This window comes from Pogona vitticeps, chromosome 13, assembly GCF_051106095.1.
Source record: "Pogona vitticeps strain Pit_001003342236 chromosome 13, PviZW2.1, whole genome shotgun sequence".
Lineage (NCBI taxonomy): Eukaryota > Metazoa > Chordata > Lepidosauria > Squamata > Agamidae > Pogona > Pogona vitticeps.
The window spans coordinates 15,513,726-15,584,792 of record NC_135795.1 but is presented as its reverse complement, the minus strand read 5'-3'; the positions used below and the strand labels follow the sequence as shown (position 1 = coordinate 15,584,792).

Below are 71,067 nucleotides of genomic sequence, written 5' to 3'. Positions count from 1 at the left end.
GGGGGGGGGGGCTCCGTACAAATTATGTCAAAGGAGAGAGAGGTTCCCCCCCCAACCCTGTAACAGTAAACAGATGCTGCCCCTGAAACCAGCTGCCATAAATTATCAGGATAAGAAAATTGGGGTACCTCCCTCTGCCTGTCTCTGGAGCCATAAATCACAAGAAGCTCGAACTTGAGATGCATGTTGTTATGGGTCCCCTCCTCCCCACACAAAAAAATCATTTGTTTTACGGTCATAAATTTCACCGTTGCAATGGCCCACACTCAAGACAAGCTCTTTCCAACTGCCCGACTGCCAGCGTGCCTAAGAGGGCCCCCCCCCCTGAAGCGGGGTCTGCCCTGTACTGACAAAGCCAAATTCCACAACGGTTCAACACACGCTTTTCGGTCTTAAAAAACCAACAGGGAGAGGTAGCCTCAATAAGCCTTTCACATCTCTCCCCCCCCCAAAAAAAAACCCTGATGGGAATGGAATGCCCCTTGGCAGCTAAGGAATGGTAAGCAGCAGTTACACCTGTTCAGAAATACCTGCCCTGGAGAATGACTGGTTTGTAGGCTCAGTCAGAAACACGGGATTTGACCTTTCCAATATCTCCTGGAATCCGAGCCTCCAGGGATCCAAAGAATGTGTCTCCATTTATGAGTTTCAAAATCTGTCAATTAGGCATCGTTCTGCATTCTGCCAACTAATGCAGTAAGATTTCTCCCTCGTTCTTTCTGGTAAGGAGGAAAACAAGAAAGTTGGAAGAAAGGCGAGGGAAAATCTGGATGGGTTAGGAATGGAATGGAGCCCCCTCAACACCTTCTCTTGCGAAATTCGATGCTGGAGATAGGGCCACGGCACAGTAAAAGCCGTGGCCCCGTCTCAAACATGAAACCCTCCAAGACGGATAATGGTAGATGGAGCTGCTTTTCTTTACTTACAGATACAGCACGGAGCACAGGCCTGGCTTTCTGTTCCTTGTACAGAAGAAAGGGTACACTGCCTTCATGAGAACATTCTTATCAGATTTGGCATTGGTAGTTCTCAGCATCTGCTCTGCTTCACGCTGCTTTACAACTTTTGGGATAATACCACTTTGGGTAATTGAAATTTTAATCGAGGCTGTTACGGAATATTCTCCCATCTCTGCACAGCTTCCTATACACTGATCAGCAGTCAGTTCCAGGTGTCCATAATGAAAGGCACAAACATTCAATAACAACAAGGGTAGCAATAATTTTTAAAAAGGGATGCTGCTGCTGAAAATAAAGATGGTTCATAAAGGGATTATTCTAGACATTTTATTCTAGTTTCATGAAGAACGATGCTACCTTAAGTGATTAAACGGAGGCTGTCGTGTTTCAGACCCACCGAAAGACAATAATGCTGGCAAAGGCTGAAGGCAACAGGAAAAGAGGAAGACTAAATAGGAGATGAATGGACTCCAAGGAAGCCTTTGAATGGGCAGGGCTGCTAATATTAGGACTACTTGGTGGTCATCTTTATCCACCCCCCGATGCTGATATTAACTATTTCACACACCATCCTTGTGTTAACCAGCCTTCTCAGGGCAACTCGGCTAAGTTGAAGTCCATGCTTTACCCACACACAACATCCTCCTCTATTATCCATAGGGTAAAAGAAACGTCCTCTTCACACATATAAAGAAACTGGTGCATTTAGACCCCCAGATCTTAGCTTTTTCCATCTAAAAAAAAAGGCAACCCACGGTTTTAGAATTGGACTAGATTTCTTACAGTTAAATCAGGTAGAACGAAAGTCGAGTTGTTCTCTGCTGCTCCTCTAGGTTCCAGCTGAGATTTGCTCTGTTGGAAACGGCTTTTATGAAGTTGAATGTTCCATTGAATTGCAGCGAGGAGATGCAGCCAAGCTGAGCTCTGAAAACCCAGCAGGCACACAAACCACCCCGCCCTGCAGCATCAGAAAAGGGGTGTGCGTGTGTGTGTCCCTTTCTTTACACTAAGCAGAATGATATCCATTGCATGTCCTTTTTAAAATGGTACCCTGTATTTGCTGAGGGTGGAAAAGAGATTATGAAGGTCATCACAGTCTTAACTGCTGGATAGCTCGGTGGTTTAGGTCTCTGACTGCCAAGCCAGAGGTTGGGAGTTTGATTCCCCCCTGGGCCTCCTTGACAGGGGTTGGATGATGATGATGATGATGATGATTATTGTTATTATTATTATTATTATTATTATTTACAAATACCAGACAAGGTCCATCAAAATTATAAAAAGATTGACTGGTTTTATAGAACAACTACAAGTTTTAACCAGAAACCTAAGTATCTGTTGGTGGTGATTCTTTGCTACTGGTGAGGTCAACTGAGAAAGAAAATATTATTTAAGGCGCAGTCAGATAGCAATACAGGATTGCATTTGATCCTGCTGGCTTTCATAAGTATTTTTCCTCTCTCTCTTTTAAGAGGAGAGCCTATTTAAAACATGGCTATTTTATTGCACATGTTAGGGGACAAATTGCCCAGTGAAACTCAAGAGACAGCACCTGCTCGCTAGCGTACAGGTACAAAGTGGAATTGATTGCGACGTATAGGTCTATCAAAGCAGGCGAAGCAGCTTCTTTTCACACCCCGTCCTGCAAGGTAGACAATGGGCTCAGCTTCTCCCAATGAGTTTCCTGACCCGGTAAGAATTTGAACTTCAGAGACCTACATTTCCGTCCTGGAGAGCAGGGATCGGAACATGGGAATGGAGGAAGTTGCCTTAGGCTGACTCCAACCATTGGGCCAACTAGCCCCGTGCGGTCAACACACTGACTGGCATTTCCTGGTTCTAGGCTTCCGGCAGCAACATTGAGGAGGGTGGCAGCCTTGTCTAAAAAACAGGGCACTCACCTCCCCAGATCCCAAGACAACATTATTGTATCTAAAGCCTGTGGTTCCCACCCAGAGTGGCCTTGTAGCCAGATGGGTGGTAGAGAAATCAGATGGATGGGTGGGTGGGTGGATGGGTGGGTGGATGGATGGAGAGGGAGAGAGGAAGGGATGGATGGATGGATGGATGGATGGATGGATGGATGGATGGATGGATGGATGGACGGACGGACGGACGGACCACAGCGCCCCCGAATGCTGCCAAACCCAGCCAGGGGTGTCATAAAATCCTCGGAATTCCTTCCCTGCAAGGATATACTCAAGCCGGGCTTTCCCCCTCCCTTCCCACCGCACCCAACTAATCGTATTGGGAGAGCCATGGCCAGTAAGTCAAGGCAGGTCACGACTCAAATAGGTTGGGGAACCCTAATTCTAGGCAGCCAGTGGGAAGAGGGCTCCTCCCAACCTGGTCCTCTCTAAATCTCTTGGCTTAGAGTTTTCATCAACCCCAGCCAGTGTGAGTCATCACAGCCTCAAGGAATGATGGGGATTGTAGTTTTTAAACTCCTGGAACACTCCAGATGGGAGGCAGCGGAGTCGGAATGGGCAGAACGACATCCAAGTGCTTTGGAAAACCGAAGCACTCCAGAAGTCCAGGGGAAGACAAGGAACTGGGTGGCAACTTTTTCCAAGCATTTTTTTTTACCCCATTGGTTGTGTTTTTTTGAAGGCATGACACAAAGGTTGCAAAGGTGGGTCAGCCACCTACCTGCGATCTCGCACAACCAGGAAGCTCCTCCTTGCCACTGGCTCTCTCTCTCTCTCTGTGTGAGTGTGTGTGTGTGTGTGTGTGTGTGTGTGTGTGAGAGAGAGAGAGAGAGAGAGAGAGAGAGAGAGAGAGAAAACAGAGCTCTTCAAAACCAAAGCCTGCTTTTTCAAATCCAAAGCCTTCACCCTCTCGGCTAAGACTGCGTTCTCTGGGAAGCTAGGATTTGAAAAGCTGCTCCACTGGATTAGATGTGTACATTTAAAACGGGACCATAAAATAGCTTGTATTTATACTTCAAAACAGCTTGTTTGTATAATTGCCAATCCCCCCTTACCCACCCACCCTTTTATTATACAATGGCTAATTAGCCCGTTTCCTGCTTTGTCCCCTGTAAACAAAATGTGTTTGTAACCAATTTGGAAAAGCATTTTTGCAGAAGGGGCCCAGAACACTCAGGCCTGCTTGATGCATTATGACATTAATTTGATAATAGGGGCTTAACAAGGAATTCGGTCTCCCTGGCTGTAAATACGTTGCTTTCTCTCCCCCCCCCCCACTTCCTTTTATCTATGCTGTGAAATAATGTTATTTTTCCCCCTGCTGTAATAACAAGCGCCTAGCCCTTTTACAAACGGCCTTCATGTCCTCTTTCTTTCTGTGTAGTGTTCTTCTTCTAAAGCGTTTGTGCAGCAGATGGTAAAAACGGAACTTTTAAAGGACTATTTGTGTGGGTGTTTTTTTTAAAAAAATCATATTATCTAAAGGTTTTTGGGGGAATGTAAATGATATTCTGGGGTGGTTGATACTGATGGAGTGACTCTGAAGTAGTACATGGCTTCCCCACCCCCCAGTATCTTCTCAACAACACTCTAAAGGAGGTCAGCCTGAGAGACTGTGATTAGCTAAAGGCCATCAAGAGGGTTTCATGGCCAAGGGAGGATTTGAACCCAGGACTCTATCCTCAAAATAGGATTTGAACCCTTTGTAGAGCTGACAGTTATGTATGTTGTAATGGATACCATTACACCACATATAACTCCCAGTTCTATAAAGGCCAAATTGTATTTTGAAAAAAATCTGTCTCTTTACATATCATATGAGATTTTTCCATCCAACTACAGTGGGGTCTTGACTTGAGAACTTAATCCGTATTGGAAGGCGGTTCTCAAGTCAAAAAGTCTGTAAGTCAAGTCTCCATTGACCTACAGTGCATTGAAAACCGATTAATCCCGTAACAGGCCGTTTTTGTTCCATTTTGGTTTTTTTCTGGTCTGTAAGTCAATTCTCAGGCTGCAAGTCAAACCTAAATTTTGCGGCCAGAGAAGTCTGTAACTCAAAAAGTCTGTAAGTCAAGCCGTCTGTAAGTCAAGGGTCCACTGTATAGTCCCCAAATGAAGCTCTAGACTTCCATTCAGGCTTCATCTAGAATACCGTGTCCAGTTCTGGACATCACACTTTTAAAAAGGATTGCCAACACACTGGAGAAAGTTCAGAGAAGGGCAACGAGAATGATCAAGACTGGAAACCAAGGCTGAGGAGGAAAGACTGGAAGAACTGGGAATACTTAGCCTTGGGAACAGAAGACTGGGGGGGAGGAGGTATACTTGAAAGGCTGTCCTACAGAGGAGGGGCAGGTTTGGTTCCCCGTCATCCCAGAATGCTGGACACATAATGAATGGGCTCGAGCTACAGGAAGAAACTTCTTAACTGTTAAGAGTAGCATGGCAATGGAACTTACTACCTTGATGGGTGCTCCAACACTGGAGGCATTCAAAAGAAAGCTAGGTAGCCATCTGCCGGGTATATTTTGACTTGGATTCCTACCTACAGGGTTGGACACAATCACCTTTCAGTTCAATTATTCTGTGATTCTATAATGTTCTGAGATGACGGCCAGGGTGGTAGAGTGGTTACAGCATCGGACTAAGACTCAGGAGACCTGGGTTTGAATCCCTGCTCAGCCACAGAAACTCAAAGTGAACAGTAGGATGGATAAAACCACCCCTTAAATATCTCACATACCTTGAAAGCCTTTCTCCCAGTGAGTCTACTTTACATAACTATTAAACTCTTCGTGCTTTGATATACACACACACACACACACACACACACACACACACACACACACACACACACCCCAAAGTATGAAGAGTTTAATGGTTATGTAAAGTAGACTCACTGGGAGAAAGACCATATGCAGTATGTGTACATATATATGTATCTGGCTCTGGAGCCAGACATGGAGACAACAGAAAAAAGCCAGCCTGGGTAGCCTTGGGCCAGCTGCACAGTCCCAGGGCACCCCAGGAGAAGGGAGGGGTAAACCACTTATGTGTATTCTCTACTTAGAAAACACAGAAAAGTGTTGCCAGGATACAATTACTGTATACACATACATGCACAAACGCACACACACATATGGGGGGGGGGGAAAGACTCCCCATTGTATATTGTAATTTTCAGCTTTTTAGCCTTGAATATAAAATTGCTCATTAAAAAAAAACACATAGCAATTTTCAAAGTTTTCACAACGAGGGGAAAAAAAAACCCTCCAACAGCCTTGAGCTTGAGCTGAGTAGAGCTTTTACTTCAAAGGTTGGTTGGGAGACCTTCACAAATATATAAAGAAAGAAAGCCCAAATCCAATGTCCTAATGGTTTCGTGCTGTGTTACTTAATTGTCAAATGGCTAATTAGCAATGCCCAATTTAGCATTCTCAGTGCAGAGAGGGGAGTTCAGAAAGGGGGGAAAAAGCTTTTTTTTTCAAGGCAAAGGGGATTAACTTAAAATAAATAATTTAAGACAAAGGCAGAGAGAAAGCAAGCTTGCACAGCATTAACGTCAAAAAAAAAATGCTACACTCGAGCTTTTGAAAACTGAAAAGGGAAGGAAAATCCACAGCAATTAAACACATCTTCTAACTGCTGTTCCAACTGATCGCATAGATTTACCATAGATGTTAAATGTGACTTTGGAGACAGATCCTCAGGTTATTACAGATCTTTTTTTGCTCCCTAACACCAGAATCAAGTTCTGACTTTCCCCCATTTATTTCTGCCAAACCAACCTCCCGTTTTTCACCCACCCACTTGTTACATTTTAAAAGGATAATTTTAGAACTTTAGAAGTTTCTTATTTATTTCAACAACTTTTGGAACCCAAATTATTTTTTTCCCTATATTAGCTTTGCCAAGTTTTAAGGAAAAAACGTTGTTGGACATGTCTTGGTCTAAGCACTTGGGAGCAAAAGTAAATAATTAATTATAATGTGCCATCAAGTCAATCCTGGTTTACGGTGACAGATGTTTCTAGGATTTTTCAAGGTAAGGAATACTCAGAACCGGTTGACCCTTCCCTTCTTCTGAGGGGCATCCCTGGGACGGTGCAGCTGGCCCAAGGCCCCCCAGGCTGGCTCTTCACCATAGAGGCCCAGTGGGGGAATCGAACTGCCAACCTCTGGCTCCATGCCTAAATCACTGAGCAATCCTAGACCACAGATTAAATCAATGATGGTGAATCCCTGGCCCTCCAGATGTTTGGGGGCAATGAGTCCCCTCCATTTTTCCAAGCGTGGCCAATGGTTATAAAAATTATAACCCCAAAATATTTGTAATATTTGCACACCCCAGATGAAGAATGTGTAGCTTTCCAGATGTGGGACCTCAACTTCCATTATCCTTCGTCAGCACAGCCTAGGTTAAGGGATGATGGGACCTGCAAAGAGGGTTGTGTGTTAATCCTTCCCAGACCCTGGGATCCCTATGTAATCCAAAAAGAAAGACACCCTGCTATTTGCACGGAAACCCAACTCTGCACATAACCAAGAAAGAAAGAAAAAGAGGGGAAATTACAACACCAAAATAGAGGACATAGAATGGGACCAACAGGATCTATCCTGCTCGGTCAGTACAAGTGCTGTTGGAGGTTTTACAACCTCAGTGAGGTCCAGAGGGAAAGGTCAACAAAAGGTCCGGACCCCTGCAGAGCAGGGCTTCCCACTGCAACATTCTGCTGCAGACTTTCCTTAGGTCTTCCTTCCTTTCTTCCCGACAGAGCACTGCGCCCTTCAACATCAGGAACACCCATGACATACGGGCAGAATAAAAAAAAACCATGAAAAGGTCAAGATCGTCGAGACTCTTTTTCAACCAGAAACAGTGGGTCGCTTCTGTGCTAATTCCAGCGCAAGGCTTCTAGAAGTGAAGGATTTGCTGGCTGCCCGCTGTCGCCCATGGGTGTACTCTCAATCCTTTCCCACTCTTTAAGGAGGCTATTTCGATGTCCTTGAGTTACACACACTTACACATCTACACAAATCAGTGGACACACAGTTTTCCATACACCTTGACCTGCCGTTTCATGTGCGGGTGGGCGAGGAGTGGGGATCTTATCTCTGATGCTCGATAACCAGCTCTTAAGAGGGTTTCTGGGTTTTCCTCTTTCCTAGTGTGACTTCCGTAGCGCAAGAGAGGAGACTGTGGTGTTAATGAAAGCTGTGCTAGGACTCGCACTTTAAGCTGCTGGGCACCCACGGGGTTGTCTTGGCTCTGAATCTACAGGTCTCCATTTTCATCGGTGCAACCCTGGAAAGAGCTGTGTGTGACAATATGAAATGAGCTGTTGCATCAGCGGGGAGGGGGATCAGAGGGGAAAACAGAAGTCGATGGTGGAGGCGACCCGGGCATCAGAGGTCAGGGCTCCTGAAAACAGGACAGCCTCGGCCCCCGGATTTCATTCTGAATGTCAAAGGTTGGAATTTCTCCTGGTGGATTTATAGCAGTGACCTCTGAATGCCTAACGGCAATATTACAGAAGCAGAACAGCCTCTCCTTTCCCCGTTTATGATTAATTTCCAAGAGGGCAGCCAAGATAGGGGTGGGGGGACATCTCTTCCGAAGAAAGCAAAGGTTTATAACAAAAGAAGAGAAAAATGGCAGGAGAGGAAAGTGAAAAAAGCAAATGACACAAAGGAAAGGCGATCCAGGCAATTCATAGGCAAACTTGGTTTTCGTTAGGTGCAGGGGCCAAGTGTGGCCACCCTTCTGTCAGATGCATATGATTTGTGGTACTCCCCATCCCCTTAGAAAAACCCAAAGGGGACCCAAGGGAACAACCCCTGTTAATCACAGCTATTAATCACAGCTCTCGGGACAACATCCCATCCTGTTTCCATGCAAATGAAGCTTTTGGTGGAAATCTGCAGGAGGGAAGGATCCAACCTTGGATCCCCAGATGTTTTTGGACTAAAACATCCAGAAGCCTTCATCACTACCTGGGATTTCTGGGAGTTGTAGTCCAAGAACATCCGGGGACCCAACGTTGGGAACCACGGCTACAGGACATCTCAAGGACTTCTGCATAGAAGGAGGGCATCCCTTGGCAACGGTTCTTGAAAGAGCGGCTCTTTCTGCTGGCTTTGGGGAAGGGTGAAAAGGGGGTGGCGGGTGGGGTCTGCAGGTCAGAACGGCTCGCCATGAACCTGTATGAGTCGGGGCATCAGGTCAGCCGCACACGAACGCTTGAGGTTTGCCGAAGATCAGGGGTGGTGCCCCAGGATGTCATAGAGGTGTGCCCTTGTGATGTCATTGGGATGACGCGGGCCATGGTTGGGAGGAGGGCAGGAGGGATTCGGGAACAGGGGGAATGGACCCCTCTTTCAGGTGAACCGGACCTAACTGAAGAACATGGCAAGGCAGCGCCAGTGGGGGAAAGCCCGTTCTTGGGCAACCTAGCAGATGGCAGAAGGGGCCCAGCAGCTGCGGGGTTTGCTGCCATTCCCACTAGGGCTCAGATCCTGTTTGTGCTGCTACGATCCTTACCTGCAGCATTCGTAGCCAGCTTTTCATAGCTTGTGGAAACCTTGCCACCCGCCCACAGGGAGCTTTTCCACCCATAAGACTTCCCCTCCTGCTTCCAGGGCTCGTCCCCCACGAGGAGCCTGGGCACGGCTGTGGCAGGGCTCCGCTCCGCTTTGCTCCCAGCGACACAAAGGGCCCACCGACACGGGCACCTCAGCTTTGCACCAAGTCCCATGCCTTCACTGTGGAGGTTTCGGTGCTTCCATGTCGCTGTCCGAGACTGGAAGTCCCCCCCAAACCTTGAAAACCAGAAGTGCCCGTTTGAAAAAATATTTTTCACATGTTCAGAGACTGTCCACCCCTCCTGATGGGTTTGGGAAGTGGAAAATGGGCTGCTAGACCTTCTGGAGTTCTCTATTCTTGAAGAGCTTAACTGAAATAGGCAACCAGTTCCTGTTTCTCCTGGGGCAACACTTAAGAGAAAACCATCAAAACAACATTCACCCTCACCCTCCAGTTTAAGCTGTGAAACAGGAACTCATTCAGGTGTCTGTGTGGACAGGTTAAGTGAGAAATGCTGCCTTGAATGAGGAGCAGGAAAGAAAGAAATGCCCACATCTACAGACACATGTATTCCTTTTACTCTCATTCTGTCTGTCTGTCTGTCTCTCTCTCTCTCTCTCTTACACACACACACACACATACACACACACTGCTGACACCTCACTGCTGACTTGGCACTCCTTCCACTTCTCGCCGCTCCAGACATATGGCACTCTGCTTAACAACCTGCGCCCCATCAATTGGGGGCCATTAGGGTGGGTTCTCTTCCCAGTGTAAATGTTGCCGAATATAAATTGTAATTAACAGCGATGCCAAAACGGCACTTAAAGAAAATAAGCACATTACTAACATCTGCTGGATCCTGCCTGGAGAGCGGGCGATGGCAGCCAAACACTCCTTCCCGTTAAGAGAATTTGTGGTAGGCGCTGTGCGCACAGCAAAGGGTGGGGTGGGGGTGATGTCTCCAGTTACCCTGGCATTGTATCTCCTCCCCAACACGCACAGACACACAGCACCTCCCTTGCTCCTCCCTCAAAGAACAGATCATATAATGGTTGCACCCAATTTACAAAATCTCCCATCAATTCCAGCTAACAAGAGTAACGATCTCAAAAGCCAAGGCAACCCATAGGTAGAAAGTTTGTGCCCAGACCGCCTGGATTCACCCAAGGAAGAAAGCCCGATACTCTACCATCAATCCCCCTCCCCGTAACCCAAAAGGGGGAGGAGGCGTTGACGAAGATAGGAAACATGTGTACAGAAATGTTTATATAGATCTCTGCCTGATGGGTAAATCTACAGCGAATCCAATTTACACAGAGAACTTGAGTCACATTGGAACACACACATGGTTACAGACATTGAAGCTGGCTTGTGACTTCAAATACAGAGTAGCAGAAGCAAGCTCTGATGGAAGTGGGGCAAGGACGAGGATTTCCCCCACCTCTCCCTTTGCAAAAGATGCACTTTGAGGGCACCCATTTCCCCACGAGGCTAAAACGGACATCTCGGAGAAGGGGCGCGCATTGCCAGCCTGCGGTGGTGGCCCCCACGGGTGGAACACAGGGGCTTCCCAAGGGATGCAGAAAGCACAAGGATCTGCAGCTAAGAGCTCGCATGGATGAGAGTGGCAAGCACGTAAGGGGGTGTTCCAAGAGGGACACAGGGGATCGGCCGTGGCTTATCCACAGGGCAGACGATTAAAATCTTCTTCGAAAGGGGGTTCGGCAAAGGTGGCGTTTGGACAAGGCGTGGAAAAAGCAAGCGCCCGTCCGAGACACAACAGACGCGTTAAGGATACAGCCTGCTTTCAAAAAAAAAAAAAGCAAAGAGAATGCATTTAGGGTTTGTAAACAGGAGGGGCTGCACACACACCCCCATCATGGCAGCGTAGTAGCGATTTTCTTCTCAGGTCCTGAACATCTCAAGGTTGTCAGGAACCCGTCCCGGGGGGGGGGGGGGGCAGGGCAGAATGAGACATGCCAAGTCATGTCCAAAATCACGGTCCTGAGCAAAGCCTCTGGAGAAAGGTCAGGTGTGCTGCTGCTGTTGGGCACAGGAGCTGCCAGCTCATTTCTGGACCGCTTTTGTAGAAGGCGACAGACGTGAGATGCAGGGCACTCGGGCTCAAGAGCAAAAGCTGAGCAGAGTGGAAAGACAATTCTTCTAAGAGCCGGAAATCTCATCGCTGCTTCGGTTTGGCTAACCTCTGCACTGTTTCCCCCCCAAGAATTTAGTCTTGAAGTCCCTTTTAATCAGGAGAACCTTAAAGCTGTATGAGAACTTCCACTGTGGCCTTGGAAGTGACTGAACTTGTCCAAAGGGTCTCTTCCAGTAGAAGCGCCTCCCAAAGGCTCAGCTGAGCCTTAGGGTAGCTGCAAGATTTTTAAAAAGCAGGTGTGCACCTTGCACCCCGTTTCCAAGCTCTACAAGCTTTGCCACGAGGAATCACGGCCAGGTGGGAGAGCCAGCCGTGTCAAACAAAGCACCTCTGAATCCCCCAAATAAATAAAGGATTTGATACAGCCTCCCTCTGGAGTTACTTATCAAGCTTCTTAAGACACTCGAGCAAAAACTAAATCACGGAAGCACCAAAAAATAAAAATAAAAGGAAAGAAAAAGGCCACAAATAAGTGGCGGAGAAGGGGAAAGGGGGGGGGGTGTTACATTCTTTCAAGTTAAATTCCTCTTACCTTTAACTACTTGTTCAAGTTAAACAAGAATTCATATATTAAATAACAAGGAAATAACCCAGAACAGAAGTCTCAAATCTTTCCAAGACGTCAACCCACCTTGTGTTTCATGGGGACCAGGATGGTCTAAGAATTAAAAGGAATAAATATCAGGATTTCCCCAAGGGCGTAGTTCGGTCCGAAAGGGAATCTGTCGTCCCAGCAAACGTCGTCCTGAGGATGCGTCAGAAACGGCACAGGGTTCAAACGGGGGTGGCGGCCAGAGTCAAGGTGCAGGGGTGCCCTCCCGGGCAAGGAGGGGCAGCTGTCTTGCACCCGCGCCACATGTCCCGGTCTGGCTTTGCCGGCTGGCATCACCACCAAAGGCTGGGCGGCTCCTCGGCCACCCGGCTTTTGAACAAGGTGATTTCATCCAGGTGCATCATGGGGACATCCCGGATGACCTCGGTCAAGTCCTCATGCAGGAGGGGAAACACCACGACGCTCAAGGCAGGCCGGTCCACCTGAAAGCTAAACCACAAACACAACGTTTAAGGCCAGGGAGGAACGAAGACCAGGGGAGAAGCAGATCAGGGCATTTAAGAAAGAGGTTGCCTACATTCCAGTTGTGCAGACTCTCAAGACTTTTAGCATTTATAAAAAATGACCATGAATTCCCTCTTGGCTGCTCCTCGTCTGCTGCCTATCCTGCATGAACTTCGTATCTGAAGTGTGCTGCCAAACAGAAAGGCAGGATCAACCACTCAAACAGGGGTGCAACAGAAAGTTTTGACTGAGGTTGGAAGATCAATGGCCTCTTCCCCTCTTGCTCCCACCTCCAGCTTGAATACAGTGGTGCCTCGCTTAACAAGTGCCTCGCTGAGCGATGAAATCGCTTAACGAGGCGCTCTGGGCCATCGCTGGAGCATTCGCTCAGCGATGGCCCCTATGGGGATTTTTCGCTTTGCGATATTCGCTAAGCGATTCGCTTAGCGAATATCGCATAACGAAGCGGGGGAGAACAGCTGATCGGCGGTTCCAAAATGGCCGCCGGAAGGTCCGCGCCGCATTTTCGCGCCCTGCCCTCGCTTACCGAGGGCGCGAAAATGGCGGCGCTATGGCAGAACCTCGCTTAACGGTGAGTTTTCAAGCCATAGGAACGCATTGAACGAAGTTCAATGCGTTTCTATGGCTTTTTTTATTCCGTTTAGTGATGTTTCGCTATAGCGAAGGTTAATCCGGAACGGATTAACCTCGCTATGCGAGGCACCACTGTACTTTTATTCCAAGGACCTTCTGCCGGGATGCTAATTTCCCCTTATTTTAAAAAAGGGGAGAGGAGTGGACCGCTGCTAATCTCCCCCTCCTTCCTCCACCAACAGCGGACGTGAATTTAATGCAAGAGGGAAAGGCCCTGCACCAGCAGGGCTGTAATTGCAAAGTAGCAAAAAAAAAAGAAAGGACGGCTGGCGTTAAATCCATGCATGATATTTACCAAAATAGGGAGCTGTGGGGGGAGGAGGGAGTAACAGAAATAATAATACAAAGCTGCCTTCGACAGCATGCTGCATATAATGACAGCCACGCAGGAAGGCAATAGGAAACGCAGCAGGAGGGGCAAGATAAGGCAGGCTGGGAAAATCAAACGCATGCACACAAAGCAGGTTAAAATATTTGGTGTTGATCGCCAAACGGGGATAGGCGCGGGGCATGTCTGTTGCATGACGGGAAGGGAAAGAAGCACCCACCGGAGCATCAGGAACACATCTGACCAGTAGGAGCGCCACCAGCATGGGGGAAAATAATCACCACTAAGCGGAGTCTCCCTTATTATTGTGTGTGTTGTTTTGCCGTCTTTCCTCCAACGAGCCTAAGGCGGCCTGCATAGCTCTCCTCCTCCAACCCACTTTTCGTCTTCCCAATAACCCTGTGAAGGTGGAACGGGTTGAAGGAGAAGGAATGAGCCCAAGCCCCTCAAAGGGAACCTCCGCAGGAGAAAAGTGGCTCTTGTACATCAGCAGAAACAAAAGGATCTAGTATTTATCTGCCGGGGGGGGGGGGGGACTGTGCAGGCTGAGCTACCTCCAGAGGGGCGACAGGCACCCTCTTTGGCTTCGCCAGAGATTTTTTTACTCTCATGAAGAGTGAAGGTTTGAAAGGACCACTTTAACTCATGCAAACGTGCCGAGGCAGAGCGTGATTCCCCCTCCTTCTACACTATCTGATGATAGTGGTGGTGGTGATGATTTTAATGCAAACACATCTTGTTATTTTGACCTCTGTGTGTGCTGGGAGAGCTTTTCCCTATCTTGAACATTTCAGAAGATTTCCTTAACATGCTGCTGCTGCTGTTACACAGATTGCAGCCAACGCTTGCTGCGTTACATGCTATGGTTCTTCCTTTCCAGCGGGGAAGGGGGAAAGGATTCTGCAGCGCACATCAGAAAAGCTCTCCCAACACACACAGAGGTCAAAATAACTTGGAAATACTTAGCTCAATCTATATAACATGTTAGAAATCTGTGCAACCTCTTTTGGTTCTCCTTGTTATGGGAGAGGCAGATAATGGGAAGCAAACACTGATAGTCCTCAGCTTGCAAAATAATAATAATAATAATAATAATAATAATAATAATAATAATAATAATAATAATAATAATAATAATAATAATAATAATAATAATAATAATAATAATAATAATAATAATAATAATAAAAACTCCAGCCAGCCACTGCTTTGCCTTCTGAGATAATCTGCAAAGCTTCCTTACCTACGCAATCTGCACAAGCTAGAAGCTGGCTATTGATTTTCCTTCTTTTTTAAAATGAAAACCCAGATTCCTCCGAAAGCTGCATTCCACGCTGCTGCCCGTGACCACATCCTGTACAACCACAAAGCCAAGGCTGAACACCAATTCGCCCTCCCTCCCCCACCCCTGGCCCCAATTTCCAGATCTCCTGCAATGCATTTGCTTTAATCAAAGGCCTTTTGCTTGAACTCCTCTTAAAAAATACTGACCGTGAGGAACCACAATCTTTTAAATACTGGAAGGAAATGGGATTTCTCTCTCTTCCCCCCCACCCCTTTTCTCATCAATCTTCAGCTGCTCTGGATTAAATGGACTCAAATGGCAGGGCTCGTGTTTAACGGATCCTCAAGGACCAAAAAGAGACGGATTAAAGGTATGGCTCTTTTTGACTTCTGCTGGGAAGGTAGACCCTCAGAACCTTCAAGGGTTTTAAACTGGATCTATCAGTTTAAGAGATCTATTGGATCTCCAGCATGCAGCAGGCCAGTCTGCAGGAGGGAATAAATGAAGACATGGACAAAGGCCATACCTTTGACCTTCCCTCTCAATCTTGGCACCCCTTCCTGGTCAAAAGCGAAACCTCAACATTGATCACAAGGAAAATGTCTTTTGTTAAAGCTAATGGCCAAAATCCTGGTAACGCAACCGGCATCCATCTCATTGCCGACCCACCGCAAGATAAGAGGCGGTGCGCCAAGTGTTGTCTTATTTTGCAGCAACTGGCCAACAGGATTTATGCCAATCGTGTTACAAGCAGGGTTAAAAACTTGGATTTGGTCAATGGATCACCGTCACCCTTCTGAGACTGAGCAGCTCCAAATCCGTTGGATGACAGCAGGCGGAACCATATCGTCATGCTGTGAACAGCCCCTCCCTCCCAGCTCCTGGGAAGAGTGGAGAAAAATTCGTAGACGAGAGCGACGAGGAAACCGTATTATGATTCCTGGTTCCATGACAGCATCATTCATGGTCCTTCGATGGGAATGGAGTGATGGATGGGAGAAAAACAGGTAGGTTCATTCTCAAAAGAGAAAACCAAAGACCCAACAGTAATTCTGTGAGGTTGACTCTGGAGATCACCCTCACAGAATCCCCGTTGGGTCCAGTCTGGAGGCAGCTGGCTGGAAAGTTTGGTGAGTTAGGGTCTCTGGCTGTGGAGCCACAGGTTGGGAGTTTAAGGACTCGAGAAGAGCCAGCCTGGGTGGCCTTGGGCAAAAGCCGCACAGTCCCAGGGCACCCCACAGAAGAAAGGAATGGTAAAGCACTGGTGAGTACTCTCTATCTAGAAAACTCTGGAAAGGGTCCACCATGTCAGAAATGACTCAATGGCACGTAATTATTCTTATTAATCCTGGAGGTCCATTCTAGACAGGAATGCATCAGAGAACTGGCCACCAATGTGCTAACTTCAGCAAAAAAAAAATTTTTAAAAATGGCTTTAAGCTAGAATCTGGAAAGTCTCCCATATGCTTTCACTGAACGAACAGATGGATGATCCAACTCGGGGACCATGTATGTACGGGTCCAGCAAACGCATTTAATTCAATGAGAAAAAGAGAGTAAATCTTTTAAATAAATGCACCAACTTCCTGGCCTTCTGGAACATATTTAATATTGCTCAGCATGTCTGCTTCAAAAGGGAAGCTAAACCCCGACAGCTTTATTGTTCTTATTTTGGTCTTTGGTTCTGGGATTACATCGGATCTGGAAACCCTGCTGTCTGCAGAGAGATAATTTACGAAAGCCTAGCCTGGCCATTTTTGCACACACACATACCCCAATGTAGGCACGTGTGTACAAATACGACAAGCAGGAAAGTGCTAGGTTTGTTTGTGGATTACAAACTTGCAGGCTTAACTCCAAGGATGAAATTACCGCTTGAAAGAGAGAGGCATGGGCTGAAAACTTCTGGCTAAAGTGACCCTCTGAGCCCAGTGGGTATTTTATTTAAAGTGCAAAACACCGTCTTGGGTGGCACCAGTGGATGGCAGGCCTGGGACAAGAAAGGACACCTCGGTGCCCCTTTCACAGCACAAACGCAGCAAGCGGGCATGCGTCAGTGGCGCTCTTTGCCAAAAAAGGAGGTCCAAGGTGTACTTCCAGGGATATTTCACTACACTCTCATGTGCAGGTTGTTTCCAAAGAGTTACAAGCCATAAAACCCTACATTGCTCACATTCAGGCTACCTGAAAGATGATCTTCTTCCCTATGAGATCCTGGACAGGAGGGGAGCGAGACGTTGGTTTCTCAATCCTGCCACCCTAATACAAAGGTTTGGTGGGGACATGAAAGAAGGCTTTCTTGGCATCTGTGGAACTCCCCGCCAAAGGAGACTCTCTCTCTCTGTCTCTCTCTCCCTCTCTCCCCCTACTGTCCTTCTTCTGGCAAACAAAGACTTTTTGATTCAAGTGGCTTTTTGGCTACTCACTGCCAGCTAGCAACAGGGCTTTAAAACGGATTGAAGCTGCTTTCCTTTTACCTCAAGGGTGTGGTTTTTAAATTCCTTTTGCACTCAAAAGGTGCTTTAATACAATACTTGGTTTAACTGTAATTGGGCACTGCACCTTCTGGTCTGTTTTTATCGGCGCCTGCTTTTAATCCTGTTGCGAGCCACCTTGAGGCCCAGTCCTGCAAGGAAGGTGGGAAGCAATGGGAACAAATAAATAACACCTTACCAAGGAGAGGGCCTGCTGGCTGGCCCTGCTGCGGCAGAAACAAGATCGGGCTCAAGCAGTGCCTCAGAAACGACCAGGTTTTGTTTGGCAAAGGCTGCTGTGATGGGCAGCCCCTTTTACCAGACACTACCTGAAAACCACAGAAGCCTCTGTGCTGCAAGTTCGGAAGACCAGCCATCGTAAAATCGAATCCACACAACAGAGTGAGCGCTCGTCGCTTGTCCCAGCTCCTGCCAACCTAGCCATTTGAAAGCATGTAAAAATGCAAGTAGATAAATAGGTACCACCTCGGTGGGAAGGTCATGGCATTCCATGTCTAGCTGTGCTGGCCACGTGGCCACGGAAACTGTCTACGGATAAATGCAGGCTCTACTGCATGGAGACAGGGATGAGCACCACGCCCTAGAGTCGGACACGACTGGACTAAATGTCAAAGGGGAACCTTTACCTACCTGAAAAATACAACTGCTAAGACCAGCGTTTAACCTGTACTGTCGGGAAGTGGCTGTACGGACGCAGGCAGGAAGCACCGACGGGACCGTCACAGGTAGATCCACTCAACAGCTTGCAGGTTTAGGGACCCTCTCACCATTTTTTACGCCTGGCTTCCTTCCTCCAGCACGTACTTGCAGGTTGGAAATAAGCGGAGTGCGGCAAGAGGGGTGGATTATTTCCACTCCCCTGCCAGGCCTGGCAGGGTAGCGAAGGCAGAGTCTCTTAAGCCCTCTTACTGACTGCAAGGACCGGACCCAGCTGTGCTGTTATTTGGGATTAGCGCAGAGAGAATGATAATGTTTAAAATATACATTCCGCTCGCTTATAAATGCAGAACAGCGACCAAGATGGCAAGCTGGCGGCTGGGCGGTTGCAATTCAGAGTACAGGTGGGGGACGCGTAAGAGAGATGGCTTTAAAAGGCACCCTTATTATTAGCATGTCTGTACGTTGCATTTGGCAGGATTCGGATCAAAGCGGCTTGCAACGGGAGTAAACACATACATTCATACACCCTTCTTCCTGAAACTGGGGCTCTCCAGATGCAACACTGGGCATCTCTCTCTCTCTCTCTCTCTCTCTCTCTCTCTCTCTCTCACACACACACACACACACACACACACACAGAGTGGAAACAGCAAGCCCATCGTGGCTTGAAAAAATGATGGGAACTGTAGTGTAGGGTTGAGGAAGTATGGTTTAGCGAATCCATTGGCTATGAGGACTAATTTTAAGTTTTTGTTGTCGTTTTCATTGAATGGATGAAAAGATGCCAGGCGTCAGAAAGTAACTTTCAGAACAAATAAACAAAAAGCCCTAACCTACGAGCGCTGTGGTTTTTCTTAGAAGAGGTATTGTTTTGCAAAAATGTATCGCCCCCTTTTATTAGACACAAACAAGTGAAGGCCCCTTCTACGCTTAAGCTCGCTCAGACAAAAACGTGTTTAAAAAGTAGCTAATGCCCTCTGGCTTCCTTCAGACCCATTATTTTATTTGTCTGCTGATGGCTCCCTTGTATGCACGTGCATCCACCCGCTCCTTTAATCAGGCCATGGCACCTACGCCATTTCTTTCAAACGGCTGAAAGGTGATTTTTTTTAAAAAAAAAAAAATACTGCCAATAATAAGAAACATGGCCCCACCTCCGTGGGCTTATGGACAAAACTGGTATGCCTAAACAACAGGAACCTGGGAATCTGAGCAACGGCGAGCTGGTGTATAGCTCAGTGGGTTGGAGCACCTGGCTGAAGAGAGGGGCTGGGAGTTCAAATCCCCACTATGTCTCCCAGCAGAGCGGCCAGCCAAGATCATTCTGGACCTACCTGACTCGTGGGTTATGGTGCCCTGCGGCTCCCGGGCAGCCTTGGGCAATCTAGACAGTCCCAAAAATCCACGAGAAGAAAAGAATTGTAAACCTACAACTCAGCAAATAATGAAAACCCTGGAAGGGTCTGCAGAAGTCAGAATTGAATAACACCAGGGAAGTGGCATTAAATCTCACAAGGAACAGGACCAAACACCAATCAGGCCACTGCTAATGTGAGGTACAAGGGGCACAAACCTAGAAGTTGGCCCTGGGTGTGGACCAATGACAGCACTGATCATTAGTGGCATGAGCTGGCTGGTTGGCTCAATGGTTTGGGCATCCGGCTGGGGAGCCCGAGGTTGGGAGTTCGATTCCCCGGTGGGCCTCCTTGGGAGTACAACCAGCCTGGGTGGGGGTGGCCCTGGGCCAGCTGCGCAACATGCCCTTAGAATAAAGGAGCGGTAAATACTTTCTGTGTCTTCTCCACCTAGAAGACCCTGAAAAGGGCTGCCAGAAGTCAGAACTGACTTGATGGTGCAAGATTATTAACTAGTGCGCAGATGCTCTGCCTTAAGCATGGGGAGCGGGATTGCTAGTTGGGCTCTAGAAATGAATCCAAATATCTAGACTGGCAAAGAGCCACATGTGTGTGTGTGGGGGGGTGGATCCAAACCGAAGGGCTACACCTTGCCTACCTTCAGAGATGTTCCTTTTTCTCTCTGCCTTCCCGCCCCTTATTTTAATGATCCACCCACGGCTAGCCTTGCCACTGCAGTGAATTCCGACATGCAACGTGTTTTGAGAGCAGGAATGAGCGGCCCTGGATCGCTGCCAAGGTGAAAACCACAGAGCTGCATCATCCTACGGAGCCAAACGGAAGCGAGCAAGGATCAAAAGGGAAAAGCCCGAGCAGCCCCAATCCGAGTCTCGAGGCCGGGTTCTGCACCAACAAGCTCGACCCCGTACAGGGAAGTTGTTTTCCAACATCTTCTGGAAATTAAGACCTTATTTCAATAATTGGCCAATTAAGCTTAATTTCGACTTCGGAAACCTATTATTCCAGCCATGGCGGAGGCCTCTGGTTCTGCCCCGCCGCTTCTGCAAACATCACGGGGGCACGTTGACCAAAAAAAAAAAAGGTGCAAACACAACATTTCCAGCACTGGAGGGGGTAGTGCTGACCCAAAATGCAGATGCAAAAAGAGAGAAAGAGAGAGAGAGAGAGAGAGAGAAGGGGCAAAGGAACGGTTGATCTCCCCCTGTGATGCCCAACTGGCCTGGAACCAAAGCCATCCCAAACCCCTTTTAGAAAAAGTCATAGCGGGACAGAATGAAGGCCTCCGTATGCACAATAGCAACTCAGTGCCTGTGGTCTCTCCCAACCAGGGCAGGAATATCCTTCCCCATCATGAACCCCTAGCACAGGTACTGAAAGCGATACTGATCCTGCTCTTTTCATACTTGCCTACCATGACCTGTAACCACAGGTGGTCAGTCGCCTTCAACTCCACGGCTCAGTCCTGTCCCTTGTTAAGGCTGCCCAAAATGGCAGTCACTGCTACATGTGGCGAACCCACCGTTTGGCTCAGTCCTTCCTTTGGTCTACAAGGAATCCACCACTCTTTTGATTCAGGGATGATCCGCCATATTAGTATTACAAGGCACACACACACAGAGAAAGAGATTTCTCCTTGTCCATTTCCTTCACACTATTGCCCCCAACATTCTTTTCAAACAAAAAAAACAACACATATCAGACAACAGACGTCTAAAGGCTTTGGATCATGGAGAAACTAACAGAACAAGGAATACCATCATCTCCCTCCTCCAAACTGCACAAGGCTTCCTGGAGAATGTGTATCTAAAGGGAGCACATTCAGAGGTCTGAGACACTAAGCAAGTTTCTAGATCTCATGATGAAGACGGTTAATCCTGCCTAGAGCAGTTTTACAAAGTGTTTTGCAGTGATTCAAGGGAGGGGGTGTAAAGTCAGCCAGTGGGTGAGTCATGGCTGCAGGAAGGAATCTTGGTTTTTTTGGGGGGGGGCAGGGGAACAGGACAGAGGGTGCTCACAAACTTTCTCATGCATGGGCCTTGTGCTCTTTCATGGGATGCTCGTCCCAGGACTATTCTGCCACCAATATGCAGCCAGATGTGTGACAGACATTTTGCAAGAGAGCACAAAGCTCTCCCACAATTAAAATTGTGCATCTTGTTGTTCTGTTTTGGGGTTTTTTCCCCCTGCAAACTAGAGTTCGGACCAAAAAGGCTGCATCAGGACCTGAATGCGTGGGCACAGAAGGAAGTGGCAGCCGTCTCGGGCTCCTTGGCTTCCCCCAAGCCAGGAACGAAGATAGAGAATCTGGCCTCAAGCTGGCGGTAATTAGTTGCCTTGCAGCTGCCCGATATGCAGATGGTCTCATCTCTGGGGCTAAACGAGGCAGCCTTGCCCGCGGACTCGGAAGAAGAAGTCAGAGTGGCCGGCAGCCTGCTGGATTTCATTCAGCTTTCAAAGCCAAGGGCTCCCGAATTCTGTGTCCTCTTCCTTAGCTGGGACTGCATTCTAAAAGTCCCAGCCAGAAATACTGGGAGGTTGTGGGGGACGACCCAAAATGTAGTGGGCATACATCGGAGAGCTTTGCACATAGATTTCTGCCTTTCATCCAGTCCCTGTGTTTTGCTGTACAACTGATGCAGGGTTAAAAAAAAATAATGTTATATGATTTCTGCCCCCGCTCCAACGAGCTCAAGGAAGAAGCCAGCAGGCTCCTTCTCGTCTTGCGTTTCTGTCTTCCCAACCGCCCCCAGAAGGAAGGAAAAGCGGTTGTTGCGTACGACAGCCCCAAGAAAGCCGAGATCCAAGCCGGAGCAGGGATTCGAATCCAAGTCACCTCTAGAACTGAGCCATGAACCACCAAACTGACTTGTACACTGAGAGGAGAAGGCTATGGATTTTCGTGCCAGCCAAGAGATCTGTCAGCATGGCTACATCTCTTCACTGACTTCCACAGCCTTCTAAGCCCAGGTGGGAATCATGCCACTTCTAGGCCTCTCCTGGCCCCCCATCATATCCTGCAATACATACAGGTATAGGTACACGCACATATATACACCAAAAAAGGGGGAACTGCTGATGCAGAGCGCTTCTAGATGGATACAGCCTCTTTGCACCTTCTTAACAGAAAAAGAAAAAGAAGCTTTTTAGAAATCCGAAATCATACATCCTGCCACTTCTGGTTTGGTATTCTCAATTTTTACTCCTTTTGAGGGGGCCGATGCAGGCCGTGTTGGTCCCAAGGCGAGAACCTAGGTCTCAGAGCTTGTTCTACGCGCCAGAGACTGGAGCAGGGCCTGTGACGAGTGCAGAATTAAGGAGGACTGTTCAACCCTGCACATTTCCTTCCTCGCCACAGTTTGACCTCACCAGCTGCAGGGTGAACTGAACCCAAGGAGATACCCAAGCTCTCTGCAGGATCTGTCCTTCCCGTGTTTTTCAGGATCCGGCCCCTGGCAAAGGAGCCCTCGCCCTTTTCCCTGCCCAAGGGAGTGGGAGGGCAGCGCAAGCCAGGACGGAGTCGGATTTCAACAAAGCGCGCCAACCCTCGAGTAACGCAAGCCAGGAGGGCGGCCCGGGCGCTTATTATTAATTCAAAGCGACAGGCTGATTCGAGGGTTCCAAGAGAGCAGGAGGCCAAAGAGACGATGAAAGCTGGAACGAAATCTTAAATGATTCACTACGCCGGCCGAGCGATACATTAAGCTTTCCGGCATCGGAGGTGGGGACCCAGCCAGCAGACATGCTTAGGCTAGCAAAGTGGGAATGGCAGCTGCGGTGCCAACAGCGGGGCTGGCTGCGAGCTGAAATCGAGAGCGGAGGCAGGAGGCCCTTTCAAGGTCAGGAAGAAGTGGAGGAAGAGGCGGGGTGGGCAAAAGAGAAAAGAAACCCCAGGAGTGTGCGTGCGCGTGCGTATGCAGTGGAGAAGCAAGTCCCTTGCTTTTAAACCAAACCCATTTGCAGGAGTGTCTGCTCTTTACGCCAGCCCCGTGTTGTGTTGCAGTCCAGGGGCCACCTCGTTTATAGGGCAGCCCTGAGATCCACCCATTACGACCTGGGTAGAAAAGAAAAACGCATGCTCTTTGAGACAGGCCACGTTCCCCCCCCCCCCCGAGCCCAGAATCAATCCCGGTATCCTTGATGCTGGGCTTCAAGATGGCCTGGGAGACCCTCCGCCAGTTCCCCAAGCATCTAGATCTGCCAGGACCCCTCCATCTAGGATGCTTGAAAAAGATCATCTCCTTTGAGCACCGAACGGGGGGGCCCTTTTTCTTAGGAATGCAGAAAGCTAGTTTTTCCCCTGTCCTACCGCTGATCCACCAGGCCTGCCCATCTTCAGCTCTAACTGGCAAGAAAGGGTCCTGCAGGGCTTCGGGTGGGTCCTTTCTTTCTTAGCCCTATGTTGAGATGCTTCAGGTTTAATGAGTAATCCAATAGGATAGCTCATGAAAGACCTGAAAGGCAGTCACCCAGAGGAGGGGCGGGATCTGTTCTCGGTCATCCCAGAGTGCAGGACACATAATAATGGGTTCAAGTTACTAAAAGCCAGATTTTGGCTCAATATCAGGAAAAACTTCTTAACTGTTAGAGGAGTACGACAATAGAACCAATGACCTCAGGAGGTGGTGAGAGCACCAACGATGGAAGAATTCAAGAGAAAACTGGGCAACCACCTGCCAGATCTGCTTTGATTTGGATTCTTGCCTTGAGCAAGGGGTTGGACTCCATGGCCTTATAGGTCCCTTCCAACTCCATTATTCTGGGACTCACTGTATGCAAAATATGGGCTCTGCTATTGAGCTACCAACTTCCCCTACATAGGCATATTAGAGGAGCATAAGACAGTGCCAGACCACTGGTGTGTAGAGCACACTAACTTTAACTCCAGACTGACAGCAATAGCTCTTGGGGCTTTAGGAAGGATTCTTTCCTAACCCTATCTTGAAATCCGTTACACTCATAGTAGCCTCTAATTACTAATCAATACAAAATCTACTTAGCCTCTACAAGATTGGGTGCACCCAGGGTGATACCTCTTTCCATATGCACACGCACATTCTTTCCATCTTAAGTTCTACCACAGGAAGGAAAGCATACTCCAAAAGCCGTGTGGCGCTCAATGCTGGATAGAGCCACAGCACGGAGAACAAAGCAGTGGCAAGACACCCTGCTATTTATCATGGATGCCACATGGCTCCCTTCCTCCTTAGCTTCAGCAACTGATTTTTAAGGATGCTGCTGCATCTTTCGGATGCAGCCCAGACCTGATGCACGGAAGGCAGCCCACAATGAGCAACCCCAAACCAAGCTAAACTCACCCATCTCACAACCGATTTGGAAAGCTAAGCAGGATCAGACTGGGCTGGTAGTCGGATGGGAGACAACCAGGGAATGCCATGACTCTTCAGGGAGAATTAGGGGGTGGGGGAATGCGCGAAAGGTAGTGTGGACACCACTGGGTCGGAAGGGCCCATGATGGTCTCACCAGGTCCAAGGCAGCATCCTAGGTTTCACCCATCTGCAATGGACCTCTTCAAAAAGATGAGAGAACCCTAGAACGAGGAGGAAGAGGAAGAGAGGCACCTTCTCCCATCTTCCCCAGGCTTTGCGGGGGGGGGGGGCGGTCAGTGACTCCCATGTCCAAAAAAAAAAGCTTTAAACCCTCCATCTCAGTACTGATGCCCAGAGGGAGGTTATTTGATCCTGAGTTCAAGGCTGCACCCAAAGGAGTTGGGGGGGGGGGGTCTTTGTGGAAAAGCAGTTGCTGAACAGAGGGTGGTCGTTTCAGAGAAGAGAAGCTGATGATGATTAATGAGTTGGAGGGACTAACTCTGGGAAAAAAGAAAGAAGAGGGAGAGAGAAGAATTAAATATTTACAGCTTGACTAAACGACAATTAAAGGGAGTGGTGTGGGGGAGGGAAGGCAGATAAATATTTTAAGGGTATCATCACTGCAGGCTTGATGGCGGAGGGGGAGAAGACGGAAAGAGTTGTTATCCGAAAGAGAATGCCAGACTAAAAACTGAGAAGGCAGAAGCAACCCTTTTGCATTTGCTCAGTCGAGCGGGCTTGGCATTTCTAGGAAGCATGACGGCCACCGCCACCACCTCTTGCCAAACACACTGACCGGAGAGTCTCAAAGGTATGGGTGAACAATTCTGGGGTCCCTTCTGCACCCCCAGCCCCCTTGCGCAGGCCATGCCAGGGCTGGGAGTGGCCCAAAACTGACACCAGAAGTGACCGCATGTCCCTCTGCAGGTTCTAGAAGCTTTCTGAGTGTAGGCAATTCTATAATTCCTCAAATGCGAATACTATTGCTACCGAAAGGATCTTTTTTTAAAAAAAATATATTCTAACACAGGAGGCAGGAAGTGGGGCTCACAAGAACAGAGGGCCTGAAAAACAACCTTGCAGGCCAATACCAGGTGGAGATCACAGTTCACCCACGCCAGCTCAAGACATACCTATGCAAAGCACCAAGCCAAGGAAGCAGAGAGGAGGGCTCAGGTCGACCTCCAGAAAGCTGTTTTCTATGCTGGACTGTTGACTCGGGAACAAGAGAACTGGCATCACCTGCAACAGGTTGGAGGCTTCATCCCCTTCTCTTGAATGCCTCCAGCGTTGGAGCACTCACCACCTCCCAAGTTCATGGGTCCCATTGTCGTACTGCTCTAACAGTTAGGAAGTTTTTTTTTCCTGATATTCAATTAAAATCTGGCTTCCTGCAGCTTGAGCCCATTGTTACGTGTCCTGCACTCTGGGATGATGGAGAACAGATCCCGCCCCTCCTCTGGAGGACTACCTTTCAAGTATTTGAAAACAGCCCTTCTATCTCCCCTCCGCCTTCTTTGCTCAAGGCTAAACGTAGCCACGTCTTTCACTCTTCCCTCAAAGGGCTTGGTTTCCAGTTCCCTGATCATCCTGGTTGCCCCACTCTGAACTTGTTCTGCTTCGCCCAGGCCAAGCAATGCTTGTTTACTGCCTGCTTGAAATAAATCCTTTTACTAGCTGTGGAATCCACCTGCCGGGGTGGATTCCACCACTGCTCGAGAACCACATATTGCGAGAAGCAGCAGTCGTAATAGTAGCAGTAGTGTTTCCTCTCACATTACCTAATCACATGGCCAGCTAATAAAGTCCACTGGCAGAAGGGATAAGACAGACCGGGTCTTTCTTCCTTCAGCATGTGATTTCATCTGCAGAATTTGCAGCTATAATACGCTGCAGTGCTGGTGGCAGTGGTTGGGTCGCTGGTTCAGATGGCTTTGAAACAGGACTAGGAAAGGCAGTGGGAGGGCACTCCTTTGTGTTTTGGGACTGCAATTCCCAGAATTCGCCAAAAAAACACAAAACCTCTGAGAACGGCAGCCCAAAAACCCAAATCTGTCCCATCTACTTCTCTTTATCTTTCTGTTGTGGATTAAGAAAAGGGGAAGGAGGAAAAAGAGAAGAAGGGAAACGGGAAGGGGAAGGGAAAACAACAGAAAGCGGCTATGGTGCTTCCTGGAAGTTATAGTCTCGCTGCCCATTAAAGGTCTACAGAGGGCACCTCCCAAAGAACTACACTACCTCGAGAGTAAGGAATGAAAAGCTATTAGCAGCTGTGGGGTGCAAGTCAACGATGGGAACCCTCTTTCAGACCAAAGGCTGAATGCAAGTTCAGGCTGATTCTTGAGACCAGGAGGGCTAAAGGAACAAGAAGGAACCAAACTGAACAGGCTATTTCCACCGAAACCTCCAGAGAGACATGTCACTCTTTTAAGTGTGTAAGAAACCAGTCCCAGTGTTGGGACACTACTGAAAGGGGGTATCCTTGAGAAGGCAAAGCAGCCATCCAGGGAGCCTGCAGAGGCACTTAAGAGGACCGCAGGAGGGCCAGATTCAGCCCCACTCTTGGGCTAGAACAGGGCTTCCCAGCTGTGGGTTGCCCAGATGTTTTTGGACTGCAACTCCCAGAAATCCTGGCCAGCACAGCTGGTGACAAAGGCTTCTGGGAATTGAAGCCCAAGAACCTCTGAGGACCTGAAGGCTGGAAAGCGTGTGCGGAGACTAGATGCCTCTGGATATCCTTCCCAAGGAGCCGGTCAAAGGGACCGCCTGCTCATCAGTTGGAGAGTTTGCTGTGCAATGCGGGCCCAGATGCAATCTTTGGTCTGAACCTGTTCATGCACCATTATCCTCACCTTCTCCCTATGTCTCACATATTCCCTACTCTTTTTTGCCCACAAACCCCAGTTCTCTTCCTCCTCGCTTCCTCAACCCCCAACCAATGCTATAACACAGCACAAGAAGCACTACCACCCACCCACCCACCCACCCACCCAGGCTCCCATTCTTTCTGCTGATGCCCAACAAAGTTCAGCTCTCAATAACACCATCGGAGTGTTAAATCAAGCCAGGCGTGCTGCCTGAAGAGCCGGCTGCGCTTGGATTTGCAGCCCGCTGCAGAAGGGGCACATTCTGACTTGCTGTGCGCTGCGTTCGCTCTGACAAGCCCCTCGGTTGCTAAGTGCCGGCTGCTGGAACTGGTTTGCTCTTGCTTTCTATCCCTGACCTTGATCAAGACCCACTGCTTATAATTGGGGGTGGGGAGGGTGGGGAATGGAAAGAGCGGCATCCTGGGGACCCCCCAAAGGACACTCGCGAGCACAAACATTTATTTTAATGCTGCCCTTTCCTCCGATAGCACATTTGGTAAAGGAGGAGGGGTGGGCCCCCTCTTTCTAAGCCTTGACACTTGCAAAACACACCCAACACCCTGCTGTAACACATGTCATTGGCATTCCACGCTTGGCACAACTTCTGCAGTGGGGAGAGGGGGAAAATGAGCGACACAGGGGGTGCATGTGTGAAAAATACTTACCCTGCAGCAGGGTGGGGCGGTGAGGAGAGAGCCCCTGCGGAGCTTTTAAGGAAGAAACCACAGCGCCATCTAGGGGAGGCTGAAGGGAAAGGATGATGGCTGACTTGGCAACCGCACCGGGGAGAAAGAGGCTGATGGCCATCAGCCTTAGGCTGTTGCAGGGAGAAGGCAATTCGGCTGGAGGGTCTCTTCCCTGCTGGCAAAGCAGCAGACGGACTGGGGAGTGATGGGGAGATGCAGCAAGGCTGGGGCTTCTGCTCAAGAGGGACGCAAGAGCCCTTCTGCCTTACACCAAACCCGAGGGCCAAAAGTGGCTCAGGGCCTCGGATCCTTGGGTTGCCTTGCCCGAGCTCAGAAAGCGAAGAACCCTTCCTTTCACATCCGTTTGGTTCTAGCCTCTCCAGCACCCCCCCCCCAAAAAAAACTGTGCCCCACAACGGGAAACATCCCTCTCCATCCAAATCCCTGTGATTTGCTGCCAATCTTCATCACATGCCAACAGGTCTACTCTCATTTATGGCAAACCCATTTTTTCTAGGGTTTTTCCAAGTAGAGAATACTCAGAAGTGGCTTACTGGTCCCTCCTTCTGGGGGTGCCCTGGGAACACTGTGCAGCTGGCCCAAGGCTGCCCCGGTTGGCTCCATTCGCAGGAGTCAACAGTGGAACCTCCCAACCTCTGGCTCCACCGCCAGAGGTCTAACTCACTGAGCTATCCAGTTGGCATTGCCCATCAGAACATAACCATCTATTCCAGGCGAGATGGATTCTCAGACCTGGCCTGATGAAAAGCAGACACTCCCTACACTCTCGTGGAGGCAGCCTCTGCCGGAACCCACCCTCCCCGTCCCTCGTTGAAAGTCTCAAGGAACCCCGTGATCCCCAGAGATCTACTTCCCAGAAGAGGAGCAGCTGGGAACCAAACAGGGGCAAAGAGGCGGTTCCTCTCCTGCTGTTTTGGGATTTGTATTTCCATAATTCAGCTTGGGGAATTCCTGCTGACTTATGGAGGAGAAATAATATCCGGAGCTGGAGTCCTGAAGGCAGTTCGTGTTGTTCTGCCGACTCCTGCGACGTTGCTGGAACCAGTTGTATTGGCTCTTGCCTTTCCATTGGACCATTTCAGCAACATGAAGAGGGGGGATCTGCTGCTTGGGTAACAGCCTATCCTCCATATTACTTTGCCAAGGCTTCATGCTCTGGAGAGGACACTCCTCGATTCAGAGCATGTTACCATAGTCTCTCAAAACTGAAGGATGCCTATGTATGTATGTAATAAATGGAGGAGAAAGTCCATTAAATGCAAAGTACCAGCCTTACACACGAGACACGGCCCCCGTGCAGTTGCTCCACCAGGGGATTCCCACGGGTTGTGGGGCAAAGCAAGAGATCCGCACCACCGCTGTGAGTTAGGATTTCTGCGGTACAATTTTTCTTTATCTTCCTTACCTAGCTTAGTTAGTCTTTTATCAATGAAGGCTCTTCTTCTTCTTCTTTTTTTGGTACAGATCCCATTGCCAGCTGGCCTTTGAGCCAAAAAGGATGCTTGGGAGCAGATGAAAAACTCTCCCGTCCACCACATCCTTGAAACTAACAGCTCTTGTGTATCCTTTACTCTCATCCCAGATCACAGCTGTTTGCATTAACCCCTATTTGCAGGAATGCTTCCCCCCCCCTTGCAGATCTGGAAATGCACAAATATTGTCACAGATCTGGACAAGGATTGGCTCACAATGTCAACAGAAAAAGGAGAGAGGATGGTTGCACCCTGGATTCAACCACGGGCCGAGTCAGGGGGCTGCTCCACAGCCCTCATCCAAGGAGATTTCAAGACAGGGTGACTCCAGCTAAACATTGCCAAGGATGACAATGGAGCTGTTTTGACAGGGGAACGGATTGCTTGGGAAAGGGCTGGATTCTCCTTCGGTGGTGGTTTTTAAACAGAGGCTGGCTGACCATCTGCCCAAGCCGCTTGAGCGACTGATTCCCTACACAGACAGAAGTTAGACTACACTTCTAGGATTCATTTTTAAAAAATAATAACAATTTTGGAGGAAAAATAATAATTTTAGGAATCGATGCGAAATGGTACCCAAAGAGCTGGGCAGCTGCCATTCAAGATGCCTCAAGAAGAGGAGTAAGGGGAACCCTAGACAACGCCCAAGCCATTGCTCTCTCCTGGAGGGCAGGATCCTTACCGCTCTGGCACATGTCTCTTCCCACCTGTTTAACTCCCTTTTGAAGTTGCTCTCTTTCAAGGCTTCAAAACCTATCCCCTAGCACTACAGGTACAACAGGACCCCCATAGGCACAGGATCAATCTCTGCTGACTCACTGCTCCATGGTCTGAAAATCGGTAAGCCACCTTTGTATGCTCATTGGGGTTTTGTTTTGGGGGTTGTATGTTTGTTTTTTGCTTTAAATATTGTCTTTCAGTGATGAAAGTTGTCTGGGGTCCTTTTTAAGGAGAAAGCTGGGGGAGGGGAAAAACATTTTTAATTAATTAAAACTACTAAAAGAAGAATCCCAGAAAAATATATTTCAGAAGATGAAGTTACAGAACTGGGCACTCAAGGGAGTGAGAGACCATGGTACGTATAGCATTTGCGATTAAAAGTGTTCACTATAATCCGTCTTTTCCAGCATCTATGAGGCGTATGCGTGCTTGGAACTTCCCCACAGATACGGTGGTCCTACTGTAGTACATTTGTGGTCCACACATACGCAGGCAAAACCTTTTCACCACCAAAAGATGAATTATGGAGAGTGTTGCCAAAACGCAAATGTATAATACATAATTAATACATTACATCTAACCCCATGAGACTTCCAGAGACATCTGGTTAACCGGAGGAGAAGCTGTCAGATAAAATGGATTTGTTAGATTCCACGGGACCCTCCTTGGCCCTCTTTCTTTCTCACTTCATTATGAGCATTAGACCACCACCTGTCTGATCTACTTTGGTTTGGATCCCTGCCTTGATCAGGGGGTTGGACTTGATGGCCTTACGGGCCCCTTCCAACTCCATGAGCCCATGATTTGAAAAGGGAGCAAACAACCGGAAAACGTAGTACTGTACGGCCAAAGAACATTGCAGATTTTGCAGTGATCTTTGTGAGAAAAAACGGCAACTTAACAACAAAAGGAGGGGAGGGGAAACAAAGGGAGGAGGCAAGTCATGGAAGCAAACAGCTGCAGCTGGGCTGCTGGAGAGCATAATCCCGCACAGGAAAAAGGATATTAAAGTTTCGATCAGCACGGTTATGAGATATTGGACAGGCAACGAAGGAGAAAACTGGGGAAGGAATGTCTGAGTCTGGGGGAGAGGGTGGAAAATTCCCATAGATGAATTCAATTAAGATCTAGCAGAAGGGTTTTGTTTTGGGGGGGGGGAACATCCACTGACGTTATGGGGAGTTTTAACAGCATTCATCTTGGCAGAGTTCCCAGTTCGCGCCAAGCCAAAAGCTGCCCAGTGCTGAAAGAGGCCGTTCTGGTGAGAAAGTTGCTCCTAAAGCTGAGTGAGGTGTTCCAAGAATCGTTGCAACAGAATCATCATGCTTCATAGCTCTACAGCCACACACACACCCCTCAAGGCTTGCTTCCCCATAGCTGGTGCCCTTGCAATGTGTGGGGCTACAGTTTCCATAATTCCTTAAAACAGCAGCTTTATGCATTGGTGAAACCGTAAAGCACAGAACCACCTTATCAAGTGCAAAATGCCACACATTCAAACGGCGGCTGAACACGGCTCCTGGAAGGCTAAACAACATATGACGTTTCCCTGGTTTTCGCAAGAAAAGAAACCAGAAGTTTCTCCTTTTAGTATTGCTGCATCTCTTAACCTTTTAAGGTTTCATCCTGCCGGGGCTGCAGTTATCAAAGGTGAGCAAGTGTGTTGCAAGGAAATACATAAAGCCCAAACAATAAACAAGCTGGATTGTTGTTACATAGCCTGTTTACCACCCCATTGCTTCCCAGAAGTCCAGAGAAAAGACATCTTTGCATTGTAACCCTATAAAGGAAGGAACATGCTCTTTGGCCGAGTCAAAACTGAGCGAAGCACAGCCCACATGTAACTCACCCCTCCCAGTTTGGTAGAAAACTTCTAAAGTTCAATTTAGGGTAGCGGAGGGGGGGTAATCTTTGAAAAAGGTCTTCCTGGGACTGAAAAAAAGACCAGAGAATGCCAAAGCTATAGCAAAATTACCTTCAGAGCTCAGAAGACATGGGCTTCCTAAATAAAAAGATACACATATATATAGATCTTTTGATATAGATCTTTTATTTAGGAAGCCCAAAGATCTATATCTAAATATATCTATATATACATACAGTGGTGCCTCGCACAACGATGTTAATTGGTTCCAAAAAATTCATCGCTGTGTGAAACCATCGTTCTGCGAAACACCATTTCCCATAGGAATGCACTGAAAACCGGTTAATCCGTTCCAATTGGAACAGATTGCCATCCTTAAGCGAAAATCGCCATAGGAAACATCGTTGAGTGAAACCCGGTTCCCCAATTGAAATGCACTGAAGCCGACTCAATGCATTTCAATGGCTTTGCGAAGTCCTTTTTCGCTCCTGTAAAAGTGTCTTACAATGTTTGGAACCTGTTTTAAATGCTTGCAATCATTAGCCCATCTCCTGAACCCTATGCAAACGGTCCGTTCAAAGGCTTTCAATGGAGAATAAAAAAATTCACCAAAAATTAACGACGACTCAGAACAACACCAAATTAAGTTTGCATAGGGTTCAGGAGGTGGGCTAATGATTGCAAGCATTTAAAACAGGTTTCAAACAGTTTAAGACACTTTTATAGGAGCAAAAAAGGGACATTGTTAAGTGAAATTCCCCCATAGAGAACATCGTTAAACGATGGGGGAAATTCCTCAAAGAAACCCATCGCTGTGTGAATTCATCGTTGTATGAAGGAATCGTTGTGCGAGGCACCACTGTATATCCTTTTATTTAGGAAGTCTATGTCTTTTGATCTCTATAGGTAATTTTGCTATGCTTTTGGCCCTCTCTGGTCTGTTTTCAGTCCAGACAAAACCTACAGTTTATAGCCTTCCTAAATAATATATATAAATAAAATAAAGATCAGCAGCAGTGCAGCCCCCAGGACTAGAAGGGCCAATACACTCACCAAACAGCTGGCCCACCCTGGATAAAATCTTCCAGTCCAAAAGGTTTCATCTTGTGCTTTCAGATATCACCAAATGGACACTCTAGCTCGGTAAATTAGTACGGAGCTTATCATGGCTACAGATTTCTTGGCTGATTTTCCAACCATTTGAAACAGGCATGAAAAGGGTAATACTAATAGCGCTATAAGGTATTAAATCTGGGGAACAGGATCTCCTGTGGTGGTATTTGAGCCACTGTGCTCCCCGAACATGATTTCAAGTTTTGGAACTGTCCTAAGGACTAGAACCTTACATCCTTTAAAAAAGAAAGCAGTTCAAAGCATGAGCATGTTTTTAAAAGATCAACCAACAGACACTTGGTTTATGCTCTTCATTGTTCCGTCCAGATCCATCACATCAAAACGGACACACAGTGACCCTAACAGGGATTCCAACCGACGGGAGATAAGTGGCTGCACAATTTCCACCTCCCCTCTCCCGCCGCCGTGATTTTTCCATAGTCAAGCAGGGATTTGAACTCCGGTCTCCTGATTCTCAGTCTGTCACTGTAGCCACCACACTTGGTATCTGTACTCTCCTCGCTGCTTAATCGTGAGGCCAGCAGCTCTGTCCAATTTAAATGTAAAACATTTCTAATGAACCATTGGGAATCAGGAGACCTTTGCTGATTTTCTGCCAGTTGCCCAGCTCTACCAGAAGACAGTAAACCAGCCATCATAGCCCCATCTGAGTGGGATTCAGAAGGGGGGGGGGAGTTCCTTGATGCCAGCTGGGAGAAAAGTATTCAGCCATTCCCCACCACCAAGACTTCTATGGTGAGAAAGTTCTGCCAGTCCAAGCCATGACGATACAGCCAAGGATACAGACACCATTTATTCCTATCCTAGGTTTTAGAAACCCCTGTCACTCGTGTTAATGCTGTAAGGGGGAGAGAATACATGGGGAAAAACTGGTCATATGTTCGGCTTCCACTCACCTTCGTATCAGCGACTGCTGGAGGTTTCTACAAACGGTGAGAGATTCCCCCGTAAACATGTGACACATAATGACCTCAAGACACGCGGCCATGAATGACATCACAGCCTCCGGCTGCAGGGTCCCGCTCCGGGAGATGATGCAAAGGCGCTGCAGGGAGGAGCAGTAGCTCAAGGCTTGGAAGAACTGAGCGTTGGCATTGAAGTACGGTTGCTCTAGTCTGCAAGGGAAAAGCACGGGTCAAGCATGATGCTTTGAGGGCTTTGCAAGGAAAATGGGGTGATTTTCTAAAGTCGGCGGGGAAGAGATCCTGTTTTCAGGAGAGGTGTATGAGGCAGCAGAACCTCTGAGAAGATCCTTGCCTGTTTTCAACTGAAATGAGCAAAGTAATCATGGCAGAGGAAGTAGCTTAGAAAGACAGCTGAATGGTGAGTTTTTTACAACTCCCTAGAAGGAAAACACAATTCAAAATGTGGGACATTTCATGGACGATGTGATTTTTCTCCGATGTCTTCCTCCTTGTCGTGACTTCTGATTGCACAACAAAAAAGGCAGGACTCCCTTTCTGCACCCACAATGCTGCGCTGCCATGCTGGACTATTAACAAGGCAACTCAAGACGAGGCCTGGGATATATACACTCTGCAGTCACAGAAATGATATAAAAAATCAAGCTTGGAAACATGGTGTTGATGCACCGGTGGAACTCCCCCACTCAGCAGAGGTTCCTGGCAGCTGTTGTTCACAGCAGTAAATTTTCCAAAGCTCTAACAACTATTTTCCTGGGTTCAGAAAGACCTGGCTCCTGGACATGATGCAGAAATCTACTGGGGATTCTCCCCACCTACAACTTAACAGAGTATCTATGGGCCACAGAACTGTAAGAAGCAGCACGTAAGTATACTGGTAACTCTGGTGGAGTTATCTACAGTTTGGAACTGCCGAATGTCTAAATGATTAGGTTCTGTTCACTCTGCAGACATCCCAGAAGGAAGGGAAAGTCAAAGAGGAATTCCTTGCTCAAGGAATTCCCCCACTCCTATATCATGGGAATGGAGAATAACCAGGAAGTAAAAATTATGGGGGAGGAAGGAAGGGCTTATATCTTGTGGAGTGCAGCACAAATGTCTCTGTCTTAACCATCACCCATCAAAGAGGCCGGCCAGTAGCCAAAGGTGAGCTTCATACACAAAGCAATCTCCTCAACAAGAAGGGTTTTAAAGTCTGTAAAAGAGCAGAACCCTAGCCTTTGCCTATCCGGCACAGACCATCAATGGCACTGAGCTGGGAACGAGCTGAATCTGTAGGCTGAGACATCAGGAAGGCGTCAGGCTGTTAAAAGCTGGCAGTGGGTTACAAACAATATACAGTGGTGCCTCGCTTAGCGATTGCTTCGTTTAACGACGAAATCGCTTAGCGACGACTTTTCTGGAGCGTTTTTGCGCTTCGTTTAACGATGGTCCCTATGGCCGATTTTCGCTTACCGATGGTTGGGACCATGCTTCGCATAGCGATTAAATTTTGGGTCCCCTGTTTCGCTTAACGATGGTTTAAACAGCCTCATATTTGCTGTTTTTTAAATGTTTTCTTGTTATTTATAAAGTTAAAGTTTACTGTTTAAAATGTTTGAAATCATAAAGTGCACTTAATAAACCCTTTGTTAACCAAATTTGACTTTGTTCTGACTCTTTTTTAATTTATTGTTGTATTTTTTCCCCATTGAGATGCATTGAATAGGTTTCGATGCATTTCAATTGGGGAACCGCGTTTCGCTTAGCAATGTTTCCTATGGCGATTGTCGCTTAAGGACGGCAATTCGTTCCTATTGGAACGAATTATCCAGTTTTCAATGCATTTCAATGGGAAACCGCGTTTCGCTCAGCGATGAAATCACTTAGCAACAATTTTTTTTGGAACGAATTAACATCGCTAAGCGAGGCACCACTGTATATATACCCAGCATGGGGAATGGAGGATAGCTATTTTGCAATACATGGATCATGCCAGCAGGTGATGCTGCTACTTTATGATAGTCAGAAGATATAACTTATTTATTTATTTATTTTCACCCTGATTTTTTTTCCAGTTTTCCTTCTCCAACTAAGAAAAGCTTCATTCTCAGAAACAAAAGAGTGATCCCTAATCGCACACAGGGACACTTCACCCCCAGCATCCTTTTTTTTCCTTTTTCCTGTATGGGGGGGAAGGGGGGTTCCTGTCCTGAGTCATCTCAGTGGCAGCTTCAGAAAAGCTCCCCTATAGACTCCAGCAGAGAATGGGAAGGTTACTTCAGGGGGAAACTACAACTCCCAGGGTGCCTCAGATAACACTGACTTCCTTGGCTAGGCTTCCTCTGAGAAATTCCAGCCCTGCCAAAAGTAATTTCTACTGTATTGCCGCCCTACCCTAACCAAGAGGTTCAAAATGGAACTCAGAAACTTATATGACGCAGAGCAAGGGCTCTAACATGAAGCAGCCGGCCTCTTTTGCCTTGACAGGCAAAAGGATAGTTGTGACCCCCACTGTTAGAGAAGTGATCTACTTTGGATTTAGGGCATGATCCACTTCAAGAGCCAGAGGGAGAAGAGAGTGGTTGGTTGGTTTTTAAAGACCAGAAATTCTGAAATTTCCCATCTGGGACAATCGTGTTTGCTGAGAAACTCTGGAACTCATGATGTCAATAAATAAATAAATAAATAAAAATCTTGACTTTCCCCAGCTCTGTCAACATCCACAGCCGAAAACTAAGAACCAGCCCCACTCCCCTCTGTTAAGAAGCAACCCTAGCTTTCAGAGATTTCTCCCTGCGGCAGGAAGGTGGAAAGCTGCACTTCACAAAGGGAATGAGCCGATGACTCAAGAGCAGCCCCATCTTTAGATCCAGACGTTGGCCCCCTCCTTACCGCAATGACCAAACAAGAGGAAGTGACGGCAAAGACCCATCTGGCCACCCTCACCTGAGATCCCGCAAACATCTGCAGTGCTTCAGCATGTCCATCAAGGCTGACATGTACGTGACATTGCCCGTCGCCCCCAAATTGGCCAGCGAGAGAGTCCGCAGGCGTTGGCACTGGGCTCCGATGCTAACCAGCCCGGAGCCGCTGAGGATACTGGGCAACTGGGCCAAGGTGAGGCTCTGCAGGAAGGCCAGCTGGCTGACGGCGGCCACCTCCAGGTCTCCCACGTGCTGGGCCCGGCCGCAAGGGGGCAGGGAGTTCCGAATGGCCGGTTCATTCCTGGGCATGGCCGAAGAGAAACTGGACCCGATCAGCTCCAAACTCTCCAGAAACGGGAGGCTTTCCAGGAGAGTCCAAAACACAGAGCTGTGGGGTTTAGAATTCCCCGGCTCGAGGAGATTCCTGGAGCAGCTTTGCACCCCGATCCGGACTTTCTTCCCAAAACCTTGGGAGGCGGTGCTCACCACGGGCTGCACGGAGGGCTTGTCGACCGTTAAGGCAGAGAGGTCAGCCACCGCACAAACAGGCAAGGCTAGGGACAGGAGGCCCTTCAGGCGGGCAAGAAGCTGGCACAAATGTTTGCCCAACCCCTCCGAACTGTGGTGGTGGGCACCCGAGAGGTTCAGATGCCTCAGGTTGCAGCAGGAGGTCACGAGGGTTTCCACGATGCCGTGGTCGATATCGTCCTCCGCCTTCCGCAGCAGGGCATCCGGGGAGAGGCAGTGGACGCAGCCGCTTAGGTTCAGGCTGACCAGGCTGCGGAGGTCTTTGCCGCCGTTCAAGACCCTCTGGACCAACTGGCTGCCCGACAAGCTGCAGCGGCTGAAGCTGAAGTAGAAGGGGTTGCTGAACCTCAAGAGCTGGAGGAGGCTGGAGCCGTTCATCCAGGACCGAGGAAGCTGTAAGGCATCTAAGGTCACGTTCCGGGCCATGGAGTCCAAGAGGTTTTTCACGGCGCAGCTCTGGGCAAAGCCGCCGGGGGCGGAAATGAGGAAGGCGTGGAGTTTCTCCGGGGTCCGATCGCTCAGCACGGCCAAGTACAATCTTACTACCTCCTGATTGACCGGGCCGGGAGCGAGCCTGGCGTAGAAAACCCGGAGGTTCTGGTAGTGGGGGACGTTACTCTCACCCACCATCAGCTGACCAGAGATGATCAAACCCTCCCGGGACCGGTCCAGGATCTCAAAGTACAGGAGGAGTTTTTCGAGGCTGGTGCAACAGGGCACCACTCCGTAGGAGGGGGTGTAAAGGGTCTGCTTGAGCTCCAGCACCCGGCTCAGGGTGGCCTTGCACTCGCTGCTCAAGTGGGAGGCGTCGAACCCCGGGTTGACGTCGATGGCCAGGGAGCGGAGATGCTGCAACGCGGAGAGCATCTTGGAGAGGCGGAGGGAGGTGAGGTGGCAGCCGGAGACGTTCAGTTTCACCAGGTTCTTGCAGCGGGTCACCTGGTCGATGGTAGCCCCAGGCAGCCAGTAGCAGCCGGCCATGTTCAGCTCGTGAATCTCTTTGCCGATCTCTCTCAGGAGCGGCTTCACTTTATCTTTGTCCACCTGTTTGGAAACAGCGAAGAAATGAAAAACAACTGCAGGAGGTCAACAGGAAAGCGCTTGAAAGTTTTATGACTCCTGGCTACTTCTCGGGGAGAAGCCCTCGACCTGGCAGGTCAAGCGGTGTGCAAGCCCCCGGTGTCCAGATGTGGGCAGAGCTCATTTTGCCCCCGGGGACTTACTAAAATCCAGTCCCCTTTTGGGAAGGGCAGGTATCTCACATATTTTCAGATCCTGAAGTGGCTGAAGTTCATTCCATCATCATCATCAACATCATCATCATAACAACAACAACAATAATAACAATAACAACAATAACAATAATAATAATATTTTAAAAGCTTTTAAAATGTCTCTCTCCTGCTCTAAAGGAGGATCCAGGTCCTGTTTTAGAAACAAATCACTGTCTTGGAAGCTTCAGGGAACAACATCTCTCCATGGTTGGCTAGAAGAAACACTGGAGGGGGAGCACTCCAGAAGTTGCAACCCATCATCACCATCCTCATTTTAGAACTGTAGAGCTGGAAGGGACCCCATGGATCATTGGAGTCCAGCCCCTGTCAAGGAGGCGCAGTGGGGAATCGAACCCCCAACCTCTGGCACTGCAGCCAGATGCATAAAACCCCTGAGCTATCCAGCCATTTGTTGATGGTTTGATTCCCACCCATATGGCCTACAAAGGGTCCTTTGAGCCTTCAGGCAGTACCTCAGCCTTTCCCCACATGGGAAAACGTGCACACATAGGCACACGCAAATGTCCACAGCAGCATCAGGGACTTTTGCACACATCTCATGTCCGAGCCTGAAGACCTGCACGGTGGCTTAGAATCTACAACTTCAAACAGGGCTGTTGGCCCTGGATGTTCCTTCGTTCAAGGAAAAGAGAGAGGGTGCCCCTGAGTGACCTCGTTTGAAACATTCTCCTTTCAAGCAGAGAGAAATGCCCTCCCACGTCTTCGGCCTGGGATACCAAATGAGCCGGTCGAAAATAGGATAACAACTTGCAAGCACCGGTGACAAGGTGAGGGGTGATCACGAGGCTCTCTCTAGCCTGGGAAAAAGGCCTAAGGTGGAAGGCTTTGCATCCCAGCTAAGGCCTAGTTCTGCATGGGACTAGGCCTTAGCTAGGCCTAGCTCCATGCAGCTTCCTGTTTAGAAAGGACGTTCCCAGCTAAAGTTTGTGAGTGGAACATGAAGGACCACCTCCAAAAATGTCAGACTATACCACGCCTTCTCCCTCCCCCTCCGGCACCATGCCAGTCACCCAACTTTTCTCAAGGCCAGAATAACAACGTGAGGGCATCCTCTGAGTAAATTCTTCACGGGGATGACTTCTTGCTAGAAACCCCAACATTTTCTTGCATTCCCCTGACCCTAACCAACATCTAGAAACACCTCTGAATGAAAGAGCAAGCACCAAAACGCACAGCTCTGCCCCAATAGGATTCCCTCCAGGCTCTTCCTCACCTGATAGTCCTTGTGCAGGATCACAGCATGGGTGAGGCTTTTGTCGTGACTCAGGACAGAAAGCTTCCGGCAAACCTTCCGGATGTTGAGGACGAGATCCGAGATGGGGGTGTATCTCAGGATGTGTAAAAGGATCTCATCCGAAAATTCCATTAAGTTCATGCTGTTGCTTTCCTCTCCGCCTGCCTCACTTGTCACTTCCTGAAAAAAGGGAGAGAAACAGAGCTCAAAAGGGGAAAAAGGAACACAACTAAGAAAATGACAGCCTGGCTCAAAGACCTCATCAATTTAGATCAATAACGGGTCTTGTAAATTTACATTGGTGCTCCGCACAGGCTGGGGTGGGCAGTGACTGTCCTTTTCACCTACGATCCTCATCAACCCAAGTGTTCCACCCCACTGAGCCACAGAGCTCTCTCTGTGACTTTGGGCCCATCATACTCCCAGCATCGTCAAGGAGAGACAGGGAAGGGAAGGAACGCTATGTGCTCACTGGACTGGAAGAAAGGCAAGATGTAAATATAACTAATAAACGAACAAATAACAATCGTATACCCAAAGGTGCAAACTGAACATACACGGAACGCCACCATGGTTCACCCTTGATTCTGTGTGACTCTACCGCTCATGGAGGAAAGGCTGGGATATTTCAGATGCGCACACAGCACAGAAAACAATGCAAAATCCAGCATATCAAGGACCATTGCCATTATTATTATTATTATTTTCAAATGAAAATTTCCATGCTTAAGCTTGACGGAGCCTAAAAGAATCTCTCTACTGGGACCTACTGGGACCTTTGGGGGGGGCAAAGTGGAAGGGTACTTCCCCTGTTTTAGAAAGGCAGAAGCCCCCTTTCTTCTGTTTTAGTCTTCATTCAAGGATGCCTTGTACTGCTAAGTATTTGCACTTCAAGTGTAAAAGAATCCAGGAACATATGGCTTCCTGTTCCTTTTCACAGGATTAAACAAAAAAACAAACAAACAAACAAATTTAAAGATAATCTTGAGTTAAAACTGAAAATAATGGAGTGTATGTAGTGACTAATATGCCTCCTTTATTTCACTGGGTCTACTCTAGATGGAGCTAGCCTCGGCTTGAGCACTGTGACTGAGGGTTTTTCCCTTTTATTACCCACATCATTTCTATCTCTTAAGGTCCTTGAGACTGCATAGTATTACCAACATCCATGGCTAACAAGATCGAATAAATAGATAGATTTTAGCTGCAAACTTAATTCTTTCAAAATTCATAACAAGTACAGCTAAAATCTCAAACTGATTTACTGAGCCATAAACATCACTTATACCAACAAGATGTACTTTTTAGTAAACATATTTATTAAACATCAAAGTTACAACAGCCAGAGTTGTGGAATCAGTGTTTTCAAACATGCTGAACATTATGTTTCCATGGAAGACAGAATGTGAAACTGGATGCAGAATTCAGCTTCCCACGAACCTTAAAAGCATAAGATCAATTTTAGTCCTTATGATATATATGATCCAAAGTGTGAGGGTAATATCAGATGAAGCCTGAGAAACCAGATATGCACGTGAATAACATTTCCAATAAAATACAAGGACAGAAGCTTCAGGTCATGACATTTTCTCATCCTTTGCCCTCATTTATCCAGAAATGGAAATATGCAAAACAGAGAATGAGGTTGGAAATGCAAGGGAAGGAACGGGGAAGGAAAACGCCAGAGAAAAAGAAAATGTCTTACTAGAATATTCAGAGGTAGCCATATTAAGTCTGTTTCAGTACGAATAACAAAAACTAGGAAGCAAAAGGGCGCTGTATGTATATGATGGAAGGGCATTTATATAAGAGTCTTTCCCACAAAATACAATGCGGAGGATGTACAAGCTGGAAAAGAAGCCAGTAGATGATACAAAGCTAGGGATGATGATGGAGCAGAATGTGGAAAAGCTCCTTTTGGGACCTAATAATAAAAGAATGACATGGTGCCAAGTCATTCCATCCTGAGTTATTGCAAACTCTTAAAAGAACCGCATCAGCATGGGTTGGGTACTTTTCCAGTCTCTGGGATCTGGCCGAGGGGATTCAAGAACAACTGAGGAGGACGGTGGTGCAGGCAAGATCAGATGCATCATTCATTAGAAACAAGATGAAAGGGGTGTAAATGGGGGAGAGACGAGTTTCAGCTTTGTTGTGGTAATGAGAAAACTTGCTGCTATGTGATGGTTCAATGGGCACAGAGGGGGCGCATCCCCTTCAAGGATCTCAAGCAGCAGGATTTGAGAGGGATGTAGCTCAGGTGAAAAAAAGCACAGGTAGGTGAGCCCCTTGCCCCTGCCTCCACACATGGCGCCTCCAATTAAAAGAGGGGGGGTAATGGGGGTACAATGAAGAGAGCACAAGACGACCGTGTTTCCCCAGAAATAAGACAGGGTCTTATATTAATTTTTGCTCCAAAAAACACATTAGGGCTTATTTTCAGGGGATGGTTTATTTTACAGTCATGTCATCTTCTTCTGGGTGCTGCACAATGGTGGAGGGCAGGGTTTCACTTCACTGGGGCTGATTTTTGGGGTAGAGTTTATATTACGAGCATCCTGAAAAATCCTACTAGGGCTTATTTTCAGGTTAGGTCTTATTTTCGGAGAGACAGGGTAGGACTCAAGAGATGTGGGTTCGAGTCAGCTGTGGAAACTCACTGGAGGATGGGTGGCCTGGGTCAAACCACTCTTTAAAGGTCTTCCATGTTGTGAAACCCCCCCCCCCGATCGGCTCGCTGTAAGTCGGATGTGACTTGACAGAAAATAACCCCATAACAGGCAACTTGTACCTTGTTCCAGAGGTAGGAGCGCAACCCCTCTCCTGCGCCACCACCGACGATGCTGGCTAGAGCTGAAGATCTTGCAGTCCAACAAGATCTTAGAACTGCGCAGCTCGAAGGGTCCCTGTGGATCATCCAGTCCAGCCCCTGTCCGGGAGGACCAGTGGGAGATTCGAACTCCCAGCCTCTTGGCTCTGCAGCCAAATACTACCTAAATCGCCCAGGGGTCCAGCTGGTGGATCAGGAGGGCCCGAAAATGAATCCGAGTTAAGGGTGGTGGGGAAAGTCCTTCTCCACCCGAGGCCCGGGACAGACACGCGATCCTGCTTGCCCTGACGCGTGACCCAGCTGGTTCAGACGTTCAACGCGCAGCGGGGCAGGCGAGGGGGGGCAGCGTTGCCATGCACACGGGAGGATACCTAAGGAAAGGAAGGGGGGATGTGGGGGGGACAGAGAGCCGGGGAAGGAAGGGAAGAGTAAGGGGTCCTGGTTGCCATGGCAACCAAAAGGAGAGGCTTACCTCGCCGGGGGAGGCCATGGTCCGCAGCGAGACGCTTTCCGCTCCTCTCCCACGGCTGCCTTCCAGCCGGTTCAGGACCAAGCGCGCTACTTCCGGCGCGTTGTTGACATCACTTCCGCCCACTTCGCTCCCAGACCTCGCCAGTCTTTCGACTCCTTTCCGCTTCCCCAGCCTCTCGTCCCTTCAGCCGCCATTTTGGGAGAGGCAGGTGGGAGCGCCGCCATCTTGGGAGTGACTCCCCGCTCGAGCCCCACGCTCAGACTTTCCAAGCGCGCACGCCTTCCGCCATCTTGAGGGTGGCATGACTGGCACCCTGAGGGGGGAGGGAGTTGTCTTTTCTCCCTTCCCCGCCCGTTGTTTCCCCGTCTTTCTGGTCCAAAATGTCAAAAGCCCTTTCCAGTGGCTCTTAGGAGCCAATACTGTTTTCTGTTTTCTCCTCAACTGTAGCTTCCTCGTCATAGCTGCACCAGTTCTCCGGGCGCCATCTTAGGAGTGGCATTGATCCTGTCTTCCCACAAATTAACGCAAAATCTCACCCAGTGCATCGTGTGAAAGCTGTGCACCCTTTTTTGGGCAGGAGAATTTGACCGAAGGCCCCGTGCAAACCTATTCAGTCATTGCCACTGTGGGAGCCTCAGAACGTCATACCTCAGGCCCATCCAATGTATGACTCCAGGCAGCACAATTTCTTGGGCTGCTCCTCGTTCCCAAATCTCACTTGTGGGTTTTCCACGGGGGGCAGATGGATGGACAGACAGACCCCTCCCTGGTGGATGGACCAAGTCAGCAGGTGGAGGAAGCACCTGTCGTTCTGCGGGTGTCCAGTGTTGTTAGAGGACTACAGCGTCCACCATCCCCAATAGTTAGACTAGGTTGAGGACCAAGGTGGCGTCCAACATCTGGACAGCTTCCCTACTTCTAGACCATATGGACATTTTTGTCTGCCTCCGCAAAGGCATGTAGGGCTCTCCTTGTGAGCAGCTACCTATTGGGAAACCTCTCCTTCAATCCCCGTAAAGGTTGCAGCCATCAGAGCTTGTCCCTTCTTCCACAACTAGCCATACAAAAAGACTGCTGTGCACAACACATGGCCTAATCAGGAGCAGTGTGACAGAGCAAGAAAGGGCAGCAAACACCTCAGGGAGCTGAACACCTACACAGGATCCTCCATCCAGGAAGTACACCAGATTCAGGACCACTGGCAGGATGTGATTTGCATTTGGTGCGATTCTTCTAGCCCCATGTACAAAACTGGTGCTTTCCTACGGATCATCCATAGCCCTTCTCCTATTTCGTGTCTAGTTTAGAGATTCTAACCAAATGGAACCTCAACGTTTAAGCATTGCAAGTACGAGGGACAATTTAACAAGGCCCAAGCCATTAACGACCATGCCATTTCCAAAGCATCTGGTCCAGCTCCTTTCCGGAACAAGACTGTTGAGTCTAATCCATCACCATAAGGAATGTTATAAAGCTGAATACTGTATTTAACAACACAGCCTTGCTTCCGTTTCCAAAATCTACCAGTGCTGTGCCTTTATTAGTATCTTTGTACAGCACTCTACTTAATCTATGCATCACTTAATGGGCTTTAAGTATACCTCTCCAGCTAAACCAGAAAGGACAGCAGACTGAAAAAAAAGCTGAGTACTTAATCCTTCTCTCCCCCAGATAGTGACTTTTCAAAAATCAACTGTCTCCTGGTATTTTTACCACCCAGGATTTCAGTAGTGGTGTGAATTCTTTTAAAGAATCTGCAAATACAGGCTTGTGTATAAATACAAAACCACCAAAGCAATGTCTTAACAGGATCAAGATGTTTCTGCAGTACCATTTAAACTGCCTTCTTGCTGCAGCGAAGTGTACGCAAGGTCCGACGTTTTGCTTGTTGTCTAAGCTAAATTCAGTTTTCAAAGAGCCAGCTCTGTTGGTCTATTTCTGCGCGTGTAGCAGAAATAAACACAACAGAGTTGGCACCTCAAGGGCCAAATTATTTCAGAGGGCTTTTGTGAATTACGGTAGAAAAAGATGTAATTAACAAAAGGTCACACTGAAAAAGATCTACTTCTGCATTTGTCTTGCTTTTGATCGTTAATCCAGCCTTCATACAAGGTACAAGATAGCCTTAACTAATCCACTCTCACGTTACCAGATGTGTGGCTGCAGCTCCCCTCCCTCTTAACACCAGCCGCATAGATTGTTGATAAAGGCATACAACTAGCAGTGGTAACCTTTTTTGCCTTGTGCCAAGAGCTAGCTTTGGCAAAAACGTGGAGTGTGGGAGGCATTTCCATTTTACTTCCTATACCCATTATTAATGCAGTCTTGCTGAGAAACTGATGGTTTTGCTATTTTTTAATTCTACAGTTGGGGAGTAAGATTATTTTTAGACCGCTTCTTTGGTCAGTCCTGGCCAGCATAATCAACGGTGAGCATCACTGGGGTTTGTACACCATCAGGAGAGACATCTTTCCCCCCAGCAATGTGTTATTTGATTTCACTTTAGAGAACATGGAGTTTATAGCAGCCGCAAAAGGATCCTCATTGACAGCCTGCCCACCTTTGAATTTTTCGGGGTTTAAATGCAAATCTGAACACATGCCAGATGTCCTGAAGGCTTTACAAAAAAGGGACTAAAAGTAACACAAAAAGCCAGACAAGCCAAAGCCTATGGTGTGCATCTTTATTTGAACCGTTCTTTTAAGTCAGTGTACAGTTTCACCCCCACTGTATCCCGTATACATACTGGCACCAATTTTGCGTAAGGATTCCCCTAGGGGAGGGGGTAAACTGTAAGCCTTCACATCTAGATTGGGAAGAAGAGAAACATACAGCCCGTTATTATTATTTTTTGCTTGACCAAAACAGAGGAGGTGGGGAAGATCAGAAAAGGGACCAAGTGTATTTTTGTTTTAAGGCGCAAGATACAGAAAAGACACTTGTCGGATCACATGATTTACATGCAAGCAATATTTTCCCAAAAGACCAGAAAAGGCTTTCTGCTTCTTTTGAGCTGGGCTGTTGCCTTCATAGAGGCTGGTTTAACTTCCTCTCAATTCATTGTACGGTATTTGGAATGACTATTTAAAAAAAGAACACAAATGTACAATCAAAGTCCTCAGATGCAGGGTAGAACTTTTGGGGGTGTTCACGCCAACACTTTTATTATTATTTTTTTTTAAAGACTGCTGCTGTCAACCTTTCACCGTTCCAGTTTTTATATCCTGAGTCAAGCGCCAAAAAAGCAAATAAAGCCATGCCAATCTCAACTCTTGTTTTACGCACAGTTATGGGGTATTTTTTTGTCAAAAAAAGAGAGAAAATGTTATTGTGGTAAATAGTCCTGTTTTAGAAGCATTTGCGGTGAACGATGGAAGGTCCGGATTCATCGTATTCCTGCTTGCTGATCCACATCTGCTGGAAGGTGGACAGAGAAGCCAGGATGGAGCCCCCAATCCAAACGGAGTATTTGCGCTCAGGTGGGGCAATGATCTGCAGAAGAAGAGTTGAGAGTTAGAACTCAAAACAGCAAGACTAGACTAGCAAGCCCCCCCCCCTTTGTTGCGGGGGGGCGAGTCTTGGACTATGGGAACCAACATTCTAGCCTACCTGTGACTCTTAACAAGCAAGACTAAAGAGATTATTAGGCTACTTGTTCCCAACCTTGAGTCCCCAGATGTTCCTGGACTCTACCAACTCCCAGAGATCCTGGCCAGCACAGCTGGTGGTGAAGGCTTCTAAGAATTTTAGTCTAAGAATATCTGGGGACTCGCAAGGTTGGGAATCACTAGATTAGACAAAGGACCATCAAGAAGGTTCTAAGTCTTGCATTGTCTACTGCACACCAGTACTACTGATGATTCTTGTGGCAGAGACTGGGCCATGGAGGATCCTCAGCTAGTCCCAAAGAGCCAGACAACCAGAGTTTCCCAAATGTGCAGCCTGCCTACCAACTGGATGAGTCCAACACCACCCATCTCAAAACTCAGTGGTTTATCTCAAGAGATGGCTCTTAAAATGCTCCAAACTCTACGAGTCTAAAACTCACTTCCCCTCCAGACAGAGAGTTGTAAAAGGATACATTCACCAGCAGGCCATGAACCGGTTTCTTGCTATCCAGCAAGAAGAGGAGGCTTACCTTGATTTTCATTGTGCTGGGTGCCAGGGCGGTGATCTCCTTCTGCATTCTGTCAGCAATGCCTGGGTACATGGTGGTACCACCGGACAGAACAGTGTTGGCATAGAGGTCTTTACGGATATCCACATCGCACTTCATGATGGAGTTGAAGGTGGTTTCATGGATACCACAGGATTCCATCCCTGTTGGAAAACAGCAAGTTGAACACTTTCAAAGCCAGAAAGAAGACCCCCCCAGTCAATTTGTTTCCAAAAGTAACTTGAGGACCATTGTGAGCTTTATCTATTTTAAGTCACCACTTGGTGGCTGAAATAAGTTTTTTGTTTGTTTGTTTAACTTACCCAAGAAAGACGGCTGGAAGAGGGCTTCTGGGCACCTAAACCTCTCGTTGCCAATGGTGATAACCTGTCCATCCGGGAGTTCGTAGCTCTTCTCCAGGGAGGAACTGGACGCAGCCGTGGCCATCTCCTGCTCGAAGTCCAGTGCAACGTAGCACAACTTCTCCTTGATGTCACGCACAATTTCTCTCTCTGCTGTGGTGGTGAAGCTGTAGCCTCTCTCGGTCAAGATCTTCATGAGGTAGTCGGTCAAATCACGGCCAGCCAGATCTAGACGGAGGATGGCGTGGGGCAGAGCGTAACCTTCATAGATGGGCACAGTGTGGGTGACACCATCACCGGAGTCCATCACTATACCAGTGGTACGGCCAGAGGCATACAGGGACAGCACAGCCTGGATCGCGACGTACATGGCTGGGGTGTTGAAAGTTTCAAACATGATCTGGAATGTCAAAAAGAGAGCCAAACAATGAAGAGATCTGGTGGGCTGCAGTCTACTCTAGTCATGCTCTGGGGACAAACTTAACCCTTGAAGACCAACTCATGCTAGTCAGATAGGAGGCAACACCGCAGGGTCCTGAGGGTTAAGGTGGGCCTATCCCAGCTTGCAGTGCGAACCCCTTTCCCATTCTCAAAAAGTACTCCACAAGGCAGAAAATGTTACGGAAGTCACTCAAAACACAAGTCAAGGTTAGTTGAAAGAGAAATCAGCTGCTTATGTGATGCTAGCCAGTTATCAGAGAGAGAAGGGGGGGGGAAAAAGCCAATCTGGGAAAGAACAGATAAAAACCTTTCCAGATCCAGCAAGAGAGATTCAGACCAGAAAGGAAAACCCTGTAGAGATGGGCAAAAAAAAAAAAAAAGAGAGAAGAAAAGTGAACAAAAGGAGAAAAATACCAATAGGCATCCTTCTCACAGCTTGGAGGGAGGCGGGTTCGAGGCAAGACTTAGGCGGATACCTGTGTCATCTTTTCTCTGTTGGCTTTGGGGTTCAGGGGAGCCTCCGTGAGCAGCACAGGGTGTTCTTCGGGCGCAACTCTCAGCTCGTTGTAAAAGGTGTGGTGCCAGATCTTCTCCATGTCGTCCCAGTTGGTGACAATGCCGTGTTCAATAGGATACTTCAAGGTCAGGATGCCTCTTTTACTCTGTGCCTCGTCCCCAACGTAGCTGTCTTTCTGGCCCATACCGACCATCACACCCTGAAGGGGGGGGGCAAGAGAAGGCAGGCATTAGGAACACAGGGCACAAGAACAGGGTGGGAAACAGACCGCAGTTGCTGACATCACCCAAACTCCCCTAAAAGCCCTTTTAAACCCATGCTGAGAGGTCCCAGGGACAGTAATTTTGTCTGCATGCTGCTTTTTTAGATAAATAGGAACATCCGAAAGTACTGTGCAAACCCTGAGCTCCTAAGGTTTACTTCCTAGCACAAAGCATAGGGGTTCCTATTAAAAGCACCCACCTGAAGAAAGCTTTTCATCAGCCAATTACTTTAACTCGCTTTCTTAGGTTGCTGTTTTACTCCACCCATGTTTGTGGCAAGTTAATTCATCACTCTGAACTCAAGGAAGTGTCCATGAAGGTGTGGTTTCTGAAGAAGGAAGGGGTCACCTGTGCATAGCAGGCTTCAGCTCCTTCAACATTTTCAGATCTCTGTGCAACCCCATCCTTTGGGAGAACCCTTTCATTTCAGAGTAGACCCCAGTAGAATAGACGAACCAATGGTTTGGATCAAAGCTCTTGTAAGGCTGTTTCAAACAAGTTCTCAAAAATGAGTCACATCTGGACTTAGCTTGCACATCAACCACCTGCTCACTCATTTCCAGCTGTGCTTTGGCAGAGAAATGCAATGACTCTGCATTTCCTGTCTTGAACCCAGAGAAATACACGATCCTCAAGCGGTACATACCTGGTGTCTGGGGCGACCAACGATGGAAGGGAATACGGCCCGAGGGGCATCATCCCCGGCAAACCCAGCTTTGCACATTCCAGAGCCATTGTCCACCACGAGCGCAGCAATATCATCATCCATGGCGATCTGGGGAGGGGAGGGAACACACAGACGAAAGAGTGAAAAAAAACCCCTGCAGAATTCAGGAGCTCAGCCCAGGAGCGCCCGCTTCGCCTTCTGCACCAAGTGACAGAGTGCGCCAAGCGGGACCACCCTTGCTCACTTCCTCCCCAGCTTCCTGTTTTGTCACTTCACACTTCCCACTCTCCGCCACTAGAGGGTGCCTCATCTGCCGTCTTGCAGATTTGGGACAAAGGAAGTTCTCCGCGCGCCAGTCCCACGCGCGCCAGTCCCACGTTATTACCATAAAAGGCAATGGTTCGAACCAGGGCTGAGATGCACAGCCCCGCTTTTGGAGAGATGATGGGGAAGCCACGCCCTTCCCCCACCCCCCCCCCACCCCTCCATGGCCAGCTCAAGAGATGAGCGTATGTCTGGTCACCACTCCCAATAAAGCGCCCATCTATCTGCCTGCAACACCCTTTTCAGACAAGATAAGGCCCTAAGGGAAGAGGGGGAAAAAACCAGAAACTAGGGCATGTTACCCACACCCTTTTTTTGATTGCTATTCTTTTTTTAAAAAGAGAATAAACCGGCCCCGGGTTCCTCCCACCCTAACCCGCTCATCTTGTTGAGCCTCACCAACCAGGTTTGAGTAGGAAAAAATATGCATTAAAGTGGATTAGAAAAGCAGATGCCTTACTGGCTTAACAACAATTTTAGAGGCAGCCCTGAAATCTCGCTGCCCTTTTAACTTCCTTCTAGAGGGGGGACGCCCTTTCCTTGAGATCAAGATGCAATTTATGCAATTGCAGAGAAAGGGAGCCAGGTCTGAAAGAACAGGAGCAGAGGAACCGTAGAATTAAAGCTTCAGAATGAAATGTCATAATGGGCCATCCACCGCCCACACCATGAAGCCAAGGAATATTGCTGCTTGGACTATTCTAAGGGATTCCTTTTTAAAATAGGATTTTCCACGTCCAGAGTTCTCTGGAACTTAAAACTAGTTGGTGGCAGGGCACACACCCCTTGAATAAGAATATCCTGAGCAAACAGCCAGGGTAGCCTCTTCACAGGTCTAAATCAGAAACCCATCGGCTTGGGGGGGGGGGGGAAGGAATTGGAAGCAAACCTAAGGAGTTCTGCTCCCCCTCCTTCAAGCCAAGAGTGGATGATTAATGCACCTTTTAGATTAATGCACCTTTTAGGACACCCCTCTAAGTAGGCTCCTTAGAAACCTTCTAAGGGCAGCCTGGGCACCCCCCTCCCCATAAAAGAGGCATGGAGGGGCTTTTCTTCCTCCCCCCCTCCTCCCTGCCCCACAGAAGGATCCAGAGTGATTTTCCAAGAGACAAAGAAACCCCTCTCCCCTGTGGGAGGGGCTGAATCTCAGCCTAAGACTCCTCCAGATGATTGATCATCCTCCCCAGATGGCACCTCCCCCTCCTCTCTCCACCCACCCATGTGCTCTCTTAATACAATGGAAAAGCCGGCTTCTGCCAGCACCGGAAACACCCCCCCCCCCTTTTCTCTCTCTCTCTAGTCACACCCTGGCAGGTCTGGATACTTCCCCCCCCTTTACACCTAGGAAGATTTTCAGGAAAGGGGCTTGGAAGAAAAGAGGCAGAGGGCAGTCCCCCATTCCTTCAGCCCCTCCACATAATCATCTCCCCTGGATCTTAATACAACCTAAGAATGGAAAAAAAAACTCAATAAAAACACACCCTATTATTTCTCTCCCTCCCTCCCTCCCCCCTTTTTAAAAAAAGAATTCCCCAGCCCTGAAATTTTGCCAAATCCCCTTAAGGAAAGGCCATAACCAGAGGAAAAGCAGATTAAGCAGGTCCGGAAATCCTGCAAGGAACAAGCCACAACTGTGTGTGCCCGAGTGAAACAGACAAGCCTCCGGGTCTCACTGCTCTCCTCGTCTCCCCTCTGATTTTCACCACGCAGGAGCAACACAACACACCCAGGCTGTTTCAACAGGATTCCCTCCACTTTAAAAAACAAAAATCTGCGCACCCTGTTTCCTCCCCCTAGGCCGGCTAACCAAGGGGGGGGGTGTTCCTTCCCCTCCCCTGCAAAGCCAGGAACGCAAGCATGCAGAACAAACTAAAATCCGCTTATTAAACCCATACGGGGAGGGGGGGAATTCCTCTTTTTAACCCAGGAAGCGGTCTTCTCCCCCACCCACCGACTCCGTGCGTGTGATGTTCCCCAAAGCGTGCAAGCAGATCCTCGCCAATTTTTATTAGCTTTTTTTTTCTTAATGGTTCCAAGGCTACAAAGAGTGGACGTGGCTACTTAGTAACAAGTTCCCCGGATAAACTTCCATTTTTTAAAATAAACAAATGAAAAAAAAAGCCTCCCGGATCATAAGCTCGATTAAACGGATCAACAACCGATCCAGAGACCAAAAAAAAAAAGCCCATCAGAACCACCTTCAAGTTCTCCACCCATCCACCCCCCCTCTTCCAGGCGCCTTGCTCCCGAGTAAACCTCACCCTTCCCACCCTTGAGCGATTAACTCGAGGGTTTAGAAACCACGCATTTCACGAAGCGACCCGAGAACATCAAATTCAGGCTCTATGAATTCGTTTGCAGGAAACAAGCATATGCTGATCATCCTTCTTCTGACAAACCCCGGGGAAGACACAGAAATACAATTCCTTATGTTACACCCGACTCTCTTCTCTGCCCCCCCAAAAATAGGATTTTAACTAAAGTCATCGTCACCACCACCCCCAAAATCGGAAAGATCGCGATGTTAAAAACGCTTAGCAAAAGTGGAATAAAATATGCAATGCTTACCTTTTAAGAATTGTTGAAAGTTGGGTGTTCTGTTTTTTCTTCTCCCCCTAAAGGAGCTTTTTGTGTTGCTTTGTGTTAAAAAAATAAAATAAAACCCTTCGGGGCGGGTGGGGGAAGGGAACCACACACACACGCACAGGGCAAGCAGGAAAAAAACCCACACCCGACGGAGACCCGCGCGACCGAGAGCGCTACTCAGACTGCTTTCCCCGCCGCCGCGGCGATCGGGGTTTTATACGGGCGGCGCGGCGGCGCTCGCGCCATAAAAGGCAACTTTCGGAACGGGCGCTCCTGATTGGCTGCGGCTCCCTCACTCACGCGCTCGCTCGCGAGCAGGCCCTGGTTTGCACATTGATTGCAGCGGGGTTGCTGCTTTTTTCCCCTCTCTCTCTTGCCTCTCTTTTGCAAAAGAAAAGAAAAAAAAAAGAGAGAGAGAGAGAGAGAGAGAGAGAGACAAGAGGTGGGGGGTGAGGGGGTGCTGCTTCGGGTTGCTTTCCTGCCTCAGCATCATTTCCCCCCTCTTTTCTTTCTTTTTGGTCCACAGTTGCAAAAAGTGCAAGCAGATTTTAAAACCTCAGAGCATTCAATAAATAATCTTGCAGCGGATTCTTTTCCTCCCCCCCCAAACACACACACAGGCTTGGTGGCAGAGGAGTCCCATAGAGGTAACTCTGGCTCTTTGTAAAAGGCAAGCAAAGGTTTCATTGTTTGATGCTCTCTCTCTCTCTCTCTGATGCACATACAAGTTGCAACATTTTGATTTCCGGAGCAACCTATACCAGGGCTGGCCGTTCTCGGAGGAGCCGTGGAAAAAAAAAATCAGTCGGATTCAGGTCCCTGTCATAGGAAAGCCTTCCTCAGGGCCTGATCCTGCAGCTGGTGCGTGGGCCTTCTCCTGGAGGTGGTTCTGGGCTCCTCCGGGCTATCTTTGCAAAGGGATTTTGGCAAGGAGAAGCCAGCCTTCAGAGTTGCTCCATCCTCACTTTCTTCCCCCCCCCCCAAAAAAAAGTTAAGATGCTCTGAAGAAAAATTAAAAAGCTGCCATCCTAAACTCAGGCCACTGGGCAATACTTCCCAGCAGGGTTGATTCTGGACAGGATGGCTGTCTATTGACAGCCTGATCCCACACGAGCCATTGCCGTGCTCCGTGGAAGGCCACTGGGCCATCTGCCACCCTTCAGTGGCCCTAAGGCAATATCTGTGGAACAGGTGGCCACGACAAGGTCAGCACCACGTGGGACACATCCCTTTGAGATAACCTTTCTACCTGAAAGCTCTGCAGGAAGGAGAGGAGGAGACCCCGCGCAGTGAGCAGGTGTGTGTGTGGGGGGGAGTTGACCCTTGCCAAGCTGGGTCTCGGAACGCGAAGGACCAAACGATGAGAGTATTGAGGTGCTGGGTCCTTCTTCCAAGGCAGGAGGCATCCACGAGGCTCCCTGAATGGAGAGAGGATGATGAAGGCCATGATTTAGAGGTCTTACGGAAGCGCCACAGTGGCCGGGCCTGTGACAGCCGCGATTGGCTGGCTCCGTGCTTGCTGGGCTTCTCCGAGGTGTGTGGCTGGCTGTGGCGAGAAGGGAGACAGGCCGGGCCATGATTCAGGACGGAAGAAGCACAGTGAATAGGGAGCAAATAATGGCCGTGTTTCCTTCATTCGAACCGTCGAAATAGCGTGGCCAGCTTTTGATCTGCGTTGGGTGGGTTGGGTACCTGTACGGATGCTCTGCCTCAGGCAGAGAAATCTCCTGGACCCGATCTGCAGCTGCCAGGTTAGGTCAGCGGGCAACCTTGGGACTTTCGAGAGGTGTTGGACTACATTTCCCATCCTCCAAGGTGGAAGAGAGGTGATGGGTGTCGCAGACTAACCCATCTGGAAGGACCTTTACTTAGGCAGAAGGCCGTGGTAGAACTTGGGGTGGACTCAACAACCCTCTTTATGTCGGAGAGAGAGAGCAGATCTGAAATGCACAAAAGCTTAATTCTGATCTTATTTTCAACAACATCTTTTAAAAAAACAACCAAGAGAAAACCTTGTCAGGTTAGCTGGATCCACAGTGAGAAGGGCTCCCTACCAGCAGTTGCCTTAAATAAACCACCTAATGCTGTTCTCAACAGGTTTACTCAAAAGCAAACCGCCCTGTATTCCATAGCATTTACTCCTGTTCAGGGAGTTTAAAACTGGATCCCTGCCCATTGGTGGAAGTGCATTTCAAGCATGCCACTGCGCCTCCCGCATGAGATTTCCACAGTCTTGGTTACAAATAACTCTGCCTTATTATGCACCGTGATCCATGCAGATGGAGAACTGAACAAAGCTTGCTTAAGGCCACCTAATGAATTCATGACAGATCCGAACAGGGGAACACTTCCCCCGCCTCACAGTTGACATTCTTCAGCAGTGCTGTGCTAGTTTCTAAATCAATAAAGCGGAGAATGAGCGTGTGTTTGCTTTCCTCTAGAAAGGGCTCTTCGAGTCCCCGGAAAGTTGCTCACAAGGGGCACCTTCCAGAGTCTGAACATTTTACTTTGTTGGACTAGAAGTCTGTGCTAACTGGAGATTCTGGTGGCTGTAGTTGAACAATGTACCTTTTTCCATACTTTCGTACAGACTTTGCCACAGAGGTAGGATTTGAGATTTCGCAGGATCCCAAGAGAAGCAAACTAGTTCCCATAATGCCCTTGCCAGCATGTCAAATGTAGCAGCAACAACAAAATCTCCAGGAACTTTTCCCAAGCTCTGGGGTCATTCAGCAAAACTACTTGGAGACGTCTAGAAGCTTTAGTCCAAAAATGCACATCTGCCCACCTCTGGCAGCAGGGGATTGACTGTGCCTCTCGTGGTTTTGGATTCCAATTCTGGTTAGTATGGGAGGCCAATAGTTATGGAAGATGAGAACTATAGTTTTGCAGCAGGGGAATCCCAGGTCCTGCAGCCCTACACTGAAAGATTAAAATACTGCAAATGCTTAAGATAATTTTGGTGAGAACAACCAGATGTGTAACATCACAGTTTCCTTCCTTCCTTCCTTCCTTCCTTCCTTCCTTCCTTCCTTCCTTCCTTCCTTCCTTCCTTCCTTCCTTCCTTCCTTCCTTCCTTCCTTCCTTCCTTCCTTCCTTCCTTCCTTCCTTCCTTCCTTCCTTCCTTCCTTCCTTCTCCCTCTCTCTTTTCTTTCCTTCCTTCCTTCCTTCCTCCCTTCCTAACTTCTCCCTCTCTCTTTCCCTCCCTCCCTCCCTCCCTTCCTCTCATTAGCACAAATTCTCTCTTGGGATGGATCAGCTCATGGTTGGGCACCTGAGGAGGTGATGACAGCTAGTTTCCTGCTGTTTGCCTGGAGTTCCTCCAGGATTCCACCACTGTTGACTATTTCAACAACTATTCTGGCAGGGAAATCAACCTACACTGGATTCACTTCCCTTTCCAGAAAGAGGTCGAAGCTGGGGCTTAGGTAAATATCTGTGGATCCAGAAGGAAGAGCAGAGAAGACCAGGACTATATGGTAGAAAGCAAGGTCCTTCCATCTCTTAAAATGGATGGAAGTCCAGGAAGGTCTAGTTCCTGGTCAGGTAGACTAGACAGAGGACTGGATTACTTGGAAGCCACTTCATAGGCTACGGACCAGACTTCATCAATCTATTGGGTTTTCACACTGACACAGTCCTTTGAAGGACAGGCCATCTGAGACCTCCGTGTCTCAGTGTCTTTTGTGCCGTGAACTTCCCTGCCCCAAAAGGCTCTTGAGATTTCTTGTTATTGGGTGGAAACTATTGGATATATTTATTAATTTTACTGCGGTGCTTCTGACATGAGCAAAGGAAACAGCTTCTAGAAGTGACAGCAGGGACATGAGGGTGGCCCAGATCCCTCTCGGACCATTTCACACACTTTTTTTTTTAGCACAAATCTCCCAACAGGTACATGTGCAGCCAGAATCCTAATCCTTCACGCCAGACTGACAAAAGCAGCAGGTAAGGAATAGAGCCAAGCCATGATCGATAAGATGATTTCCCCCCCCTCTTCCCCCACAAAAAACACAATCCTGAAGGAAATCTGGAAGAGCTGAGGCCAGTCAGACTTGGCGACACTGAATTTCCCTGTTCCCTCGGAGCTTAGCTACACTATGTGGGTAAAGACCCCAGGATACCTGAATTTTAACTATTCTGTCCGTTTTCAATAACATAAGACTCTCCACCATAGAACATTTATTCACCTTAACATACTGGTTTCTGCACTGACATTTCCCCCCACTATTGATAAAACATTAATCTTGTCTTGCTCTCTGCAGCGACTTTCCGCTTCTTTTCATCCTCCAGAAAGCATGGTTTATTTTGAGCTGTGGTTTGTTCCAGGAGAGGGAGTTTAGCACTATGATACTTGTCCAAGTGAGAACCTCCTGCTCAAAAGCTTTCGGTTGTTTGCCGAGGAAACAAATCCCGGAAGGCAAAATCTAGCAGAGAAGTAGGTTTTCAAATGTTTGAGAAAAAAAAAAAACCTGCTTGAAGGTTTCTTAAAGAGAAGGAAAAGGCTTTTAACAGGGAAGTCTGGAAGCGAATCTAAGGCAGGACATTCTCTTCTTTGCAACAAGAAGCATTTGCTCTTTCTTGAGCCGTCCTTAGGTGTTGGTCAACATAAATCTCACCCAAGCAGTGAACTCAGCAAAAAGGATTTAGACGAACTTCGCATCTCCATTCTGCAAGATGAGCACAACAATCGTCACCTGCCATATGGGGTTGTTCTTATGAGGATCGCTCAAAAGATCGCTGTGAAAACCTGCATCAGCTACATAAAATTCAGGACATGAGGGCTGCCTGATTTTTATCGCGATCATATTTTCCGTATCCCTCCGTGTCTCTCTCAGTTCCGTCCTTGAAGGCCAAACCTGCTTTGAACCCACAATGGGAGTTAATCCGGCCTGAAAGGTGTTTGTTCAAAGGCCAAAATGTAATTAGGGAATAAAATAAACCTCTCTGGATTGGATGTGAACAGACATCAAGATCTGGTAGCCGACCAAAATTAGTTTTAGCATGCCACCAGGGACCTTTTGCAGCTTTCCGAATGATTATTTTATGCCCCCTTTCCTGGTAGATAACATCTAAAAAAAAGCCGAACAATACCAGTTACTGTCTGAGGCTAACTGGCAGACCCTTTAACTCTGTTAACGTATTCTGTCCTGCCGTTCACCCATTGCAGATTTGCATCTTCCCCAGCCTCAGGGTTAGCAAGCAGCCCTTCATATTGAGATAAGCAAGAATTATAAGCACCCTACTGCCTTACATAGATATTTAGGAGGAAAACAGGGACATAATTCTGGAAGAGTCAGTGTCATGATTTTCAAAGAATAAAGCTGGGTTGCAGGATAGCTCAGTGGTTAGAGGTTGGGAGTTTGAATCCCCATGGCTTCCTCCTGCGAGAACAGCCAGCCTGGGTGGCCTTGGGCAAGCTGCACAGTCCCAGGGCACCCCCCCCCCCCAGAGGAAGGGAAGGGTTAAATCACTTCTCAGTATTCTCTACCTGGAAAATCTTGAAAAGGGTTCCCGTAAGTCAGAATTGACCCATGATTATAATTTTACCTACAGAATATGGCCATAAGACACTTGTAGATCAAGTCATTTCTGTTTATAACACTCAACAGCCCAGTCTTGCATTCTGTTTTCTAGAGCAACAAGTTTCTGGTCCTCATGGTCAGTTGGAGAAATGGTCCAAAAATTTAAAAAAATGAACATGTTAGGAAGATAGAGAACACCCTGTTGTTCAAAAATATCACCAGTAGAACTTGTGATTTCTACATTTCTAGAATATGTTCCCAGGAACTTGGAACTTATTTGGCAAGGGGTAGGTCTAACATTTCCTAAATTCAGGATAATTGAATTGTCCCTTAAGTTCATCCACAGCGTCCGAGTCTTTCTTCTTCAGCTTCAGATTCGTCCTCTCCAATTACGGTGGTTCTGCTGGGCTTTTTAAAGGTCTTCTGCCCCTGCCATCAAATGCTTAAAGCACAATCATAGTTGTGTGCAGAATAAATAGATACTCAGCACATCACAACAAAACTAAAATACAGTTCTAAAAATGTAAGCCAGAAAGCCAGGGCATCAATAAGAAACGTACACCAGCCAAAAGTTCTAATTTTAAAAGTAACAGCCAAAATAGAACTCTTAGTTAAGCCGTTGGCTCACGAATTGTTAAAAGAAGTGTCCCGAACGAAATCTTTTCTTGTTGACTCTCTCGCTGTCAATGACGGTTGTTGCGTGCCAGCCTCTACTCTTGTGTTCTTGGCAGTTTTACGTTGGAAGGTTGCTGACCCAACTGGTTAGAAGAATGCACACTTTTGATTTAATCTCCTTCCTTCACCCCACGATGCTCCTGTGGATCCTGGTGCTAAAAGCATCCTACTTAATAGCTGTGGGCCCTCAAATCAAATCCGGCTCATGGCGACCCTTTTGCAAGGTTCCCTGCAGTCAGGAATCGAACTCCCAACCTCACCTTAAGCCCTGAACTATCTAGTCCTGCCCGTTGGTTTAAAAGTGGCTTTGACTTTTCCCTGCTACACTTGGGTTTAGGGCTTAGGATTCGGATCGTGTTGCCCCAGATAAAAAACTGGATCCCCCCCCCAAAAAAAAGATGAAATATGAGCCAGACGTGCATGGTATTTGCTTATGCCCAAAGCATAATATCTATCTTCACATTTTTTATTCGTGCATTTCTTACACATCCTGTATCAAGTGAGACCGGGCGGCACAGAAGCAAACACCGTCCCTTCAAGAAAATCTAAAATAAGTCAAGGGCTTCAGAAGAAGTTTAACAACCTTTTAAAACACTGTAACTGCTCAAAGAAAATAAAAGCCATTAGGCTGAAGAAGCAGAAACCAAACCATTATTTTCTAACCTTTGCTGTGGGTCTGGATGAAGGTGATGAGGCAACCCGCTCAGGACTCTGTTGTAAATTGTTTATTTGTGTGTGTGAGTTGTGTACATGCATCGTGGTCCCAAAATAAATTCCATCACTATCCCATTAAGTTCATGTTTATCTAAGAGTCAAGCAGCTGATTTCCACGAGGGTAAACAAAAAAAAAGTATTTACTTTCCGGTATCAGAAAGAATATACAGAATGACATAAAATTTGCACATTTTATTTATATAATTAAATGGTACAGGTGCAAATGGCTGTTGCCATAGAAATACCACAGCTAGAATCCTTTTATTGATCTCCACTCACACGAGAGAAATTAAAACCCACATCTTGAGATACAGGGAATACAGGTATGTGTCCCCTCTATTTATTCCATGTAGATAAGGCTCATGTCCAGGTAAGGATACCTGTATCGTCACTTGCAGGTGAATCTCACTCCCAAGAGATAAATATATGGGTTACATATTTATTCTCCTGTGTCTGAAGAAGTGGGTTTTGATCTAATGAAAGCTCACACTGAAATAAATCTTTAGTGCCACCATATATTGCCTTTTTTTATTCCGTTGCTTTTGCCAAGGGAAGATCAATGTGTTGACGTCGGTTACGATGCCAACAGGAGGCCTTCATAAAACAGAACACATGCCCACTCTACCATTAGAAATGGGTTAAAATTCATAAAACTTTGGAACAAATCTACAAGGCCCCACCAACACGTACAGGATATCCTCTGTGTTGGAATTTTTTACATACATTGGACATTTCCATTCAGTTGCTCCTCCTATGAAGAAGGGGGTGTTGTTGTTGTTATGTGCCGTCAAGTTGTCTCGGGCTGATGGTGAACCTATGAATGAGCGATCTTCAAAATGTCCAGACCTCAACTTCCTTGCTCTGCTCTGTGGCTTCTTTTACAGGGTCCGTCCATCTCGTATTTGGTCTTCCTCTTTTCTTGCTACCTTCCATCTTTCCCGGCATGATTGCCTTTTCCAAAGAATCCTGCCTTCTCATGATGTGGCCAAAGGAGGACAGCCTCAGTTTCAACATCCTTGCCTCCAGAGCGACTAGTTCAGGTTTGGTTTGATCTAGGACCCACTTGTTGGTCTTTCTGGCAGTCCGGGGTATGGAAGAACTTGTAGGATTCTTTCTCCCCGAGCTTCCCGTAGACGCTTCCTCTGTCCTTACTCCTTCACATGACTCCCCACCCCTAGAGTCTTACAAAAGATATTTAACTTCCACCCAACAGAAGGCTGAGGTCAGCGGCTTTGGCTTAAAGTACAGGAAGCCACCGGTGGAAGATCTGTGAAATCTGAGAACAGCAAAAAAATAGGATTTGAAAAAAGCAAGCAAAGCTTGGAAAAGTTTGTTTTTGGACTACAATTCCCAGAATCCTCGAGGCAGTGAGGCAAGGAGAGTAATGTTTCCAAGCTTTGCTGTCTGAAAAAAAAATCAAATTTCAAGCAAAAAAAAAAATTAAGGCATTGGCAGTGTCCCCAAATTAATGTCCCTTAAATATCTAATGAATGGGACACACGTTTCCTCTAGATTCAGAGCAAAGCATCTCTTGCAACCCCAGGAGTTTATGTTTAGACCAGACAGGGAGAACTTTTGTCTGTTTTTTTAAAAAGCCCACATTTGACTGTTTCTGTATGAGTTCTTGTTCTGGGTGTAGCTCCTGTAAGAGAAGATAGCTCCACCACTCCCTACATGAGGATGATGAAATGATTTAGCTTGCGCACTGTAAAGTCATAGCAGAACTGATTCTTTCCTGTTGGAAGGATGCCAGAAGGGGAGAGTTGCAACAGGCAACCTCCTGCAGATTGGTCATTTTGAGGCACCTCTTCGTGAAGAGCCCTTGGACAGCTTAGGGACCGACATGGCAGAACGTATTATCCGTAGGCGAACCAGACAGAAAAAGAAAGCCAGAGAAGCAAGTGGCACAGAGGGGCAATGGCCACCCTCTTCTGCGCGTGCCCTGCAGATTTAAGAAACAGCTGCCTGTCTATCCATTTGGCTACAGATTGAGGACCGTTGTATGTAAGATCAGAGTAAAGTCTTCCATCATTAGCTTCCCCCCCCTTGCTGGAAAAAAATGTACAATAAATGTACTCCAGGGATCAAATATCAGGAAATCCTCCATATCCTACATATTAAGAGCAAACTCATCCACTGGTGTGTATGGAACCAAAATGATATAGTACTCCTCCAGAAAACATCCAAGGAAGGGGCAGAATTATGATTTATTTATTTTTTTAAAACGAGGAACCTCAAGGGGTGTAAGCTAGCCATTCCCACCTGCCTGGAACCAGTCTCAGGGGCTAGAAGATGTTGGTCTGCTCATGGGGATCAGGAGCAGGTACAGAACGGAGCAGCCATTTAAAAAAAGGGGGGGCAGGACCGGCCAGCTGGGTGTGTGGCTGCAGGTTCCGCTTCTCCCCTCAAGCCATGTTGTTTGACCCAAGAAAGGGGAACCTACTGACAATTTCTGAAAAAGGGAACCAAATCGTGGTCTTCTCTGCAATGCCTCTTCCAGGCACAGCCAGAGACGGGTGCCCCCCCACCCCACCCCTTGCCAAAGAGCAATGGTTTCCTGCTTCCTTTTTTCTGCTTATTCTCTGAAATACCAGACAACAACCCCGTCTTATTGGTCAATTCTCGGTTACAACTTTGCGTCGCCTTTTAAGGCCCATTTCCCAGCTGTAATCGGAAGTGGGCTGTACCGAGGACAGTGAAAGAGCTGTTCTTAAAAGCGTATGTTGCTCTGTGCAGGCATTAAAAAAAACAAACTGGTGTCACTCCAGATCAATGTAATAATAATTGTGTGCTGTCAACTCAATTCCGACTTTTTGGGGGGTTTCTAGGTAGAGAGGACTCAGAAATAGTTAACCATTTCCTTTCTCATAGGAGTACCCCGGGACAATGCAGCTGGCCCAAGGCTACCCAGGCTGGCTCTTCTCCCTGGAGGCCCAGTGGGGGAATCGAACTCACAACCTTTGGCTCCGCAATCAGATGCTGAAGACAGGTCACGGAGGAAGAACCTCTCAAGCCGCTTATACAGCCGAGGCTGGATCTCCTCTACGCGGGAGGACCAGTTTCTAGCAGGTGTGGACCGTCTGTGTCCTACGAAGGCTGTTGGGTTGTATAGTGATCTCTGGCCTCTTCCTCCGTTTGCGGGCTAGCACAGATGGCTTGGCCCCAAGGCCGATGGGGTGAAGGAGACGGGTGGGAATGCAGACGTCCTAAATCGTAGCCTCGGTCACTCTCTCGTTCCCACCAAGTCTTTGCAAAGCTGAACCAATGAAACCCACAGCTGTCCTCTTAACCCATGGTTGTTCTCTGTGTCACAGTGTAAATTTCGGGAACAGTTTCCCTGTCCAGCTGAGCTGGTCCTAAAAGACAACAAGAGCAAGAACACCCCGCTCCCCGATTCCTCCCAGGAAGTCTGACTCCTCCCTTCCCAAGGATCATCCTGTCGGTCAAAGGGAAGGAAGATGGGATTAGTCCAGGAGCTGTCCAGCCGGCAGCACCAGAGGCCGTGTTTTTCGGCAACGGCCTGGGCACTGGCTGAACAGCTTTCTGGGAGACGTTTGCTGGCCCAGAGTTCGTTATTTTGTCTTGGAGGCTCTGATCCGGAGCCGATCCCCTCCTCGGGAGTAGAGCTGAAAGCAATTTGATGCACCGCCAGAGAGGCGTTTTGTCCCCAGCGATGAGCATCCGTCCTTGACCCATTGGGATCGATCCAAGACACAAAGTCACCAGTCCCAGAAAGTTACTTTTTAAAAAGTAATTCATTCCCATTACTCGTAAAAGTAACTCGTCCTTATGGTTCGCAGTGTTCAGAAGGCAGTGCATTGCATTAAATGTTGTGTTGTTTACTGCTTTTCTGTTGCTGTATGCATCATCCTTATCCTCCTTATCATCCTCATCCTCATCATCCCTGCAAAGATGCAGCAGGGCATAATAAGCGAGGGCCCCATCCATTCTCCAGATGCTTCTGGCTTCCTGAAAGAGACCTTTTTAAAAAAAATTATAAAGATGAATCACTTTATAACCGACCAGATAGGTGGGATATAAATAAAATAAAATAAATAAATAAATAAATAAATAAATATCTCTTAACCAGAAAGCATTTTATAGAAGCCTTATCCGATCCGCATCATTCCTGTGTAAACAATGTGTTGATTAAATGTTATCAAAAAAACAACAAACTACCCACCAGGGGATATGGGAAAGGACGGGTACGCTTGACACCCGAAAGTGTCAATGAAACAATATCACAGTTTCACAGTTTCACAATTGTGAATTTCACAACTCACTTCACGTATGCAAACGCCAGGCATAGGATATGCTGAGTCTCATCCAGCCATGTTTGTTTTCCTGAGCCAATTCAGCCCGGAACCCTAAAAAAGGGAGAAAACTCATTAAAGAACATTAACGAGGTGCTGGTCATGTGCCCACCATTGGCACACAACCGGGCATGTGACTGCACCATCCCCATCAGCTCCTCTTTGCCACCCCAGTTTACATGATTTCACTTCGGAGTAAAATCCTGATAGCTTTCTGACCCAGGGGATTTTTATTTCCAGCTGATTTTCAGCTTGTTGTGAGAAAGTGAGACAGAAACCAAGCGAACACAACTGGTTGTGCTGACCAGCAGCGAACTCCCCATTTAGAGTTGCAGCAAAGGCCCTCATTCTGCTCAGTCTATAAAATAAGTACAGCGGTGCCTCGCTAGACGATAATAAACCATTCCACTGAAATTGCTGTTTAGCGAAATCATTGTCTAGCGAAAAGCATTTCCCCATTGGAATGCATTGAAACCTCTTTAATGCGTTCCAATGGGGAAGAATCGTCGTTGTCTAGCAAAGATCGGCCATAGGAAAGCCACTTTGCGAACCGCCGATCAGCTGTTTAAATCGCTGTCTTGCAAAACTTAGGTCCCGAAAACACCTGTTTTGTGAGCGCAGAGGGAGCTGTCAAAATCGCCGTCTAGCGAAAATCGGTTTGCGAAGCAGGGACCAAATATTGTCCAGTGAAATTCCCCCATAGGAACCACTGTTTTGCGAATCACTATAATGATAGCAAAAAGCCAATGTTTAGCGAAAAAACTGTCATGCGGGGTAACTGTCTACTGAGGCACCATTGTAAATAACAGTGCAACCAGATTTATTTCAATAGAGCCACTCTTGTTAAATGGCCGTGTGCATGGCGGGAGAGAGCGCCAGACTCTGGAGAACTGAGTTCAAATCTCCCATTGGCCAAGACACTCACTGGGGAGTGTCAGTGGTAGACGCTCCTTGAACATTTCATATGCCTTGAAAATCCTGCCAAGGTCACCGTGGATCAGAAGCAACTTGACAGCACAAAAGGAGGACAACGCCCGAGTAGCAAACAAGGTTGAGCTCCAGGCTGGCAGGAAAAAAGGGCCACCAGGAGCGTCTCAGGAGCGTACAGTGGGGTCTTGACTTAAGAACGGCTTGAGTTAAGAACATTTTGACTTAAGAACTGCTCTCATAGGAAAATATTGACTTGACTTAAGTACTTAGATTTGAGTTAAGAACTGAAAAAAACCCACGTGGGAGGCAGGGAAAGTGCAAAAAGTAAACTTTCAGTTAACTGTTGGCCAGTGAAAAGGGTGCCTGTCTGCTTCCTCTCTCCTCCCAGCGTTTAGAGAGTGGATTGGGAGACAGTCTTCGGACTGCCTGGAACTTGTACTGCCTGGACTGTATTTTCCTTGCCTTCCCTGAACCTTTCTTGACCTAAGAAAAAAAGAAACAAAATATCCCCCTCTAGTGGTCGAAGGCGGAATAGCAGCTTCCCATTAGTTTCTATGGACGGAAAAGAGCAGATACGGATCAAATGGTTTTCAATGCATTCCTATGGGAAATGCAGATTTGACCTGAGAACTTTTTGACTTGAGAACCGCCTTCCAATACGGATTAAGTTCTCAAGTCAAGACCCCACTGTATTTGCCCAAAGAATAGCTGCAGCGTGTTTTTAAGTCAAGGGAAATAGAACAGGGGGTGATTCATATTCCTTTTGCCACTGGCAGCCTGTTGGCAATTTAATGTCCTGGTCAAAGGACAAGCCACCTCGAGTACTTCTTCGGAAAACTGAGGTTGGAATATTCGTAATACAGTGGACGAGCCGAAAAAAGGCATGGATCCGTCTCCTGCTGTCCTTGGAAGCCGGATATCATCTCTGACGGGGTTCCTCAGAAGTGGGGCCTCTCTTGGATGTCGCTGTGGATCACGTCCACTCCCACCACCACCACCGCCTCTTCTGAAGGGCTTCCTCATGATCCAGATGATGCCCCTCATCCGCTCACGCTCGCTTCCACCCGAACCCCAAATCTGACCCCCCCCATTCCTCTTCCTCTTGCATCTCAGGTCTCCTCTTTCTGGCTGGACAGCGGCTGCTTCCCGTAACAAAAAAAGGCAAGGGTGGGGTGGGGTGGGACTACCAGGCCCATTCTCCCCAACCTGCCTGGCTGGGCTGCTTGGGGAAGATGGGTTTTGTGATCCAACCCATCCCAGTTTAGGGAAAGGCAGTTTAAAGGGCTCAACCTCATCTAAAATGAAGATCCATCTCTTTTTTTTTTATTAAACAACCACCGCCACAACCACCCAGCCCCGCTCATCTTTTTCCCCCCGGAGACACCCCACACACCACACACACACACACACACACACACACACACACACACACACACACACACACACACACACACACACACACACACACACACACACACACACACACACACACACACACACACACACACACACACTTCCTCCTCCTCCTCCTCCTCTTCTTCTCTAGCTTGGTTCCCTGAGTCTCTTCGGTGGCAGCCTTTGCGCTCGGACCTCCTGGCCGCTCCATAAATGGAGACAATTTTTGAACCCGTTCCCTCCCCAGCCCTAGAAAGCGAGCAGAGAAAGGAAAAGAGAATGACAGGAATGTGGGACCGAGAGCAGGCGCCGTGCGGCAGCAGCAGCGGTGGCAACGCATTTCCACCCCTGGCCTGCCTGCCGGGTGTGTGTATGTATGTGTGTGTATGTATGTGTGTGTGTGCAGATGGAGAAGGGATGGGAAACAGGAGACAGCCAGCATGCATGCGCACACACACCCCCTTGCTCCCAGTCTGGCAGACGGGCAGGATTCTGGGCAAGTTTAACACCAAGCGATGAAGCCAAAAACTCACGGCTTCCCTCCTCTTTCTCTCTGGGACTTTCCATTCCAACAGCTTTCTCTTGCCTTCCTATTTCGTAACCCCATCCATCTCCCTCAACCCCTCCAGGGCCCGTCCACGCACCCTCTGACCCATATGAAGAGCACAAGCTGTCCCTTTCTCTTTCTTTCTTAACGCCTCCCTGTCTTCACTCTCTCTCTCTCCTCCTCCTCTCTCTCCTTTCCTTCCCTTCCCACATCTTCCCTTTCGAACGGCTCCACCAGGCCAGGGCGAAGGCCAGTTATGACCAGCCCGTCCGTTTCCTTGGCACGGTGTGGTTGCTGGTCTTCTGGGCAGCTGGACCTCCGCCGACTGGATCTCCTTAGAGTTTAGGACCAAGAACAGAAGATGAAAACCTCTAGTCCCATATCGGAGGATTTTTCACCTTGGAGATTTCTAGCAACCTGGGGTGCTCTTTCTCCCGTCCAAGCCTTTCCCTGGTCTTCTCTTTTCCAACCCACCATCCATCCTGGGAAAGGCGCTCAAAACAGCATCCATTTATGGAGCGAAGTGGAAACAAAGGATGCTAATTACAAGTTTTGCGGGTGTCCGTTGAGCCTTGATTTCACCTTTTCTCCCAAGATGGATGGAATTAACAGAGCAGGCCTAGAAAGATTTCCATTCCGGATTAGGACATGGCTAAGGACAGTTAACTATGCTTATCTTAGAGACCAGGGGTTCCCAACCACTGGTCTTTAAGTCTGGGACTACAACTCCCAGAAATCCTGTCCGGCACAGCAAGGGGTGAAGGCTTCTGGGAATTTTAGTCCAAGAACATACGGGGACCGAAGGATGGGAACTCCTAATTTATACAGTTGCACATCACAAATAGAAAACCTTAATTGTTTAAAATAAACAGGAAGGAAGTATTATGAGATCTTAAAGAAAGGTTCCTCTGAGTATATGCAGAGTGCACTTCCCTGTAGAAAGGTTTAGGATGATGGAACAAGGTCCCTGACAAGACAGAGGATAGAGGTTCCATATTTTGTTATATTAAAGCATCCCGCCCCGTTTCTGGATTGCATTATATTAAAAAGGCAACGACCAACACTTTTAACTCTTCTCTGACGGACGGCACATTTTAAAACCCAAACTCATGGTCCGTCGCAGGCTTCAGACAGAACGAAACCTTAGAAGGCTGGCCTTTTACAACATTGCCATCCTGCCAAGAATTGTGAAAAGAGTCAGGACAATCATGCTTTGAACAAACACCTTGCATTTTCCCGTCAGGATCCTTGTGGTTTTTTTAAAAAAATATCCCAAACCATGCAAAGTGTCAAGACCTCAAAGACTTCCCGAGGCTGTTTTAGAGAGGTCAAGACGTGACATGTGCTGTTTGTTGTGAATTGGGCCCCATTCAGGTGAAAATGGGTTTCCCCCGTGGATTTAGGAAATATGAGACCCCCTCAACCCTAGCCCTAAACCTAACCATTCTGCTAATCTGCAGGTTGCAGTCATGAGGACTAGAAACCTATTCAAAAAGAAAAAAGAAAGCCAAGAGGCTCAAGACCACTGCAGTTTCCAACAGGCACGTGAACACTCTATGAGTCCCGTTTCAAGCATCTGTCTGTGGAGGATGTGCGACCCTAGTAAGACCTGAGAGACACCATTTCTGAAAACGCACTTTGCCGAGGCAAAGACAGGGTGGGTGCCCCAGAGAGGGCTCCCTGTCCACACGCCCACCTGATTTCCAAAGCGTGCATTTCCCTCCAGCAATGTGTCAAGCAGCCACAAAGATATTGCGAAAGACGCCAACACTTCTCTGTGTGTATCTGCTTGTCCTCTTTACATTTTTGCCCCTTCTTTTTAGGCAAAACAGGAAGAGGAAACGCACGAGGTGGAGGGAAAGGGAAAAAGTGGTTGAATATTGCTAGGAAAACATGGCCAGAGATTAAAGAGCCAGCAATATTTGTTGGGAGCCGAGCTGGGTCCTGTGGTTGCCAGTCTTGCTTCAATAGAAATGCCACAGCTACTCCATGTCCCATGGTCCCCTGGCTAGCAGCAGAGGCCAGAGAGTCCTTTCCCTTGTATGAAGCCTTTCGCTTTTGCTCACTCAAAAAATCCCTTGCTTACATCCATCCATTACGCGCACCCTCTGGACCTGCCCAGATTTGTCCTCATTATCCAACATGGCCTTTCCTTGGGTACAACTCAAGGGCACTTCACTTCTCGGACTGACGGATTTACTTATTTTATTTTATATCCCGCTTTTCCTCCCGGAAGCTCAAAGTGGCATCTGTGGCTCTCCCCTCCCCTGCCTCAGGATCATCCTCACAACAACCTTGCGGGTGAAGCAACGTTCAGAGAGACTGCGGCCGGCAGAAGCTCACCTGGGAAAATTTGAACCCAGGACCCCTGAGCTACTCAAACACACTGACGGCTCCACCACACCAGATCTCTAGATTCGAACGGGACTGGGTGGTTTGTTTCTGAATTGCACCCACAGGCAGGAAAAGTTGCTTTTCTTTTTGGACTACAACTCCGATCATCCACACTGACTGTGGGATTCAAAGGGCTATAGTGCAGAAAGAAAGAAAGAAAATGCTAAGCTCTGAACTACATTCACATCTACTCATGGTTCCCGATCTCACGGAGGAACGGGTCAGTCTTATCGATCAACAGATCAGTGGATTGGCCTCTTCTATTGGCCGATCACCGTTTACCCCCCCAAAATTAGTGTGGGTGATCTCAAATCTAAATGAAACAAAGATGAAAAAAATGCCTTGATTTTGATGTGACGTAGAACCAAACCACTTCTTAATTATGTACCGCCAAGTCAAAACAGACCTATAGCGATCCTAACTTTCAAGGTAAGTGGGGTATTTAATACGTGATTTTACCAGTTCCACACCCGTAGTGAGTTTCCATGGATGGGCGAGGATTCGAACCCAGGACTTCAGAGTCCTAGCCCATCACTCCGTCCACTATACCACACTGGGGCCCCCACTTACAAAGCACTTCAATAAAAGCTGGCATCCAAGCACTTAAACCTCTTGGTGGCGGCTCATTAAGAGATCGGAAAACCGCGGCCTGACTGTGATCAGTTTTTGGACATGGCCCGTGACCCAGAACGGAAAACTAACACAAACTCCGGGTAGCCTAATCAGGAGCAGGAGAAATGCAAGGAGTTGAGATAGAGGTATCTGTTTATCACGTTTGCCAAGAACGATATCCAGACATGTGACTTTCCCTATTCCACATGGGCTAATTAGGAATCTGTGAGGAATGAGGTAACAAATAGATGTTGACCTGCAAATAGTAACGTTCAATGATTAATGATGGCGTAATCGTTCTGTATTGGGACGTGGTGGCGCTGCGGGTTAAAGCAGAAGCCTCTGTGCTGCAACGTCGAAAGACCAGCTGTTGTAAGATGGAATCCACACAACGGAGGGAGCTCCCATCGCTTGTCCCAGCTCCTGCCAACCTAGCCATTAGAAAGCATGTAAAAATGCAAGTAGATCAATAGGGACCACCTCGGTGGGAAGGTAACAGCATTCCATGTCTAGTCGCGCTGGCCACGTGACCATGGAAACTGTCTGCAAACACTGGCTCTATGGCTTGGAGACGGGGATGAGCACTGCCCCCTAGAGTCGGACATGACTGGACTAAATGTCAAGGGGAAACTTTACCTTTAATTTTTCTGTGGTTCGTTTTTCTTTCATTTCCCTTTTCTTCTCGAGTTTCCAAAAAAGGAAGAAAAGCAAAAGAGGCTCGCAGACCTTGTGACTCCTCAATAAATATATAAACCTTTTTGAAAAGCGCAGCACCATCAGCCTACCAGCTTGAATAAGAATGACTTTACTGCCTGGCAGGAGAACAAGAGGAATGGACCAAAGTTAGCTCAAGGGACAGGGAGTTCCTCAGATATGCAACC

The 71,067-nt window shown here is 47.8% G+C and overlaps 2 protein-coding genes across 2 annotated transcripts; both read right to left on the bottom strand.

Annotated features, from left to right (window-relative positions):
• Positions 1–12,378: 12,378 nt before the first annotated feature.
• On the bottom strand, positions 12,379–43,908 carry FBXL18 (F-box and leucine rich repeat protein 18). Its single transcript, XM_020802409.3, has 5 exons — positions 43,766–43,908; positions 40,443–40,643; positions 37,429–38,978; positions 34,474–34,692; positions 12,379–12,672 (listed from the first exon to the last, which is right to left on the bottom strand). The coding sequence occupies exons 1-5, from the start codon at positions 43,781–43,783 to the stop codon at positions 12,516–12,518; spliced, it is 2,145 nt and encodes a 714-aa protein (XP_020658068.3). The 5' UTR covers positions 43,784–43,908; the 3' UTR covers positions 12,379–12,515.
• A 2,526-nt stretch (positions 43,909–46,434) lies between these two features.
• Positions 46,435–53,317, bottom strand: ACTB (actin beta). Its single transcript, XM_020802411.3, has 6 exons — positions 53,064–53,317; positions 50,151–50,279; positions 49,201–49,440; positions 48,245–48,683; positions 47,904–48,085; positions 46,435–47,257 (listed from the first exon to the last, which is right to left on the bottom strand). Exons 2-6 carry the CDS (start codon positions 50,271–50,273, stop codon positions 47,114–47,116), a joined length of 1,128 nt encoding a protein of 375 aa, XP_020658070.2. The 5' UTR covers positions 50,274–50,279; positions 53,064–53,317; the 3' UTR covers positions 46,435–47,113.
• Positions 53,318–71,067: the final 17,750 nt, after the last annotated feature.

Bases quoted from the DNA above. Each gene is read 5' to 3' on its own strand.
- ACTB (XM_020802411.3), bottom strand. From the start codon at position 50,273: ATGGATGATGATATTGCTGCGCTCGTGGTGGACAATGGCTCTGGAATG. The intron at 49,441-50,150 runs GTATGTACCGCT...CCCCCCCTTCAG, and splicing joins TTGGTCGCCCCAGACACCAG to GGTGTGATGGTCGGTATGGG. The intron at 48,086-48,244 runs GTAAGTTAAACA...GTTTTCCAACAG, and splicing joins CTTCCAGCCGTCTTTCTTGG to GGATGGAATCCTGTGGTATC.
- FBXL18 (XM_020802409.3), bottom strand. The intron at 38,979-40,442 runs GTGAGGAAGAGC...GTTTCCAAACAG, and splicing joins TCCTGCACAAGGACTATCAG to GTGGACAAAGATAAAGTGAA. The intron at 34,693-37,428 runs GTGAGGGTGGCC...TTTCCCTTGCAG, and splicing joins AGATGTTTGCGGGATCTCAG to ACTAGAGCAACCGTACTTCA.